This window comes from Lepisma saccharinum, chromosome 11 (genome assembly GCF_977018435.1).
Source record: "Lepisma saccharinum chromosome 11, izLepSacc3.1, whole genome shotgun sequence".
Lineage (NCBI taxonomy): Eukaryota > Metazoa > Arthropoda > Insecta > Zygentoma > Lepismatidae > Lepisma > Lepisma saccharinum.
Window position 1 is genome coordinate 67,557,480 of NC_139239.1, and position 64,645 is coordinate 67,622,124.

The window sequence follows — 64,645 nt, forward strand, 5'->3', positions numbered from 1 at the left end:
CCACTGGTTCCAAATATGTGCTTATATAGTGCTTTTTACGTATAAAATGATTCTGAATGGAAATATATGTTTATTTTTAAACTTAAGGCAATCAACCTAACCACACTAACTGAGCCTTGCGTTAGATAGATTCTGACTAGGGCGTCGCGGAAAAATCTTAAACCACTAAGCCCCGCGACAAGTTAAGTTTGCAGCAACTTTTCGCCCATGTAGACCCAAACGTGCACGCAGAATATACAGGGAGGTTACTTCAGTCGTTTACCGTTAGACCGTCGGCCGCTCGACGGCCCCTTCATGCAACAGGTCCCGGCAAATTGCGTTACAGGAAGTCCGTAACAGAAACCGCTTGTTTTGTAATGTTTCCACTTTTCACAATTACAGTTACAATTACAATTGAAATAAGCACGTACGTTGTCGCAAGGATGCTGGAAAAGGTGTCCTCCCAAATACAAATATTTCTGGCACCTTATTTCTAACATCTAATCTTAGATTATACATCGCTACTTTATCCTCAGTTGACAGAAAGGAGGTCATTTTCAACATCTCTTATAACACAGGGGGTTAGTGATCATCATTATTATTACTTTTAAATATCATTTTACGCTTTCGGTTTGCTCTATGCGCCGGGATGCTGTCTTCCCTTTCTGTCAACTGAGGATAAAGTAGCGATGTCTAATCTAAGATTAGATGTCAGAAATAAGGTACCAGAAATATTTGTATTTGGGAGGACACCTTTTCCAGCATCCTTGCGACAAGGTACGTGCTTATTTCAATTGTAATTGTAACTGTAATTGTGAAAAGTGGAAACATTACAGAACAAGCTGTTTCTCTTACGGACTTCCTGTAACGCAATTTGCCGGGACCTGTTGCATGAAGGGGCCGTCGAGCGGCCGACACTCTGGCGGTAAACGACTGAAATAACCTCCCTGTAGTTCCGCTGCAATACTGCCGATTTTCTCAATGTCTGTGATATGAACGGCTCGGCGGTTGAAGCATGACTCGCGCGGGAGATGCTAAGCGCCGTTCTCGCGCGGTTTAATACATAAAACCTGCTGCCAACTTAACCTGTCGTAGGGGTGCGCAGTGAAACGAAAGAGTTTGGGAACCCCTGCCATAAAAAAAAGTACTCTATGAGAAGTACTTGTAAAAAAAATCGAGATTGATATTCTATGGAAAACAAAGTTACAACATGCCTTATGAAGTCGCAATATGGTAACTCAATGCACGAACTGGACTAGGGACGACCGGATCCGGAACTTAGGCTGTAAATTCATATTCCACATTTCATTTTAGCTTCTGAGTCTCTCGACGTCATGGACACACCCAAGGCGGGGGTGGGGGTATGGGAGTCAGAACTTCCCCTTTTATCTCCATTTTACTATAGAAAATGAATATCATCCATTGCAAAACATTTCAATGTTGAAATTAATAAGGGTAGAATTTCAGACGGAAAAGCAATAAACTAAACATTTCTGTCTTACCTAATAGTTTTAGAATTGACAGTTGCGCTTGATTTGGTTGATTATTCCTTTGGTTACAAGTGATACATCTTGTCGTTCATGTCTATACATTCCCGGCACTTTTTCCAACTCTTGCTCAACAAGAATAACATATACCTCGCACCCATCGTTATATTTCCAGTACGATTTCTTAATGCTACATAATGACCATCGTAGCACAGTGATTTACTATCACGCTTTGAATCCGAGAAGATACGGAAATTTTTCCTGTAAAAAACTTCACTGTACCACTAGAAAAAACTAAACGCAACTCCAACTGGCGGCTGTATTTTCGAGTCACAAGGTACCCAGTGTTGTTCGCGGGACGAAACAAATGAGCAACTATTATTTGCAGTTATTCAGAGTAGGATCAATGCTTGCCTGTTGTATACAATAACAGCGGCCTCGCTTCAATACCTAACAGCGCTCAATGTGCCATGACTAGAGCCCGGAAGTTCAGGCATTTATTTTCGTTAAAATAGGCAGGCAAAAAGGCATTTATAATGTGGAAAATAGGCACTAAAAATGAAAAAAAGGCAAAATAAACCGAAAAAAGGCACATTTGGAAGTCGCTTACTTTTATCTATAATTTCTGGCAACATGTTAAAATCTACATTGGGAAGAGCATTTCAATTTTCTCAGTCTTGATTGCACATAACTACAAGGTGTTTTTCTTAATTACTCAACATTCATTGATAGTAGTCTGTCAGAGAGAATGTTTTTCATAATAGAAAATGATATTTCTACTTCGACAGAAGTTATTGGAGCATACATAAAAGAAGCTAATGTAGCTGGACGCATTTCGGTAACAGCATTTTCACCTTTTAGAATATCACAAATTGTTTTCAATTGTTTCAAGTCCTTATTTGCACTCACTACCCGCTTGCACTTTTCCGCAACAGCCGACCCCTTTTCTCCTGGCACTTCCATCATCTGCTGCATAGATTCCTCGTACATTTTCATGGATGCTACAAGGTGTTTTTTTAAGTTTTGTAATTGTAATTGTCTCTGGGAATGCACCATAATGTGCAAAAATAAACTTGAATAGCACAGGAGTTTTTTCACTTCACGAATTGAAGCCGCTTCATTTTCTGGAAGAGCATCGATCACCTCACTGATTTTTTCAAGGTTGTTAGCATAATATATAGCTGCTGATATCCAGGTTCCCCATCTGGTCAAGACTGGATGCGGAGGTAAACTAAGCTCAGATGCAACTTCCTTAAATTTTCGGGTTCGAGAGGAAGATTTCAGAAATATCTTCTTTGTGTTCGAAATCAACCTGTCCACTTCAGCAGTCAATCATGCACAAGGAAATGTTAACCGAAAGGCAATATCCTAACTGAGCATGAAATACATTTTTCTCACACTTTTCTCCTTCAGCAATGTTGAAACATGCGTGAGTTCAATATTACTTAAATAAGGCGAAAATTATTCACATAATAAACGAAAGAAAAATAAATGCCAACAACGTTTTTTGGGAGAAAAATAATTTATATACACATTTTTTTTAAAAAATGGTCAAATTTAATTGAAAAAGGCAAAAAAAGGCATTATAATTAAAAATAGGCAGTGGGGTCCCAAATAGGCAAAATAGACAAAATGAAAAGGCTTCTAAAACATTCGAAACAACATGAGAAACGTATATCCGGAAAAATTTTATCAATATATGCAGTAGATAAAAAGAGGCATTTTGCCAAACTTCCGGGCTCTAGCCATGACATACGAGGATCACTATTTATATTTTGAGCCTTAGCAACACTGATTGAAGTTAGGGGCGATTTGACGTTTGCACGGAATCGTCTGGCATTATTGACCATAACGTACTTCAAATGTTTTGTCAATAGCTTCATTTGCGTTGTTTATGTTGCCTTGGAGATTGCGCGACAACAATAAAATGGAATTAACTCGTGAACATTTTCGTGCGATGATTTTTTACGATTTTCGACGTAGATTATCAAGACAAGAGTGCATCGATCAAATTACTTCCACATTTGGCGATGAAGCCCCATCCTTTGCCACTGTGAAACGCTGGTATAACGAATTTAATCGTGGACGCCATTCGCTCACCGACGAGATTCGCGAAGGTCGTCCAAAATCAGTTTTTGTTCAAGAAAACATTGATGCTGTGCAAAACCTAATACTGCAAGATCGTCATGTGACATACTGTGAGACTGAGGCAACCATAGGCATTAGTTCCACCAGCATATATAAAATATTACATGATCATTTAGCTGTGAGAAAGGTATGTTCTCGTTGGATCCCACACAATTTGACAAAAACTCTAAAAGACGCTCGCGTCAATTGGTGCAAATAAATGCTCAATAAATACAATCGTGGTGCTTCAAAAGACGTATATAAGATTGTAACAGGTGACGAATCATGGATATATGCATATGAGCCAGAATGTAAACAGCAGTCGACTGTATGGATGTTTCAAGATGAACCCAATCCAACAAAAGTTGTTCGCGCTCGAAGCACATCGAAACAAATGGTCACCTGTTTTTTCGGGAAAATTGGTCATGTGGCAACTGTGCCTTTAGAGGAACGTAGAACGGTCAACTCTGAATGGTACACAACAATTTGTTTGCCAGAGGTCTTCGGTCAAATACGGAAAACAAACAAACGCCGTCGGATCATTCTTCATCAAGACAATGCCAGCTGTCACACATCTCGTCTAACAACCGACTTTATGAACAGTCAAAAAATCGAATTGATGGGTCATCCGCCGTACAGTCCTGATTTGGCACCCAATGACTTCTTCTTGTTTCCAAATGTCAAGAATAAATTGCGTGGACAACGATTTTCGTCGGCGGAAGACGCCGTTGATGCGTTCAAAAACCATATTATGGAGGTGTCTCAAGAAGATTAGAAAAACTGTTTTGACAAATGGTTCGAACGAATGCAAAAGTGTATTGACCATAAAGGAGAATACTTCGAAAAACAATAAAGCAGTTTTCAATGCCAAATTCCTGTTTTTTCATTGTTAGGCTCAAAATATAAATAGTGACCCTCGTATGACACTGTGTTTTCGGTTAGACATAGGTTTTAAAGAAGGGATATGGAAGGAAATTAAGGGGTGCGCAAGCAGTCTCACAGGTGGGTACGTACAGGTTGATGTATGTGTTTAGAAACGAAAATTTCTCTCTCTCAGGCTTTAAGGCAGAATGGAAAAGGTGAAAGGGTACACTCCCATTTCGCTACTACTCTAGATCAACCTGTTTTTATGTGCTTGTAAGACAAGAGGTGAAACGGGCATGAATCGGATGACATTGTTTTGAGCTATCCAGAATCAGAAATATTCTTGCAACATTGTTTGTGTAGTTGGAAGTAATTATCTACTCTCACTCCGCTCCTTTCCAACTTATTTATGACCGCACAGGAAAAAGTGTTTTTTCGCAGTGCTTTAAGAAATGGAACAATATACGTGAGAACTCACTGATAGCCATATTGCAGAAATAGTTGCATTAGCAGCAAAGTGAAAATGGAAGTATCCGAGTTCCAGGTCTACTGGTTTAATACTACAAAGGATGAAACAAAGAAAGGGGGTTCGCTGTTGTTATTGCTGAAAACCTATTTATTATTCAGTCTCTCTTCAAGATGGGTAAACGTGTTATTTGGAAACACGTAGAAAGGAGAAGCGGCTTTGCTGTTTGATCGTATTGCAAGTTCGTGGTAAAAAGTAGTGGTAGCACTGGAGATTTATGGAAGCATTTGTGAACTTTCCATCCCACTATTGCTACAGACACACCAGAAGTAAAAGAAGAGGAGGAATCTACCAGCGTAGAAGGATAATTATTGACTTTATATACACACACACACACATTGGTGTAGCAACATATCGCTAGGCCCTGGGTAGGTTTAGAATGTGAGGCTCCCATACATTCCTTAAATTTGAGATCTCAATGTGAAACGATACAAAATCTTCAGGCATATCTCAGCGAAATATTATCCAACTTCAACAATAAAAATAAGAATAAATCTTACTGTTTACGTATTAATGTTAGGACTAATACAGTGTTTTCCCTATAGAACCTTCCAAGTTTTCGTTTCTTTGAACTGATTCATTTGTTCTGTCTTTTGGAAGCAATTTAAGAAGTTGATTGCAGTTTTCTTTCAAAATCAAATCATTAACATTTTGTTCCGTTATTGAAGGCCCACTAAATGGCATGGGACTCTTAGGCTGAGGCTTGCTGAGGCTTGGTAATCCGGCACTGTATAATAAATCTAATAACACGAACAACAATCACAGATTCGATACAACGAGAAATTATTTTATTCGTAGATCATTTATATGGCTTGGCTTCTAAAATGAGACTACTACTTCCAGGTTAATTAAAAATACTATATATTTAATGTATTCACACATTTAACTAGAATTTATAACCTTATAAAAACACAATGTTGTAGTTTTATCGCCCACAAAATTTAGCCTCTCCCATCTATTTAATGCAATTTTTTTTTGTGTGCAAGCCTCATGAGATGCGAGGCGGTGTGTGGGGGTGTGTGTGAGTGGGGGTGTATGTATATAATCTCTACATAGATAAGTAAGTTGCGCATCACAATATTCAATATGTTATATATAACACCCTGTAGTGCTAAAAGAGGTTGGCGATTTCACTTCTCGAATCTCATTTTGCTCTAAATAAAGCGATTGAATACTATAAGACAATTTGCGTACAGGTATATTTGTGGGAAAGTGTACACACATCGAATAAGAAGTTACCGTTTTCCGTATCATCATAATTACTATATTTTTTCCGAATTTTTACATGGGCCTCCCAGAAAAGTGTAGAGGCTAACGTTGCCATCTTGTGATCAAGGGGCTTGGGGTTTGATACCAAATGGAGACACATTGCGTAGTTCCTCGGACTCCACTTCAAGCTGTAGGTACAATTCAGATGATCCTATATAAGCTTAGAGTGGATTTAAATCAACCCTCACTTTGTCGCAGAATTTATAGCCTAGATATTGAACCAGCCACTCAATATTTTTGTTTCAACGGTTGGTTTCTGATGATGACAAAAAATCCGATGGCTATCGCCATGTGGTGGGAATAAAAACACACATACCTTGTCTTGCCCCACGTTCCCCTACAGCTCGAATTTTCAACCGTAAGCGATGAAATCAACTGCTTATCATAAAATCAGTGGCGTGCCGAAGATGGGGAGTGGCGTGCCAAAGGTAGAGGGTTGGTGGGGGTCAAAACCCACCCCTTTGGCTAAGTTTTAAAAAAATCAATGGCATAAAGAGATGGCAAAATAAGGACTGACTACTAAAAAATTACACGTAACCCCCCCCCCACACACACACACACACACCTTTCGAAAATTCTGGGCATGCCACTGCATGTAATCAACCTTTACCTTTCCAAAATAACATGACAACACGAAGAAGACTTGGGCACAAGCGAAGGGGGAACGAGAGGAGAAAAACAAATGGATGTGTACTTTAGTTCGAGAGCTTGTCGGCTCATCTTGGTTGAGCTGTGTTTTCGCATCTTATTGTGAATAATAAAATATGTTTGAACCACTTTGTGCCTCCACTGGGTATCGACTCCGGGACCCTTTGATAAAATATGATTAGGATATATCTTTTTCCATATATTATAATCACGTTCTGCAACAATGGAGCCTACTCGGTATTATGGCAACTCAGGAAAGTTTAGGTCCCTAATTATCATGTGAATAGTTTCAGGCAAGTGGGAAGCGTTTGGGGGGGGGGGGGTTGAACCGACCGTTCCAGTTGCTAAATACCCCCCCAATACCCAACGATCAGATCGTTCCCTCCAGGTTTCAGCAGCAAATTTTCAAAGTAAGTCACCGTCCACGAAAGCAGGAGCAAGTAGTCCTCATGGGCGGGGTTTAAGAATTGATTTGTTACTTCTCCCGAGAGCTGGAGGAAATGCAAGGAAGAATATGGCCGAGCAAAATTGATGTCGGTTTGAGTCTGTGCCCCGCCCACTTTCCTCTCTCTTTACACCCTTTCCTTGTATCTGTCCGGAGCATGTGCCAGCCGAGGGATGTCACAATATCATCGAGAGAAAGAAATCAAAAGGGGGAGGGGGAGGGGGGCTAGAAGAGGTTGGCTGCCAAAGCGAGGTTACAAAATGGCCTTCCTAAAGAGAATTTCAAGTGTAGATAATCTCATTTATAAAGAGGAAGGGAGTAGGCGACACAGCCGGCCCTAGGGAGGGGCAACTCGGACATTCGACCGAGTCCTGCGCTTCAGCGGGGGGGGGGGGGATCAGGTAATAATAGTTGAAGACTAAAATTGGTAAACGCTGTAAGTGCCACACTAATTCAAACACCGTTTTCCACGTTAAACTGTGAAATGTGCCATGCTTTATAATGTGGTAAACGTGAAAAGTGGTTGGTAGCCCTCTAAGTAGTTCAAAGGGCGTGTAAGGAGGCACTAGTGTGAACGTTCTTACGGGCTGATGTGCTGAACGATGCGATTTTCCAACACTTTCGCTTTTGGCACTTACAACGTTTACCACTTTTAGTCCTCAATTGCTTGCCTACAGTCTATTGCGCATTTAAGAACGCTGGTGGTTCCAAATAAGCAACCAATCTAATTTTTTCGGACTTCATGGATTGTTTTGACATCAGCCCCGTAGCCAGGATTTTATTTCGGGGGGGGGATCATCTCTTATGAGCACAGGCGTCGCCAGAAATATTTGTAGAGGGGCAGGCCACTGATAAAACTTGATTAGTAGAAATAATAATGACAATAATAATTATTACCACGGTTATAATTGTCACTTTATTATAATAACTATTATAAGTTATTAAAAATAAACCAATTTTAATCCAAATGTATTGTTATTATTATATAAATGGGGAGACTTTGCTACTCGATCCTCCGTATCAGAGAATAACCAACACAAGTGTTGTCCAGCTTTTAATGATTGATTGATTGATTTAGTTTATTTTACTTCGCGTTTTGTGCCTCTTGACTAATTTGCGAAGATGGGGATGAGTGATGAAATGATGAAATTGATTAATGGACATTCACAAACAACTAAGCCCGAGCGGGATTCGAACCCGGGACCCTTGGCGTCGCAGCACGATGTGCTAAACACTTTTTTTTTTTACAAAAGGAAATACCCCCTACACGAAGGTATCCCCTACCATTCACACTTTTCTCACTTTTACACTTTTTAATTGTTACATTTTCTCAGTTTCTTATCATCTGGACAAACACAAATACACATGCCTTACCCGGGACTCGAACAGGAACCCCTGGCGTTGTAGCGCGCTCTGCTAACCACTCCGCCACGGAGGTCGACTACCACTCGGCCACAGGGCCCGGCTGTCCAGCCTTTAAAAGTAAGGACTAATTTACTCATAAAGTTTACATTGTGTGTACACATTTTGAGAGTTGTGAATCGATGTATTCTTTGGATTAAATGGTAGAATATAAAAATATAACCTGGATCTTCTATTATACACTAAACGTTTTTTTCGATCTAATGTATAATCCTGCTAAGGAAATAAAATTAATTACCAATATACGCTATTTAAATTAGATATTTGTAGGACTTTGGGTGGTTTCAGCCCCCTTAGCCCTACCCTTGGCTACGTGCCTGTTTGACATGCTTAAAAATATCCAAAATTACTCGTTTAAACACAGCGCTACATAAATGTCGTGTTCAAATATGTCAGTCAAAAATAGTAAATATGCATTTAGAATGAAATTATGAAGCAAATATTATTACTTTATAATACATGAAAACATGTAAATTCACTAAAGCATTAAAAGTAAGCAAAATAATATTATAGTAGAGAATCTCTTTGGATTGAAAATTACCACTTCGATAAGTAAAATAATAGTTTGATATTGAACACATCCAGTTTTGTAATTAAATATAATTGCACCAGTAACGCATAGGAAATTAAACGAAACACTAATTAGAAAAATTTTATCCCATAATTATTGGTTTTAACTTTTAACTTTAAAGTTGTTCTGCATATTGCGCCTAAGTAACAATACGAAACATATAAATTAATGGCTTATTAATTGTAAAATGTATTTATTGTGATTAGGAAACCTGAACTTCAGACTAAAGAACAATAATCTGATTTTTTCAGTCCTATTAAAATTTTGGTTATAGGGCCCGCTTATATTGTGTGCCCTAGGCCACGTTTCCTACATTTTAGCCTTGTCCGGCGTCCGGAAGGAATTTGAAAAATATCACAAGTGTGAGTGTCCTAGATTTTGAGCGTCACAAAATATTAATTAGGAAAATACGTGTTTCAGTTAAACAAAGAGAAATCATGCAAGTTGCAAGTCTATGGACTGCACTCCCAAACTCAATAATGAAATTTATTTTGATTCAGTCATTGCCCAAAAAGAAAATAAATGTTTCTACTGGCACACGGGCCACGTTCTGGTGATATCACTATTCAGTGCCTGATTGAAATTTCTGGCATTGGGACATTATACTGATGGAACAAGGTGTTTCCCATTCTTATTCAATATTTTGATTGTAAAGCAGGGGTCGTAGAGAACAAAGTTATTGATCTAGAAACTATCCTAGATGAAACTTCTGGAACTATTTCAAGTTATGGTAATTGCTGAATATTTATTTACTATTCCAGGTCATAATGAGAGAGTACTTTCATTACCATCAGCACAACGGAGTCATGAGAGAAATAATGTTTTCAAAAAGTATGTAATAAGTTTGGTGCTGGGGTTCAGTATAATTTCAAATAGTTTGACTGTTCAGTCTCTCATAAATATATTTTGACTAAGCTTGAAATTTTGATAAAAATTGGCTCCTTTGAGAAGTGTCAGTTAAATCAAGTAGTAAGAAATGTATCGTGTAGTATTGATTGCAAGTTTGGAAATTTTGCATTTAAGAATTCATTAAGAAATCGTATTTTTTAAAAAGCCGAATATTTTAAATTGCTTTCTAATATGTTCTGGGAATGTGTACTATTTATCGTGAATGTTTTGTGTCCCACATTTTGGGACATTATGTCCTACATTTCCCTTATAGCGATCTGGTAACCCTAGACAAAGACCATCGACTATTAAAATTCCTTATTATAATGATAATAGCAAAATGAAACAGCTTGTCAAGTACTTTTATTGGCTTATGTCACAAAGAAGGTAGAATGAAGGAGTGTCTATATTTTAAAGTTTACAAGTGTTATTAATACAGAGCATGAAATTATTGGAAGTAATTGTAATCAAGGGGTCCCGAGTTTGATACCCGGTGGAGGCACATAGTGGTTCGGATCCCACTTTAAACTGCAGATCCAGTCCCGATTAGCCTTTCTGTGCATAAAATGGACTTGAAGCAACAAATAAATAAATCAATCAATAATATTGGACGTAAAGTACCATGATAACAAAACTGTTAATAATAATAATGTCGGAAGGACCCAAAACAAAGATTAGCCTAGGAGATAACATTTTGACATACAGTAGCATGAGAGTTCCTATTTATATTTGGGGGTTGGGGTCCGATGACTGATTCGACTCCTCCTCTCTTCGCATATGGTTGTTATTCTGTTTCTCAAAACCAGGTTGTTCTACAAATTCAGCTTATGTGGTAAACTGGCGGTTAGGACTGAAATTCTTTCAGCATACATTCTCGTGGCTTAATGGTTCTCTTTCTAAAATGCAATTCATCATTCATCGACGTCAAAGGGAAGCTTCGTTTTCGTTCATGCAAGTTGGGATGTGATTATCGACTAAATGGCGGAGGGGGACAAGCGCTGGTACACAATTGACAGGAGGAACGCCTCCAGACACCGATTCCTGGAATCGCCATGAATGGCTCGTAACCAGGTAAAATGGTGCCATTTGCGAGGCAAATTAATACGTTTTCCAGGAATATGGGCATTAATCAAGTCTCCTCTTTGCCGCGAGAGTGTCAAGTCAAGGACCCCTTCTCTCAATGGGCAGATGGCCGATCCAAACATAAAAAAAAAAAGTCATGTTATCTTGAGCGTTGTTCGAAAAGTCACGCTGGTTTGATTTCAGCTTGATTCAGCTAACCAGCAGGAAGTGTGGTTAAATCCGGTGGCTGTCGACGCCAGGAGTCCCGGGTTCGAATCCTAGTTCGGACATGGATGTGCTGAATGAAAAAGATATTTCAGATTAATTGATACAAGTATGATGTGGGGAAGGCTGCCGCTTAGAGGCGTGTCGTCGTGTCTTCCTTTAAAATATAATAATAAAAAAATCTCGTGGTAGACTACGGTCTTGTCACATGTGGTTCCCGGGTTATAGTCCGGCCTGGACACTTTCATCTGATCATGATTCGTCCTCAACCGCAGGATTACCCCCAACTGTCAGGAAAGAGCTTATGCACAATTAGTGTATATAGTCTTACGCAGATACACCAACCTTCTATATAGAATATGCCAGTGTTTCTCGACCGCCGGGCCTGGTATTAATTATACTGAGCCGTGACAGGTTCTCATGAAACAGATTTTCTCCAAGGTACTTCATTTAAATCAAATTAGTTACATAGTTACCAGTTTTCCGAATGTAAAAATATAGTCATCGTTTTTCCAAGTAGATAATTGGGCCGCCCTTTGTGGCAGAGAGGTTAGCACAGCGCTCTACGAAGCCGGGAGTTCCGGGTTCGAATCCAGATCTGGGCATTGGTGTTCAATTTCATCATATAATCCCTCATCAGAAATGAGAAGTGAAATAAACCAAATCATTCAGTCCAAGTAATGGGAATACTTAGGTGTTCAAAATGCAACATGATGCCAATTAAAATCAGCACTTATCAAATTATGTTAATGATATTGGCCTGTGGAAACTACAAAATATCAATAGGATCAGTTGTTGACAACTAATTTAAACCTAATTTTATTTTGTCAAAAAGTTTAGACATGTTGGAACTTTACGATTATGTCATAATTTATTTATTAATATTTAATTTCAAGGGGGTGTATATCTCTATATATATAAAAATGGATGTATGTGTGTGGGGGGGAGTGTGTGTATGTACGTATGTTTGTTCCGGCATAACTCTCGAACGCCTGGAGCAATTTCAACTAAACTTGGTACACGTATCATTTGTAATCTGGTACACGTATCACTTGCAATCTGGAAAGAATACTTTGGGGATAAGACACCCCTGGCACCCCAGGGGTGGGGTGGGAAGGGGTGACATGTAAAAATAATCGAAAACGACCGATATTAAATTCCACACAAACAGACATCCGTGGCACTATGCAATCCCGCACAACGATAGTGTTTCTCAGGTTGTCTAACATTCAGACTGATATGACACTGTGTTGCGAAAACGCCCGATATTAGTTTGGAATATATAGTTTTCGGAGTCGCTCCCAATGCCGTTCAACTCCAAGTTAATCACCTATCGGCATGGGTGGTGAGATGGGGTGAAAAATAAAATGCCACAAATGACCTAGATTAGTGTCGAATCCATAGTTTTCGGAGTCGCTAAGCTACTTGGTGACATTCACGATCACATTTAAAATTAGTTACATGTCACACTATAGTTAGAATTCATTATTTTTCTGTCTAATACAAGATTGGGATATAATCAGCTAGTATATAGCCTATATATATATACACACACATCTACAAATACATATACTTATATGTGTGTGTGTGTGTGTGAAGTTAAAAAATCAGAAACGTTTTTACGAGTTAAATTGTTGGGATTAGGGCATCGACTCATCGCAGTCTCATAAAGGTTGAGAACAACTGGAATATGGTTAGGCTCCTTCCTCATCTCCTAGGGCATGTCTTTCAGTCAGTAGCGTACGCAGGATTTCATCAAGGCGGTGTTATTTCGAAAACTTTCTACAAATGCACATTACCATTGTTTTATTATACTTTAATTAATTAATAATAATCATAATCAATTAATTAATAATACTTATAATTAATTGATTAGTTTAATTAATACTAATAATTACTACTAATGCAGCTGCTGTTACTTCTTATATCATTACTATTATTAAGTAGTAGAGATTTACATAAATATATTTATGAAAGCAATAGAACAAAATTACATTTCTTTTGTTTCTTTGTTACGAAATAATTGTCTAGTCAACGGTTATTGGTATATGATAGGTGAGACATTCTAAGTGTGAAGAAAATCCATAAAAACAAGCAAATAATTAAATTTATTGAATTAAACAAAATATGAAACTCATTCAAGGAGTCTAGTCTGACAACCTCGTGGGAGATCTGGGTTCGATTCCCGGAATTGGTTGGAATTTATCCAGCCTTGTCTCCGCACCCAGCCTCATATCAATGGGTACCTGAGAGCAACCCTGGGGGATAAAGGCTGCCGGAGCATGGTGCTGACCGAGATCGAGAAAGTATTGCTTTCATAAATATATTTATGTAGATCTCTACTACTTAATAATGGTAGTGATATTAGTATAACAGCAGCTGCACTAGTAGTATTATTAGTAGTAATTAAACAATTAATTTGCACTGTGTGTTTATATTGATTGATTGATATGCTTTATTTTACTTCGCTTTTTGTGCCACTTTTGGCTAATTTGCGAAGATGGGGATGAGTGATGATATGATGAAATTGATGAATGGACAGCCACAAACATCCATGCTCAAGCTGGGATTCGAACCCGGGACTCCTGGGATCGTGGCGCGATGTGCTAACCACTCCGCCACGGGGGCCGGCACTGTATGTTTATACTGGTATATACAAATATATCAGTGGCTATTATATTAGGGGGCGTTGAGGGCAGTTGCCCCGCACTATGGCCTCTTATCTATCAAGAAAAAGTAAACTGTCCTTCCCCTCCTAGTTTTGGCACCCAATTGCCTGTACATAACCATACACCCAGGGCAGCAGCGTAAGCAGGATATTTCATCAACGGGGTGGGATATTTCTAGAACATTCTCCAAATTCACATTACCATCATTTTATTATAATTTAATTAATTAATTAATTTAATTACTACTAATAATACTACTAGTGCAGCTGCTGTTATACTAATATCACTACTATTATTAAGTAATAGAGATCTACATATCTACATAAATATATTTATGAAAGCAATACTTTCTAGTCATTCATTAACAAATTCTAGGAGCATGTTTTGTTTCTTTGTTACGAAATAATTGTCTAGTCAACGGTTATTTGTATATGATAGGTGAGACATTTTAAGTGTGAAGAAAAACCATAAAAACAAGTAAATATATTAAATAAATTGAAATAATCAAAATATAAAACTCATCCAAGGAGCCGCGGTGGTCTAGTCTGAGAACCTGGCGGAAGATCTGGGTTCGAATCCCGGAATTTGTTGGAATTTATCCAGCCTTGTCTCCGCAGCCGCAGCCAGCCTCATATCGATGGGTACCTGAGAGCAACCCTGGGGGATAAAGGCTGCCGCATGGTGCTGATCACATCACCAAAAAATGGCCGAGATCGATAATGTGTGGGGCCTCACCACACCACTACATGTGTCTTCATGGCACGGTGCTATATGCACGGGGAAATTTATATTACCTATGGAACTCATCCAGGATGATGATGAGGCGCGAGAATACATGTTGCTAAATTCCACTGAGTCTATGTTTTCGTTCAAAAGTAAGTTTATAGACATTCCAACACATTTATCACTTCTAGGTGATTCACAAAACACTTCTTCAACATTATTTAATGATGTGGATGTAGACTCAGCATCACTTGAGAGTTCACAAGGGGATGTGAAATCAGTACCGGGAAGAACGTTTGCAATAAGGTCGGCAGACTGCGACGAAGCAAGGAATTTTCACAATTCTCGCGAGAGTCACTGCGCGGCTTTTTGCAAAAAAAATTGCAAAATTGAACTTTGCGGCCGCTTAGATTGTGTTTGGAATGTTGTGTTTTCCTTCATGTTGCATGGGAATAATAATTCAAATTATTATTAGTAGTGTTAGTATTATTATTACTGTCGCAGATCTTTGACTATGATAAATTAGCCATTTCAATTTTTTTCTACAGCATTTTCCATAATATTTGAAAAGCTCAAGGGGGGTTTAAACCCGGTAACCCCCACCCTTACGTACGCCACTGCTTTCAGTGTGCTCCTTCATCAATTTTATCTAATCATTATTAAGTGTCGTCGCCTTGATTGGCGAAAGGTGAGAAAAAATCAAAGCCCTGCCGATATCAGGCTTGTCACCTTTACCCAACCTCTACATCTACGAATTTATTAGAGGTTGGGTGAACACCATAGTCGGTGTATGCAGGGATGTATATAAAGGGTCTACCAATTTGAACGTCAGAACTTTGAAACAGTGTTATGGCACCACTGACTGGAATGACGACATGGAACTGTGACATCTGTGTACAGTAGTCTGTGGCAAGTTATCATGGAGAGATACACAATGCAACAACGCATAGAAATTATTCGAATTTATTATCAAAATTCGTGTTCAGTTCGACAGACATTGAGAGGAATTTATGGTCAACATAATCGATCGACAGAACAAACAAAACTGTAGGATTTGGGCAGATGAAAATCCGCAAGTGATTCTGTGAAAGGAATATGGTGGTGAAGTTTTTTGTGGCCTAAACTGGCAAATCTTATGAAAAACTAAATATGCTGACCAAGGCAGTAATTTATTTTATTAAAAACATAAACTAAACGTAACGTTTCAACCTTCTAGCAAGGTCTTCTTCAGACTCTGTATCAAGTACAAAAGCAACAAGATACAAAAACAGGGCAATATATATACACAAACATTACTCCCTCCAGACTATTTAGAAAGTTGTCTGGAACTTTCTAGCAGGTGGCTTTCACTTTCCAACTTTACTTTCACCTAAAAGGCTAAACACAATCACTTCAATATAGAATGTGGTTGGACTTTTAATCTCACGCTCTTTTCCCTTCATTTTTCTTCCTTCTCCTCTCCTCTTTCTCTCTTGTCCTTTCCACTATTTCTAACATCTTCTTCCATTCTTTGTTTAACTTCAATCCCCCATTCCAGTTCATTGTGTCTTCTTCACCTTTCTTCTCTATTTCCTTGGCTTCCTTCCATTTTCTCACTAGCATTCTCTTCTCCCTTCCTATCTGCTTAGCCTCATCCCACTCTATGTCATGTCCTGTTTCTCTCGTGTGTTTAAATATTGCATTTCTTTCTCTCTTAAGTCGTACATCATCCCTATGTTGTTTCAATCTGTCTTTCAGCCTCTTTTTCGTTTCTCCTATGTACACACTCTGACATTCTTTACATTTCACTTCGTAGATAATCCCTTCCTCTTCCTCTTCTCTGTTTTCCTTTTTCTTGTTTGCATTCCTCGCTATTCCTAAGATGCTTCTCCCTCCCTTCCTGTAAGTTTTAATTCCCGTTTTCTTAAGCACTTTGCATATCTTTTCTGTGGTATTCCCCATACTCCTTATTCCAAACCTTCTCTCTTTTTCTTTCTCTTCCTCTTTTTCTTTCTCTTCCAATTCTTCCCTGCCCGTTTTCTTCCTTCTTCTGTTTATGTCCAGTCTGTCCTGCTTCTCATAGCCATTCTTTTCCAGCTGTTTCCATAGGCTATTTATTTTGCCTTCTTTTTCACATTCTTTCATGCATATTTTCTTGATTCTGTCCTCCATATTCTTTATAAAATTTATTTTTGTCACCTCACTTACATCACTTCTTTTATGGCAGAATACCCCTGCTGCACACTTCTTCTGATGCCAAGCGGTTTCAATTTCTTGTCCTCCCTTCCTTTTCATCAATATATCTAGAAAGCTTAACTTGTCTTCTTCTTCTATTTCAAGTTCCAATAATATCCCTCTTTCTTCATCTTGTATTTCTTTGGCAAAAATATCAAGCTGCCTCTTCGTTCCCTTCCATATGCCATATGGCAAATCTTGACATCAACAATGTGTTTTTCCAACAGGACGGTGCAACTTGCCACACAGGTCGCCCATGGACGTCCGCAGGATTTTTCCAGGGAGGGGCAAGGAAGGTATTTTTCCAGGGGGGCAAAGAAGTCACATTTTCCCCCAAAAGAGTGTAGTTCCCTAAAAAAACATTGCTTAAATTTGAATTTATGGTGTTAATGCAATAATTAACACATATTATTGTGGCTAAAATAAATTATATGTGTGAAATACATAATTTTTGGTTGACTTTCATTTTCCAGGGGGGGGGGCACGGCTGGCCAAACAATGGAATTCTTGCAGGAAAAGTTTCCCGGACGAGTTCTGTCTAGAAAGTCTGATGTGAACTGGCCACCAAGGTCATGTGACCTAACCCCTCTGGATTATTTTCTATGGGGTTATGTCAAATATAAGGTCTATGAGACTAAGCCACGCACAGTTCGTGACCTGAAACGGAACATTGAACGAGCCATTGAGGCTATACCGCCCAATATGTGTGCAGACGTGCTGGAAAATTGGACATTCAGAGTCCATTCCATCCACCGAAGCAGAGGAGGACATTTGAACGACATATTGTTCAAAACATAATGCCATTGTTTGCTCTTCAAAATGAAATAAAAAGTATCTCATTATCATATTCATTCTATCTAATTTTAAAGATCTGACGTTCAAATTAGTAGACTCTATACCTGAGATCATCTACCTTGGTTCTCCAGAGAGCCAGTCAAGCGTCCTATCGACTGGACAGCTGCGGCTCGAAAAAGCGAAGATAAATAAGAAATATAAGGAACGAAACAAGGTTATGTGGCTCTCCAGGTTGGAGATTGAGCTTAGCTGATGATTGAGCTTAGCTGATAACCCCACAGCTATGTCTGTCTATGGAGCCGACTTAGAAAAGAACGCAGGCCCATAACCAGGAATTCTTAGTAGGGGGGCGAAGTCAATCCTAGAGGGGGCAAACTTTTAATATATTGTGTTGCATTGACAGATATAGCAGGGTACAGTAGGGCACTTGCCCCCCTCCTCCAAAAGTGATAAGTAACAGGAAAGGGATGATATCTTGAAACTCCAACAAACCAAAAAAGTTCGAGCAACATCAAATAACAATATTTCGATAATAACCTTTCGGACTACCAAAGAATACAAATATGAAGTTTAACATAAATAGGCTAATCGGGACTTCACATTTCATTCTAAGATTTATTTTCAGGTTAATATAGCAAAAGAAAACTGTTCAGCTTTCGGAAAATTCTCGTCTGTTTTCATCTGGGCCTATTTCAGGAATGGGCCTAATGGTGCAGCATCAATAGCACCCGCCTTAATCCGGCCCTGATAACACACTACGAAGCCATGGGGTTCCAGGTTTGAGCCTGGGCATGAGTGTTCTTTGTGAGCAGAGGCAAAACCACAAATTTTTATCTCGAGAGGGGGGGGGGGTGAAGTATCACGACAAACGTGCCAATAATAATTATAGTAATATAGTGGTGGTAGTGGTAGCAATAATAGCAGCATTAAAATAAGTTATTATCATCGTAAATCATGAAAAAGAGGGTGGAAGTCGGGGCTAAAGCATTTGAAGGGCCAGGGGGAAAAACGATGAATGTCGATTTTTCGCCCATTTTGAGATCGCAGCGCCATATGATAGCTCAGAAGCTGTACTATAAGAATGAGTACGGCCTTGGTTGGTAAACGGTGAGACGTGCCTGAAAAACGCATTATTATTTTGGCATATATTAACTTACTTATGAGAAGAAATACTTTGTTTTTCATTTCCTGGCAAATCGTCTCGAATGAACATTCATCGTTTTTCCCCCTGGCCCTTCATTTGTGTTGGACTAATGATTTGAAATATTTTTACACGTTCAATTTCATATTAGCTAGTAATTAGCACACAAAGTGTATTTTTGAAAGACAGAATATGAATGACGAACATTATTCTTTTTGTACATATGACATGTATAACTTTCATGTACAACATATATTTTACACATATGCAACATGGAGCAACGTAAAATAAGAAAATACATGTTAATGCTAAATTGTGTACGTATTCAAAGTTTCTTTAATATATATATAAGATTTAAATACATTACATGATCAATTCATCCGCCAAATTGTCTCTCAAATGTGCACGCTCCTTTTTCTCAAAATAATTGTTTATGCATTTAAGCAGCAACAATCTGAAGTACCTATATATCTGACCTTACTTCTCTCTCGGGTAATTTAGAATGCATTACAGAAAAGAATCCTATTGGGATCGAAGCGAGAAGGAAAATCTTTAGATCCCAATATTTGGAAACTGAAAACAATATTGGTTAAAAAGGCGCAAATACTTTCACGGGGCGCCATGGCATTCTCTTTAACTTTTTTTTCCCCATTTAGATCTTTTTGGCTCCCATGGCTGACTCCTGCCACCCCCTAGGTATAGCTCTGAACTTGAAATAGGAGACATCGTGGTTGCGAGCGAAGCGAGCAAGAACATTTTATGAAATGTGCTTTTATTTTTATAAAATTTGAAATCGAGGGTGCGATTGCCCCTCTGTGCCCCTGCAAGTGCCCTTAGCCGTCTGGAAGAAACGTGCAAGAAACACTTGAAAATTAATTCCATCTTGAGTATCCATTTGTCCTGCTATTCTTAGATTCTGCTAATCATGTTTCTTTACTTCAATGTTTGCTCCCCTAGATTGGACTTCCGTCCAAGGTTGGATGGACAATGCCCCTGTGCCCCCCCCCCTGTAGTTGCAGCGCTGTTTGTGAGTGTCTCTTCATCAATTTCACGTCATCACTCATTGTCACGATTAGCTAGATGTGACAGAAAAGCAACGCTAAGTAACAAAAATCAAATATCCACTCCCTCTCTCTATGACATGAATCGCTATTAGCAAAAGGAAGACTTGGGAAACAAAAAAATATACAGTTCAAACTTCATAGCAACACATCCAAGAAAAACGTCCAAATACATTAGGCATCTTTAATACAAGACTCCTCAAAATGTCACAACTGTTCTAGAGTCGTTTTCACGTTCAGAAGACACAACGGCGCTTATGGAGAAACCGCACAGTGTTGCCAATACAGCGCTAGCTCATGTCGCCGGGAAATGATGACCTTCCTTCACAATGAAGGTGTTACATATTTTGTATATATAATGATAATTATATGTAATTATTAATATTAATATTATACTGTGAACGTTACAGTTACCCTTTTTACTATGATCCATTGCGATCACTACACACGCGAGTGTAATGCACGAATATGACACTTCAAAAATCACTTAAAAAAGTAAAAATCGCTGAGAGCTCACACAACTGAAAACACTTTTTCGGGAGAGGGAAAAAGTCTAAACAGACCAAAGTAGATCTCTCACTCAAGTAAGGGGAACCTGGCACATGGGTTAAATTCAAGTTGCAACCCAAACAAACAAATGAGTTATGGCCCACGTGAACTGATAAGACGTGAATGACTCAAGCAAGGCATGTCATATTTCTATCTTGAAGCCCCATATTTTGTCACGTGTTGGAAAGCCTTTCAAAGGTTAATATGGTGTCTATGAATTTATGTGTACGTTGAAAACTGAAAGGTGTTCTTCATTTCAGTATTAATGTCGACAGTAATGTAAACGAAAACAACGTGTATTTGCGACAGCACTAATGTTGCTCACAACAGCAGCATTGGAAATAATTGTCAATTATTAAATTTAAGTAATTTCAATTCTATTATAACAAACTGCATGAAGTTCATATTTTTATTGAATGGAAATAAAATTACAACTCGAAAACTTGGTGGTGATAGCCGGAATGCTGCGGTGAGTCAGCTCAAGATGGCCAGACAACGTCTCCTTACTTCGCGCGCGGTTCGGGTTAAAAAGAAACTCCAAATGCATGGAAGTAATATTTCTGGGAACCTTTGAGTGGTTATAAAAAATAATTTCATTATTTTCTCCAGAACTTTGTCGCTGGAAGTTTTTACTTGGAATTACAGAACAAAAAATGGCCAGCGACGACATTTTCTACTGCACGAATATAAAAAATCTCCACATACTTTATTTGAATATTTTTTAATGCGAATATGCTTTAAAGTATTGATAAATTCTGAGTACCACCATCACCTATGACAATTAAAAAACAGTGTCAATTTTTTTAATAATGAATGCTTCAATTTTACGGCGTGTTTCAACGTTAGGAATGAAAACAATGTAAAAATTGTGTTTTCACGGAAAATTTGCGTTTTTAATTTATCTAAATTTATGTAAGCAAGTTACCAGTTTTTTGTGTTCACCATCGTATTCTCTACAAAATTTCCTGCAAAACTGCAGGTACCGATTTCACTTAAGCTAAATTTGTAAATCCAGAAATTTCACAACAGCGCGCTCGTATTTCCCATAAGAAAAGCATTGCCCATAAGAGCCCATTGTGTCTTCTGAACGTGAAAACGTTCCCCCCCCCCCTGATACGACATTATACGGAATCCCCCACACCTTCATAAATCACAAAATCAAAAAATGTCTTTGTTATGTTGCTAGAGTAATACAGGATATAATTGTAAAGATTAGTGAGAATTCCAGGTAGGAATATGTTCTGTATTTTTCACAAGGGGCGGGGAAAACAGGCTCTCAGGGGGGCAGCTGCCCCCTGCCCCCCTCTAGCTACGGGCCTGAAAGAACGCCTCCGTGGGCTAGTTCTTTGCAATGTGGATTGCTTTTGTTGCCCAGATATTCGAAATATAGTTCCGTGGCTTTTTAAGTCTATTTTCCATCACATATATCTAGACAACAGCGAAAGCAAGCCATTCAAAAATTATCGTGAATAGTCTAGAAGGAATTCTAAGTAAATGTAATTTTTAATAACTGGGAAATGAATTATATTAATTTTGTTAACAACATACTTATACGAACAAGTGTTCTCGGGTTACCAGCCAGGTTAAGTCTATGGCTGTGTCCGAAAGCTGCAAGACCATACTTGAAGCGAGCATACTTCGAGAGCATACTCCCAGTGCGATCTTGAAGCCTGGAAGCGGAAAGCTTTCGAACTGCACTTTGACTGCAGCGCCAACACAAGTGAGGAATGCAACAAAAGTTGCTTCGAAACTAAAATTATCAAACATCGACTGTATGTGCCACTCTTGTTTTCCGTGAACAACACACACATGACTCGGCGTGCAGTTTATATAACATAGCACGTTATTAATTATAGAAATATGAAAGAAATTTGCTCTTTCAAATTAATTTTCACACATTCCGCAACATGGTTTACGATCGCGGGAAAAGAAATTGTTTTCTCACTTTTAAACACCTTCTCACTATAGAAGAAAGAAACCATGCATATATGAATAAAACCAATAAATAAAATTACATAGTATTTTAAAACTTGTTTACTTACATTTCCACACAATGGAAGAACTACAACTACCAGCTGATTGACTTCAGACGTCCATTTTTTTAACAAATGAAAAGCAAGCACAGATCGCAAGTGTGCACCGCTCGTGTGCTGCGTCCTCTGGTCTTGTACACTCGTTTGCTTGGCGCTTTCGAACTGCACTAGGTGACGTCACTTCCGTCAAGACTGTACTTCAAGTATACGGCTGTTCGTAAACTCCAGCCAAGTCAGCCGAAGCTGGCTACATCTGTTCTTAAACTCAATCCAAGTACGGCTAGCTCCGCCCACTTCCGGCTCCCTGACGTCACGGTGACGTATCCGGCTTACTTGGCTCGTAAGATTCGTAAGCCGTTCTCGATGCGACTGAGTTGGCTGACTGCAGACGAAAACTAGCAGAAAGCTGGAGACGACAGCTTTCAATGGTCGGCAATCATTTATTTGATGCCTCCGTAAGTCAGAAAAGCAGCTGAAGAAAAAGATGTAGTTAATATTATCTTATCATTCTTTCCGGAGATGTATACATATGGGAAAAATATGCAAAAACTGGTATCCGAAGAGAAAAAAGTATAAAACAATGAAAAAGTAGTTTTTGATCTGAACTGTAATGAAATAACTATTTTTGAAACCATTTCATTTACCATAATTCAACGTTATTAGTTGGTGTTAACACACGGTATACTAAACTAAATTCCCCAACCAATAAAATACTACAAAATAATTATTTTTGATGTGTAGGCATCCGTATGATCATTTTTTTCGGTTATTTTTTGTGTCAATTTCTAAATCTTGTCAAAATATTCTATTAATTTATATTAATGTAGCCGAGCTTTATATAGAAGTGAGATTTAGTGCCATTTACACCTAATACTACTTCCAAAGAAAGTCAACTGCTTAAACATGCTCAAGAGTCAAGCAGACGAGACGCTCCACCACGCCATAATCCATGCTGGAGTTTACGAACAGCCGTTATGTACTTTGTACCTTTTGGACACAGCCCGAGTTGGCTTCCAACGTTTCGAGCGCACATCCTGATGATTGTTCGAATCACGGCGCCAGGAATGCTACAATTCCAACATACTTATTTAGTATTATTGTTGTTGGTGTTGGTGTTATTATTAATAATAATATATGTAGGCCTACACAGTCATGAACAGTCTGGGTTGTAATGATTTTATTGTAAGTTTCTGTTTGTTACAACCCAGAACTGTCCGTGAATGTAAGCCGGGCAGCCGTTAGGGGATCTCGTGCTTCCGAAGTATTCATATAAAATTATTAATTTAACGAATCTTTTATTCACATTCATTTTTTGTGAAAACGTAATCATATTAGCATAGAAGATAGAAAGGATGGGAACACCTATTAACGATAGAGCACCATTTGAAATAAGTCTATGGGCGCTACTCACCGGCTGCTTACATTTCTGTGCTTCCTTGGCGGTGGCGGGGTTTTGAAAATAATAACATTGAATGCAATGGTGTAAAGGCAGTGTCTTCGAAAAAGGCGACAATATTTGTGTGGCTTTTGGTTTCAACATGAGACAGGTAACAAACAATTGTTCTCAGGTATCTATGCAATGCATCGTTTTCAGACAGACCCGATATTGAAAGATCAGTGGATTTAGGCAGTAAAGCGAAAATATTGGACACAAACACTAGGGAGTAGGCTCTGCAGTCGGCACTTCATCAAATCAAATGAAAATATTTTACGTGTTTCGAAAATTATAATTGTCTAACGCACATGTGTTGATTATATTTAAAAGTTGGAACTATTCATAATATTATAACGCATTTTCCTTTTGGTTGCTGATAAGCGCTCTCTCCATGGGCGTCGGTAGGTCAGTCGACCCCTCCCCCCTCTGGAAATTGGCATTCTTGATTTCAAGTTGCAAAAAAGCAGGAAGTTTCTTCTTATTATTGTTAATAACAGAAATAAAGTTAACTTGGTTAGTATTCGAACAGAGTAATCAATGTAAAATATGCATTAGATCGAAAAAAATGAGTGAAAAATGCAGGAACCAGGACATTTTTTCATATTCTACCATTTAATTGAAATAATAAATGGTTCCACAGTTTTCAGAATTCGAAAAATTATAATTTTAGATGAGGTCACACAATATAAACTTTGTGAGTATTTTTTTCTAACTTCTAAAGTCCTTTCTTGAACGACACTTGCAAAAGTTAATAACAAAATACAACAACTGTGTATTTCAGTATAGTAACTATGAAATGTAAAAGTATTAATGGAAAATAGTTGTGCTGGATATTCACTCGGCTTGTGGATCGAATAGCGTGATAATAATAAACAACAACAATAATAATTAAATTAGAATAAAATGTATTTAATTAGGCATTATTAGTGTATAACAATAATTTTAATCGTAGTTATTATTATTATTTCTTTTACTGTTGTGATCGAAGTATTTCAATGTTTATAATTAATGTAAGCTTCATTTCAACCTGGAGAAGTCTTTTCAAAAATGAAACTGATGGTAGAAGATCAACATTGCCTTGGAAAATATTAGTATTGTCCCTTACATCTGTCTCCAAACGATCCGGGAAATTGCTTCGTTTCTCTACATCACTCAAAAATTTTAAGTGATCCACTTGTTTACAATGGAAAATTCGCCAAACCGGAAGTTCTCTTCCCGCCATCAATAATCGAATTGTCTGATCGATCATTTTTTGTTTACTCTCGCGATTGAAATTACCACCTGAGCGCTAGTGTCGCTTCCAATATGGCCGCTCTAAGTAGGGCCGTGTCCGGATTGGCAAGCGCTCCGTACCGTTCTCTCCCGTTGTTCTCGCGTGCCGTAGAAGTCACGTCCAAGTCGTCCGAATCTGCATGTCCCCTTGTAGTATGGTTGTCACTTTTCCCGCCAGGTGTCAACCCGAACTTCACCCACCGCGCTCTGGGGCGCAGGCGCACCGCACGGAAGCAGAAGGCAGACGCCAAACAAACATCACAATGATTTCCACCTATTTACTACTCATATTAAAAATGTAACATGCTATTTCATCATTTATAATTTTTCTACATTCAGTATTATCGATAAAATGTTAAAGTATCACTGAGTTTTACATCGTCTAATCAGTAAATGTTGTCTGTACAAAGTGAAAGTTAGAATATGGCTGCCAAGCGCAGGGTCACAGCGAGTTCAAGCGTGCATCTGTCGCGCCTCTCTGCTCTCCCCTCCGACTCCACGTCTGCCGCGAATTCGAACAACGGAGGTTGGCTGAGTCCCCGGATGGAACGGTGCTCTAGGTGACATCTGCTGCCGATTCGGACGCGGCCTAAGATAGATCTTTGTTTACATTCAGCAGTAGTACAAAAGAGCAGCGTGTTGTCATGACTGGTATGGTAGAAAACGTTTAAATTTCGCATTATTTTTAAATATTGCGAATGCGATGTGAATTCCAGGTACTCTAACAAACGTGAAGCTGTACTGAGAACGAAGCATTTAATTATGATAGGCAAAAATAACACGGAAAATGCAGACGAAACTATGTATACGCACTGCTTGTCCAAAGCAGTGCTGTATCATCTGCACGTCATGTAACTGGGGTTCTCGGAAATTATTTGAAAATAAAGGAATTGAAATTGACCTGTACTTGAAAAGCTGGGACAGGAGAAAATTGCGAACATATCGTTGCAGTTCTTTCTCGAAAGAGAAAGGCTGGTTTAATAATAATATTCACGATTTCATGACCAGGCTATACTCACTGAAAAAGGACATCGTACTGAATGAAACAGTAACATTAGCATGTCCATTTTTTTCTGGTTACATTTGACATTAATTCACTCTCAAACTATTTTCATCTTCCCTCTTAATCGACTTGCACCTGTTCCAAATTTCACACATACGTAACACCGGTAATACATGGACGCATTGGTTAAGACGCTTCATGATTTTTCGAAAAAAAAAGCTTTATTTATAAAGTACAATTTAAAACTTTACTTTCATGGAAATATATATTTATCTTTCGATAAGCAGACTCGTGCATTCTTCGTAATTTCCTTGCCGAATTACAGTGTTATATCCCCCATACCAATCTTCTGTCAATTACGTTTTCCCTGATTTATTAACAAATTTCATTTTGTTGATTCCACGGGGTGGAAACACATGAAAACTTTTAATTTGTTCTGACCCATAAAACTATTTAGAGCAAAAAAAAAAAAAAGAAAGAAAAACCTGAACAGTAGACCTTACTTTCTCGCATATTCACCATGCTTTAAACGACTTCAACACAACGTATTCTACTTAGAGTACTTCCTGAAAATCCCGGCAGATGGCATATCGGTTAATTTTAATCGCGATGCCCATACGTAATGTGGGAAAAGGAACCGAAGTTTCAAATGGAGAACAGAAAAATCTGCATGCAACTGGAAAGAAAATTCTTTGTTTGCACTTCAATCTTCTACCTATTTCCTGTCATAAAGCATAAAGCTATTATTCGAGAGCGTAAAGGCACCTTGATCCTTTGGGTTAAAGCTGGGTGTGCAGCCACCGCTCTTGAGGCAAGATGAAAAGAAGAGGAGAAGATAGATCGTGACAGAGAAAATTGTTCCGGTCGATATATACCTGTGAACTTGGCCCGTTTCTTCTCATCTCGTCGTTGTGATTACCCATAGGAAAGGAAAGCGACGTACGAAATACATATCCGAAGTTCTTCTGTTTAATGAAAGGGGAATATTTTAAGTCTTGAAGGGAAATAATGTTTTCAAGAAGTGGCAACACTGGATTTGTCTGGCAAAAAGCGAAGCGATTGCCGTTTGAGTCTATCTGGTCGCACACCTTATCCAACACAATTCCCGCCCTCCGTCTTACTGACGTCACGACAAGCAAATTAGTTGTAAGATCTCTTAGCATTAACAAACAGAATTTTTTCGTGACGTCCCAAGTCGAAGAGCGAGGTGGAGCTTAATAGCGTGTGCTAGAAGAGAAACCCGTTGCGATTAGACCATGAAAATAAAAAACAAGTAACTAAACTAAAGTACCCGAAACACATGCACTTGCAACGTGATAGTGAAGGGAGCATATTATTTTAATTAACTTTAATTAACAATTCATCATTTCAAGGAAGTAGCGACTAGCGAGCTCTACTCAGTGGCTCTAACCTCGACCGAAAAAATGTCAACATCTGAAGTGTTAAGAAGATTGGAAACGAGAGCCCACACTGCAGAGAACATAATAAAATCTTTAAGGCTGGAGGTAGATTTGATTAATTTATATCATCTGATATTTTGAGAAGTGTTGACTAAAAAGTTACAGAATGAAATTTGTGCACTTTTTGTCATAGCTGCAATAATAATAAATCTAGTAATTAATGTTATTTGAAAATGGGAAATTAATCAAAAATAAACATCATTCCGGTAATTATGCGATATCGCCCGAACACTTCTCACTAGTTTAATTCGTTAATTGTAGCATTGATACTTACCTATTGTGCATTGCGGAAGATTCTTTAAGGTGAAGTTATGCCTTTTTCCATAAAATAGTGTCAACTTTTCATATTACAGCCATTCTTTTGTAACGGACGTGACACGTACACAACGTAAAAGTATTAAAAAATACACTAATTAAGATTTGTATCCATTTTAATTATTGAGAAAGGTTGTACTCACTGAAATGTACAGTCACAAAAATTGTCATGCCAAATACTTAACTGTATTTGATTTTATCTGATATGAAAGAGGTGTAACGGACGTGACGTGTAAAACACCCTGTAATGAACATAGGGTTGGGTTTTCCATAGTTTCTGTTAATTGGACAGACAAATTAACTGGTAAATATTTGTTATAGTAATGTTAATATATGCTCTTTTAAGACTATAAAGTATGACCTGTTAAAAGTTTTGATGTCTTATTGAAAAATGTTTAACTTTGTAACGGACGTGACAAAGGATTTGTAACGGACGTGACAAAAAAGTGCATCATTTATAATGACAGTTTTTATTTGAAAAAAACACTAATATTATGTAATACAACCTTATACATAATAATAATATAGTTATACATACTTGCAAAAGTTTAATACTACAATTCTAGTGAATTAACATAAAAGAAACAGGTCTGGGAAAGAGATTAGGCTACATTCTGCTAGTTATGGACTAATTCTGATTTAATAAGCAGGTTGAGTAACAAAAAAGACATTACACCTTTGTGGACACTAGGTCTATAGACTATTTATGCTTTTTTTCAGCACAGGTCGTAAATTATCACTTTTCTAAAATCTTAATTCTGCTTGAAAATTGGTACATAATTCTGTCTCCAACTAGCTTTATTTGTGGTTCAGGCAGTATTTTGATTATATCCTTGAAAAGGATAATTTTGTCACCTTCATCACTGATTTTGAAAACTTTGCCTCGATTGTCATATGTTTTTAAGAAAGTTACATTAACATCACCATCTTTCACATTGCTTTGGCAAACAGTCACATAGCGACATTCATTTTTTTTATATAGTATGAGTTTTGAAGCCACGCAACTGTGAATTTAATGATATTATTAGCCTGTGCAGTGATGTGGAATTCTCAACTAGTTGTGGTCGGTTGTCTACATTCTTCCACTCCTTCCATTTAATTTGTTTCTGGAAATCCTCTGCTTCAGGCAAGAGTTCTCCGATATCATGTGTACATTCATTACACACATTAAGCATGCATTTTTTATCGTCTGTCACAACATACTTCATTCAACACTTCGTTGTTAGTTTTTGGAAAACAGGCTGCTACCTTAGACAGTGTTTGTCATAAAAATTTGCATGCTTAATGCAAACACACACTGTGTGAGGCATATCACTAACCGGGAGCACATGTTTTGGACGTAAGCTATAAAACTTACTTTTTGAAATTTGGTCATGTGGATACAGGAGTTTATATTCTTCATAGGCCTCGCCAATACCCATTACCATGTGTCTCAGTTGGTATAAACTGCGTTTACCAGTGACAGTGTCTTTCACTGATTTCACGTCTCTTTTCCCAGATGCTTGACGACTTATTTCATTGCACTGGAGAAACTCATTCACCCTTTTAAGACAATCTGATTGGATCTTTCTTGGTCCAGTTTTCTTAGCATTTACAATATCCTTTTTTAATTCTGAACCTAAGTCTTCTCTTACCAGTTTTCTAAATATTGCAACCTTCTTAGTAGGACTGTTAGGTAATGCATTTTTTATTCTCTTTACTGCTTTGCCATTTGTTCTTGAACTTTTGTATGAACCGAGCTCACTCTGACCACCATTTTGAATCACCTTCTTTCTTGCTCTATACAACCGCCGTCATTCTTTATCTTTCTGCCTTTTTTCAGCTAACAGTTTTTTATCTTTGGTCAATTCATTTTTTTCCTTCTCTCTTACTTTCCTCTTCCTCAATTTATCTTTCTCCAAATAAGCCTTCCGTTGCTCTTGATTCTTTTTTCTCTCTTCTATACATTTAGCCATTCTTGTCTTGTTGGGAGTGGGAGCCATAATCTGAAACAGAACAATAAATTTAGAGCCAAATAACCTAAAAATAAATTTAGGGCCAAATAACCTAAAAGTAACATTTAACATAAACATTTGTTGCAATGTTGAACATTTATATTATTGTCATGCCTTTGTTAATAAGTTTCTGTTAGAATTGTGAAAAAACATGTTGAAGTTGGTCAGCTTTAGCTGGTTTTGTTTCAAATAGATTTTAAACATAATAAAATGTTGTTTTATTATCAAAACATGTTAAAAATAGGTACTATTGCTTTTCATTAACAGTTTAATATCATTTTGAAGTATGTGGAAAGTTTTATTTCTTTGTAGCATAATGGAATCGGAAGCTCTGCTATTAGTTGCACATGGTGTTTATATCTGAGTGTTGTTAATTCAGCCTCATTAGTTCTTGTATCCTTATTTATTAAACAACTTATAGTTTCGAGTATATAATTGCATTTTAATTTATAGAAATATTTTTTAGGTTAGGTAGGCCTACCTATTTTATGAGACATTTAATCCTATCTTGTATGGTCTGAAAACTGAATTAAATCTTATCTCCCAACAACAAATAAATTTTGAATTACATAAATAAAGAAAATTTAGTTCTACTGTTACAGAAATATGAAAATCAGGCCAGAAATATGGACCCTGCTCTAAAAGTAATTAAATGAGAGGAAAATAAATATGAAAAACAAGCAAGAAATATAGTATTTTTTTTGTCACGTCCGTTACACTAAAGTTTGTCACGTCCGTTACAGGATTTTCACAGGTAATGCTATTTTATACAAAACAGAAAACACTAGAAATCAATAAACAATGCACATAACCCCACTTCTACCAAGAGTCACTTACATCACATTATTAGGGTTGGTGTGATATAAACTTATTCACGTTTTTTGTAACGGACGTGACATTTGTTCTTCCCCTTTTTAATAAACAAATAAACAGCTTAATACTTACATAAATCAATAACTCTTGAGTGTAAACAATACTCCAGACATCAATATTTCTTCATATAACTGAGAAGAACAGCTCACTGGATGATTTGATTATGTTCAGCTGTTTACAAAGCAGCTGATTTTAACTAACAACTGATCACATCTCAGTGTTCCAACTTCAATGTAAGGAAATGTGATGAAAAATGAAATTAAATAAGAAATAAATGCTTGAAATAGTTATTCTAGATTATTTGCTGCTTAGCTATGCAGTTTATATGATATTTTAAACAGTTTTAAATTTTCGCTATGAGGTGTATGTTATAAAAGAATGGCTGATTACGAGTCATTATTTGTCTTCCTTGTTCCGCTTGGGTAACAGACATTATGGCGTGCACTCGTCATGGATCATCGCGCGTCGTGTTTGTGTTTTGTCGATTTGTAGTGGGTATGCAGTGTTTCAACCTTCTTAACCGAAAAATACCTACTTGAGTGTTCATTATGTCATCACAAACCACTGACGGATAACCCAAAAATTATTCACGATAGCCCCAAAAACGATTAGATAAGCCGGAGACGGATTTCTTCAAATTTACAGGAGAAAAGACGAGAAAGTACTTACGGAATTGCGTTCTTGTGAACTTTCTGAAGGCGGGGAAATAGTTTTTTCGAATCGTGCAACTTATTTGGCCTGTAAGTAAGGTATTTTTCGTCATTCATGCATCTCCGTTGCACGATAGCTCGTGCCACCATTGCTGTCGACTACATGAATCAAATGTTCCGTGCGTTTGGTTAGGTAACCCCCTGTCAGTGTAGCAACCACACGGTAGTTTGACAAGATGTTATTTTTTTGTTGAAATTTATTTTTCTAAATTTTCGTAACCTAACTGAACCTAACCTAACCTTACGTGAATGGTTTCTGGAACAATTTTCGAATCAAAACGTTTTGTGAATAGCTTGTGTGGCATTTATAGGTTCATAGGTTAGGAAACACTGCACATCAGCTGACAATACTGCATATCAGCCGACGACAGACAACGTGAGTCAAGATTTGGCCGCCGAATTAGCAACGACAAATAAAGAATTATAATGTTAAAAATAACGTGTTTTTCATGGAAAAAAAAGTGATCCCCAGGTTGAAAAATGTTCTGCTATGCATATGAGGTAAGTAGAAATTATTTTTATTTGAAAAAACAAAACTAGTTGAACGTGTCTCCGACTTATCTAACAGGTACCCAAAAACCATTGACGGATAGCCCCAAAAACCATTCACGATAGCCCCAAAAACCATTGACTGATAGCCCCAAAAACCATTCACGATAGCCCCACGGACCATTTCCGGAAAGATTAGGTTAGGTAAGCATAGTTAAAAAAATCTCGTAAAAAAAAAGGCAAGTTTGGAAACACTGGCGAGACCACGTGTCTTTCAACGCTCGCGCCATCTGCAGGTACATAATAGAATCAACGGCATAATGTTGTCTCTTTACAGAAAATGCAAGTTCCTTACTTAAAAAGTGATTATTTCTTGTTTGCAGCATTTTATGGTGAAGTTTTTCCGTGAAAGAAAATACATTGAAGAACTTCGACAATGCTACAGAAACTGATTTCAGTAAGTAGTTTCTCCTGTAAATTTGGAGAAATCCGTTCGGGCGATATCAAATATTTACCATAATTCCATCTACCACAATTTAATATTCAAGCAATAGATAATAAAATACATCACAAATTCGATTTCACAGTGCGGAGTGGAGTTAGTGCTAGCTATGTGCTAATATGAGCAGTTTGTATTCCTTTTAATGTGCTTTGTCAAAAGTATTTCAAGATGTAATGTGGAAATACACAATTCAAATCTACCAGAATATTGTACACTCCCAATATCCTCTTTTTTTGTTGTTGTTTATGGTTGTTGTGCATGGGACGGGGATAGTTACTACACATCAAAACAATTTGTTACGTCATTCACATCTGCCATTCTTCTGCACAAGGTACAATGCTATTTTGCAGGCAACATAGAAAAAGCACTGAAGCCATGTAAAACTTACATCATAAAATTTGTAGTTCATAACACTGCAAGATACCGTATTTAGGCTAGAGTCTAGTTTACGTCCTTCTTGCCCACTCCTTCTTACCCATTTACGTCTTTCTTGTGCACTCCTTCTTGCCCGTTTACAAAACTGTGCTAGCAGACACCCGGCACTCCGACATCCGTAGGGTAAGTAAGTTTTTCTTTTTACACATTCTGTCACTAACCATTTACGGCAACGAGGTATGCCTACGACGTAAGGTTAGGCCTGTTAGGTTACGTTCCATTAGCTAGGGTGACCAGATATTTGTTGACCAAAAAGAGTATAGTCTATAGGTTGAAGGTGCGCATGCATTTTGGTCTTTCACGGGGTCCGCAAAAATCCCACGCGATTTCTTGACAGTCTAATTATCCTGGAAATTATGCAAAATTAAAACTTCCTTTTTATTTTACACTAATTTTGTACAAAAAACTATATTTTGTGACTAAATAATATCTATTTTAATATTATGATGCAATTCTTGAATATTCTAAAGCAAATTTCTTGGAATGTTGATGCATATAATTGGAGGAGAATATTTACACACCAATATTGATCAATATTTTGAACAAACTTTAATTATCGCAATTTTCAAGTATCAGTATCTGTATCGGTGGGAATCGGTAAGAGTATCGGCATCGGTATCGGTTCAAAGTGGTATCGGCTCAGCCCTAATCATTATCATTAAATTCCGATGAATTTGAAATATGTTTTGCTTGTTGATGGAATATGAAAATGATTCTTGAAATTGTTCATAGGAAATTCTTGAGTCAAGGAGTAAATACTTCAGTTTGTTGACATCTTGACGTTTTCCGTTCTGTGGATTTTAAGGCATTTTTACGCGTAAAATAATGAATGAAATTAAATAGCAAGGAAAAGAGTATATTTGGAGATTTTTGCAAATTGAAAAGAGTATAGAGTATATAAACCTCTAAAAGAGTATAATACTCTTAAAAAGAGTATGTCTGGTCACCCTACATTAGCACTCATTTCACCCCTAAATATGTGCTTCATCATCGAAAAATGTCCTCAGTATGTTCAATCACGCATATCCGGACATCATCGGTTTTTCTCGATTTTCTCCTCCTGGAAATTTTTCCTCGCCTTGGGATTTACTTTGTTGAATTCCTTATAAAATAACCTTTCCAACGATATATGACACGTATTCCTTAGGAAAAGGACGTAAACTAGACTCTTACCCGTATTTATTCTAGACATGGTGGAGGGATGCCTAAAAATATAACATTAACATTGGTCACTTAATGATAATAATTCCGGTAACAGTTTCATATATCGGAGACACATTTCTTCATTTTTACAGAAGAAACTACTTACGGAAATCAGTTTCTGTAGCATTTTGAAAGTTCGTGGAAGTATTTTCTCACCGTAGAATGCTGCACAACAAGAAAAAAGCACTTTGGTTATAATAAACTTGCATTTTGTCCAAAGCAACAACATTATGCCGTTGTTTCCATTATGTACCTGCAGATGGCATGAGCGTCAAAAGTCTTGCGGTCTCGCCAGTGTTACCAAAAGTGCCTTTTTTTTATGAGAATTTTTTTTAACTATGCTTACCTAACCTAACCCAACCTAACCTAACCTTGCTGGAAATGGTCCTTGGGGCTATCATGAATGGTTTTTGGGGCTATCCGTCAATGGTTCGTGGGGCTATTGTGAGTGGTTTTTGGGGCTATCCATTAATGGTTCGTGGGGCTATCGTGAATGGTTTTTGGGGCTATCCGTTAATGGTTTGTTGGGCTATCATGAATGGTTTTTGTGGCTATCCATTAATGGTTTATGATGACATAATGAACACGAAAGTAGGTATTTTTCGGTTAAGAGTGTTGAAACACTGCAAACCCACTCCAAATCGACAAAACACAAGCACGACGCAACGATGATCCACAGCTGTGCATGCCATATTGTATGTTCCGCAACGGAAGAAAGGACCTAAAAGAATTACTCGTAGTGTGAAAAATTGAAGTTATTTTCGTGTAAAAAGCATAATGGAACCTTCAACTATGTTCCGTAATACACAATTGGTAAGTACAAACCATCCGAAACACAAAATATCCAATTTTAATGTGTCTCCGATATAACAGACATTTACCCTGAAAATTCCAAATTTACATTCACCTACATTTCCATCAATATTCTCCTGTTCAACTTCACAAAACCATAAAACAATCCAAACTCAGACCAAGCAGTATGCAACAGAATGTCACTAAAATAGATTTGTACAAGTAAGGAGGTGCCAACCAAACCTGTGCATGTTGGATGCTGATAAATGATAATGTTAAACATCCACTTGTCAGGTTGCACAAATTGTCAGTGACAATTTGTGCAACCTGACCCTATTTCATGTATAGCATGATATAAAATGACGGAACGACTTAAGATGACTGGACCCCTCTCCGATTTTCTTCATATTGGGGATACTCACTAATTGAGGGATCCTAATCACGAATCTGAAGTTAAAGGTTGTCGGAAACGTCTAGAAATTGCAAAATAAGCGAAAATAAGTCGTTAGTTTTCGGAATGGAAACCGTAGATTTTCGTGAAATTTTTTGTTTTACAAGGAAATATATATATTCCTGATACTACCATGACACCAAATTTTAACTATGTTTGCCTAACCTAACTGAAACTAACCTAACCACATGTCAATGGTTCGTGCAGCTAGCGTCAATGGTTTGCAATTATTTTGCAATTTCTAGACGTTTCCGACAAATTTTAACTTCAGATTCGTCATTAGCAGGCCTCAATTAGTAAGTATGTCAAATATGAAGAAAATCAGAGAGGGGTCTGGTCATCTTAAGTCATACCAAAATGACAAGTATACAATCAGTACATTGCTGTTTTCTGTACAGCAGGTACTAGCCATTCATTACATTGTGCTATCAGCTACCCATTAGCTGTCTGGAAACAATGGCAGTAACATGAATAGGGTTCCCACACACCTGGAAAAACATGGAAATATCAGGAAATTTGAAAAAAGTAAAATTATAAGGGAAAATCACCTTATTGATCAATGAGTCACATTGAAGTACATCTGAAGGGCTAGAATATGCTTATACCTGTTGATTTTCTCCACACAAGCTGCTTTTAAGACATAGGCTTGTAACATATGTTTATTTTCCATTACACATTAGTTGATATTGTGTCCATTTGTAAATTTCTGTTTCTAAAAAGTGTGAAAATATTTGTTCTATATGTGGCATGTTTTGGAATGTTATTTTGTGCACTGCAATACAGTTTGAAAAGGTGTTAACTCAAACAAATATCTGTAACCGTAGTCCTTACTTATATGTGCACAGGGATTCTTAATTTAGTTTGATTTCAGAAAGTGAACTGATATGAAGTATTTCCCAGTACTGATAAACTACTGATATAAAATTTACTGATTCCAATAACTGAGCTAATGCAAAATTGCAAATGAATCTTGTGGAACATTCATTCACCTGAATTAATTTGATTTGATTTAGTGTTTTAAGTCCACTTTGTGCACAGTAAGGCTAATCGGGACTGGACCTACAGTTTAAAGTGGGATCCGAACCACTATGTGCCTCCACCGGGCATCAAACTCGGGACCCCTTCATTACAAGGCAACGATGCTACCACTGGACCATCGGAGAGGCCTACCTGGATTAATGTAGGTAACCAAGTGATTCAATATAATTTACTTTAATAATGAACTGCTTATTTAGACATTTACTTCACAAAACCATAACATACAAATTGTATTCTTTTATTCATAAAAGTAATAAAAAAATGGCTAAAATTATCAGTGATTTTACTGATACATAGATATGCCCATACCAATAGAGTAACAATTAGTTTGTTTCTGCTGGGTCCCCCAGTCATGTAGACATCAAGAGGAAGAAGAAGCTGATGCTACCGCCAAGTCTGCTGATGCATATGGCGACCTTCTCGTCCACCTTCTTCTCATTCTCTCTCTCTCGTCGAGCATAAGTCCTCTTAACTCTGCTTTGAATCTGACACAGTGTCAGTGTGTTTAAGTGTTTGGCACATTCTTCTCGCATGTGCTGATTTTAATTTCCTCAGACAGATTTAACCTTCCCAACAATTTATCATCCATCCATGTTAGGAGATGATGACAGTGTTTTGCTAAATGTTTTTATATTTTTTGAGAAGAGAGGGCCTTTTACACTGTTTCTGAGGAATAGACTATCCTTGCCCTTTTTTTTTAAATTTCCTGTTTGTCCTGTGGAAGTCCCTTTTTACAACTTGCATTTTAAACCTTTCTCAATGATCTATTTACACCCCTTTTTAATATTTTAATATTAAGGTAAGGGGATTTTCCCCGTATACTTAGAAGGTTTCAAAATGGCCACAAAGGCCAAAGCACCCAAAAATTTTAAATCAGTTAATCAGCTAGTCCATCTCATCTCTGATAATAATAAGGTGGTGATGTTATGGCTATGAGGAGAAATGGGGGATATTGTACAAAAGTAAACAATACTACACTGTGTATTGACTACTCTTGGAAAAAATTGAAGATTCTGGAAAACTTGGAAAATACATTTCAAGTTCACGTGGGAATCCTGGTGAAGGGAGTCTACTTACTATCACTCTCTTTGGTACCACTGAGTTTGAGTCATTCTTTATTTTTAATACTGTATTTCTTCAAATCTAAGTTGCACCTTTTTTCCCGGTTTTGGATGTTGAAAATTTAGGAGCACTTTGGATTTGATGGCATCTTGAATTTGAGTGTATATGTATAAATATGTGACAACATTAGTGTAATACAAAATGGAGTATTTGCCAATTTCAATAATCCAGTTTTTCTCTCAATGTTTTACTGAAGTACTAGTATTTATAAAAATCACCCTTAAGAAAATTTTCTTATGGTAGTATTGTTAATGGTAAATGTAACTATAATACGTCTATAAACAATGTAGATGTAATACTATATGTTATTGCTCTAATAAAGTACCGGTATGTACTGGGTATATGTGTGCACCTTAGATTGCAAATATTTTTTTTCTCAAAAGCTGACGCAACATTTAAGATGCACCTTAAATTCGATGGCATCTTGAATTCGAAGAAATATGGTAATAGAAGTTAAGTAACCTACAATGCCTGAAAGTCCCGAGTTCAGATTCTGTAATTCCACCATCATCACAACACACACCTGTATTTTACATGAATGGATGATATTCAGCAAACAACTTCCCCCACAATTCATTGTGCAAAAGCACGCTCGCTGCCATGATTACAACAAATGTTTCGGAACATGTTGAAAACACGTTTGACAAGTATTGCGCTCACAGCGTTGTAGCAGTGGTTCAAGGTACAAATATAACAATTATATGCCTACTGTAGTTCTTCGTATTTTGCTTAGTCTCGTAACAACAATGATCAAAGTATCTAAAAAAATGTTATTTGCCACAAAACAAATTTGTAGAAGGCTATGTAACATCCGAAAAATATACAGGACTAGGGAGTCTGTTTCTCATGGAATTACTAGCCTACCTGATAGTGCAGTGGCTAATGTTGTCCCCTTGTAATCAAAGGATCCAAAATTCGATTCCCAGTGGAGGCACATTTTTAACGGTACTAGTCCATCTGAGCATAAAGTGAATTAAAAACAAACTTTGTCTCGTGAAAATGATAATGATAGATATGTTCCGAACTGCAAAATTGTGTACTTTTTTTTAAACCAGTAATGTATCATTGTCACTTTTTGTGTGTTTATTGAGACAGGCATAGAAGATATGCTGAAAAGTGTGCACAAATATATGCATATTGCATTTGCATCCACTGATTGATAAACAGCATTTCAACTTTTTTTTGTGAACATTATTAGAGATCATACAGCAACCACACGCGTTGCAAAGCATCAGAATGTAAAGAGTAGCATAAAATTCATGTAACGCTAGCCAAAAACACAGTACTTGCCTTTTAAATACAATTCCTGTTTCACCCCAGGTTGGAAAAATCACGCCATCTTAACCACCGACGAAACTGTATGAAAGTATTAATTTGAAAATATACAATTAAAAGTGTTAAATACCAGATCATTTTCATACACGCAGCATGTGTTTCGCTTCATGGTTGCTGTCGCTTGCCAGACTGTGTGCCGGACCACGTGCGGTTTTGGCCACATTTCCCATCATGCTCTGCACCGCTGACGTCATATTGAATATCATCCATTGAAATCTATGCATGTGTATAAGCACATACTGAACAGATATTTTTTGCAGAATGATTTTTTCATCCTGCTCCTACATGCTTACACTATTGCTAATTCTACACTTTGAGTAGGTAGTGGACATTCCATGGCAAGTAGTCTGCAATAATACAAAGAAATTTCCCATCAACTTATTCAAATTTTGCCTATAACAACATTAAGATGTTGATAGAATTTTCCGAAAATTTTAGATTCCTAACTGCATTGGTTGGTGCTATAGTCCCCTATCCAATGGACAGGTCAGTTGCCTTGTTCCTATAAGAAAAATATGCCATTTTCAGGTGCTGATGAAATTGAGACTAGATTTGGTATAGGGCTAATAACTGGTAGTCCTATAAAACTTTGCTCATTTATTATTTGTGTTGCATTTTCTTTTGTGAAATAGCATGCTTTCGCGGATATAGTCATTTTTACCTCCTCCATTTCATTGATTAGGTGGAGGAATTAAAGAAGCAAAGTACACAACAGGGATATCAGAATAGGCTGGTTCAATTGCAAGCCGAAAATGAAGTGTTAAGGAAACAAGTGGAAGAATGGAAGCAGAAATTGGTACATTTGGAATGCCAGAATGGTGTCAAACAGGTAAGGATGCTGAAGTAATTTATTAGTGCCTTTGAGGGAACAACTGTTCTGTTTTTCATATAATTTCCCCCACTTTCTTTAGCCTGTGAGAGGTGGTGCATGAGCTGATCAGATCCGATGCCAAAACAGAAGTGAAATGAAATCCAGGCATGCTAGAGCCCACCCATCTTCAGCATCTTTCAGCGTCAGACTTATCACTTCATTGTGACACATTCTATCCCTGGATCCATGGGAAAAAGAATTACCAGCCACCGCCTTCTTACGAGATCCCTTCCATCCTATGTGCAACTACTTATGGGACTTTTTGTTTTTACTACTACTACGTATATATAGTAGTGTGTCCTCCTCAGTGACCGTCCGGTCTAAGGTGCTGTGCTTTGGACTCCGACTGCGGGACGGCATGGGTTTAGTCTCTGGGTTCTCGGCCTGTGTATAGGACTGGTGGCAATGCAGTTTCCTCCATCGTGAGGAAATTGGGGAGCTACAAAGTGAGTAGCATAACCCAGTCATAAAAATCTCCTATAACGGCTGGAGGTTCGACGTGCTAACCCCGCGTCGCCCCATTAGGATTGTGGGGGAAGACTGACAGTCGGGAAATTGGCCTAGGCCCTTCAAGGGCTCTTGAGCCACTGGATATTATTATTTTATAGTAGTGTCATATTTGTTTTAAAATATGTTTTTATTTGCAAAATATAGACTCGAATGTGACTTTTCATGAAGCTTTTCTATCCCCCCTCCTCTTTGTCCTATATGAAAATCGTGACTTCTCAATACATTTATTTTTCAATCTGTTCTATTCCTTTTAAATCTCAAAACAATCATTTACATTATTTTTCTTGTGGCAAGATATTAGGAGACTGTTGGCCAACTAGTGTGGAAAGCACGGTGGATAATACAGGGTGTCCCACGAACGGCGCAACTGGGAATTAAGTGTGGCGTTACTTTGTAACCGAAACCTGTACATACATAAGTCATACACAAAATGTTAGCCCTGTCCAAGTAGATATTTTTAAACATAGAAACAACAAACGGGGTGCAGTGTTGCCAAATGTAAGTGAAAGTGTAAATTTATTTTTCCATAAAGCATGGAAAATTGCATGTCAAACATTCGTACGGAAATTTGGACGTCAATTTCCACCTTGGGTAGGTGGACTATTTCGCCATCTATAGTTCAGAGAAGAAAACCGATCGTTTTCGTGTATAGCCAATCCTGAAATGCCTCGTAAAGGCGTACCGGTCCAAATGGGTGTTTTAAAAAAATTATGAGGTACAGTGGCAACACTGTTGATGTTTGAAGGCAACAAAATGTGTGTTTAGTGATAGTCTATGACATGGAAATACTGGAAACAGGAAAAAAAGAAAATGAAAATTATGGTGAAAAAAGTGTTACTTATCTAATCCTGGCAACCATGCAATGCGCGTAACAGGCAGTGTAGCTTTACAAAAGATGTTGAAAATGACAACCATTTTCCCTGAGGCATTCATCAACACATTGTATCATGTTGGAAGCAACTTTATGCAAGGTTGATTGGTTTATATTGTTAATGGCTGTGCAAAAGTTTATTTTTAAATCATCAAGTGTTCTTGGGTTATTAATGTAAACTGGTTGTTTCAAATAACCCCACAGAAAAAAATCTGGAGACATCAGATCCGGGAAGCGACTGGACCATAAGTTTTTGCTTATGATGTGATCGCCAAAAAACTCTGCCAACATGTCTAAAGTTTCATTAGACGTGTGACATGTTGCAGAGTCTTGTTGAAACCAACAATCACGTTCATCACATTCCAACAGAGAAATAAACTGTGTGATAAGGTCACGATAAACTATTCCGTGAACTGTTGTGTTGAAAAAGAATGGACCGATTACACTGTGTAACAAAGGTTTTCTTTCCTGGATGGTATGTAGTGACCATAATACCCCTTGGTACCCTGATGTAGGAGCACTACTGCATTTGTTTGTATCAGCCTCCATTTTCCCGCCAATGGGAAAAAAGGGATTTTTAAAATACGAAATTTCCCTCTTTCAAGGTGGCAACACTTCCCCATTGTGGAGTTGCAACACTGCATGAAAATCCGTATCAGAAGCCGGTGGTGTGTTTGTGTGTTGTTATTCATTGTTGTTCTGGATGTTTGTCTGTTCCGAGAACTCTTGTATGAGTTCATACAGTGTTAATGTACTGCTCAGAAGGTACTGAAAGCTGGACTTGCAGCACAAAGATTTCAGTTTGTTGCTACGTATGACTGTTAGATATTCCTGTTCGGATGTGACAAGTATCTCCGGTTCTGACATTATATGTGTTTGATGTATCTTTACTGTAAATCATGCCAAGAAGTTGTGTACATAACCCAAACAAGTTCTGTTACATATGTGGAAGAGTGACTGTTAAGTCCAATGTTACTCACCTGACATCTGCTGTGAAAAAGGCTTATGAATTGTACTTTTCCTGCAAAGTCGGGAACCAGGATAAAAAATGGGCTCCGCATGTGTGTTGTAAATCCTGTGCTGTGAACCTTCGGGGATGGTTGAACGGAACACACAGGGCAATGCCATTTGCCGTGCCAATGGTCTGGTGTGACCCATAAGACCACACCACAGACTGTTATTTTTGTTTAACAAACATTCGTGGAATAACCGCAAAAACAAACAAGTCAATTAACTATCCATGTGTACCTTCTGCTATTAGGCCTGTTCCACACTGTAATGAGTTATCTGTTCCTGTGCCACCAAATGCTTGGACGTTGAGTGACTGTGATACTGAATGTGAATCCGAAAGTGAAGGAAGTGAAGATCCTGTGTATGTGGGGAACGCAAAGGAATATGCCATGCAGAACTAAATGATCTCGTGAATCTCATGAGAGATCTGCAATTGTCCAAATCACAGGCTGAACTATTAGCTTCCAGACTACAAGGTTGGAACCTTTTGGGAAAGGACACGAAAGTAACAATGTATCGCTGTCGTGGAAGTGATCTAGTGATTTTTTTCAGCTGTCAGGAAGGTTTGGTGTACTGTACAGATGTGTGTGGACTTATGTCTGCATTAAACATTGAGTATGACATTAATCAATGGCGTTTATTTATTGATTCTTCGAAATTCAGTCTTAAAGTTGTGTTATTACACGATGGCAATAGTCACCCTGCTATTCCAGTCGCCTATGCTGTAGGTATGAAAGATTCATACCAAAATATGAAGCTCTTGCTTGCCAGAATGAAGTATGCGGATCATCCTTGGTACATTTGTGCTGATTTTAAGGTTCTTGGTCTGCTTTTGAGAATGAAGTCAGGATATACAAAACACTGTTGTTTTCTGTGTGAATGGGATAGCAGGGCGAAAGAGAAACACTATCGTGTGAAACACTGGACCACAAGAAAGTCGCTGGTTCCTGGACAGAAAAGTGTTAGTTACATACCTCTTGTTGATCCAAAAAATGTGTACTTTCCACCATTACACATAAAATTAGAATTAATGAAGGTGTTTGTGAAGGCACTAGATAAAGAGGGTGGTGGTTTCCAGTACCTAAAGACAATATTTCCACATATCACAGATGCAAAGTTAAAGGAAGGAATCGTTGTCGGACCACAGATTAGAGAACTCATTAAACATTCAACATTCGACGAAATCCTGCATGAAAACGAGAAAAGAGCGTAGGTTGCACTGAAGAATGTGATAACAAATTTCCTTGGAAAACGAAAATCTGAAAATTATGCCGAACTTGTAGAAGAACTGCTACTGAGCTTTCATGCAATGGGTTGTCACATGTCTCTAAAGCTTCTTTATCTACACAGTCACTTAGACATCTTCCCAGAAAACTTAGGTGCAGTATCAGATGAACATGGTGAACGATTTCATCAGACCATTCGTGTCTTTGAAAAAAAGTACAAGGGAAAGTGTGGGATTACTATATTAGCTGACTATTGTTGGAGCTGGAAACGAGAAAATGAGGGTGCTCAGTACAAACGGAAGCGCCGATAAGACTACCTTGAACATCTTTATACATGTTACTTTATGTATCATCCTTTCCATCCTTGGATGTATGTACATTACTTAATTTGATCTGTATTGTTACTTCTGGTACATATTGGAGTAATACATCACATATTTTGTTCATAGTATATATTTGTAGTTCTTGAATTGATGTTATTTTCATTTAGGCATTTACGTAGGTACCTTTGGCTCAGGGTGGGATAAGGGAGCAGCTAGGGATGTGGGACAAGGATCGGGTAGGGTATATATTTCTGTACCGGTACTGGTATCTATGCAGATCGATAGCATTGTCGTCATGTAATCTTTGCTTCTTGTACTGTGTAATTTCAAAAACGAATTACTTTTAGTTTCATTCTTCGTTACATCCCATGTCCTGCAGTGCTCCAAATAGCATAGCATTTAAATTACATAATAAAATTTTCAACCATTATTTTTCGAAATCGGAGGCTGATACAGGAATTTCAGTTACACCACTGTAATCAGCGTGACAAGTTCTATCGGAAACAGTTGCGTTCATTTCGGAAAGAGAAAAAAGTTGTAAATTTGTTACACAGTGTTATTTTTCTCCGTGAAATCGCGCACCACACACCGATCTTTTGTGGATGAAGTGATTGTTCATGTAACAAATGGGGATTGTTACTTGACCAGTGTCGAGAATTTTGAGCCCGACCCTGTGGCCGAGTGGTTAGCACATCGCGCTGCGATGCCAAGGGTCCCGGGTTCGAATCCCGGTCGGGCTTGGTTGTTTCTGAATGTCCATTCATCAATTTCATCATTTCATCACTCATCCCCATCTTCGCAAATTAGCCAAGAGGCACAAAACGAGAAGAAAAATAAACTAAATCAATCAATCAATCAATCAATCAATCGAGAATTTTGACTGTTGACATATCCATTTAAGTGGAACCATGCTTCATCCATGAAAAAAACCTTACCCAAAATATTCACACCATTGTCTCTAATAAAATTTCTAAACCACTGGCAGTATCTTACACGTGCACCTTTGTCTGCTTCCTTCAGTTCTTGCACAGCCTGTACCTTATATGCACGTAGGTGCAATTGTTTTAACGCTCGGTGAGTTGTTGTTTTTGATACATCTGACTGTGCAGCAAGTTTACGAACAGATTTCCTGGGAGATTGTGATATTCTCTGCTCCACATCCTGCAGCGCACCTTGCGTCAAAACTGGTGGTTGTCTGTGGTAGGGTTTGTCATTAACTGATCCTGTTTCACGAAATCTGGGAACAAGTCGATATATATCGTCGAATTTTCTGGAACACTATTATTCGGATATTTCTCGCGAAACACAGTTTTTACACTAGCGTACGATTTTGAACAAAAATAATGTTCTACAATGAACACCCTCTCTTCCAAAGAGTACGTCATTTCACAGAACAATTCTAATCTTCCCCTACGAACAATGCGAAATGCACGGCTCAAACAGTTCTGAGTACACAACTAACTGATTCTTTTGTTCTCGTTGGGTGGGTGCTCTTATCGCATTGCATGGTTGCCAGGAGTAGGTAAGTAACACTTTTTTCACCATAATTTTCATTTTCTTTTTTTCCTGTTTTCAGTATTTCCATATCATAGACCATCACTAAACACACCTTTTGTTGCCTTCAAACATCAACAGTGTTGCCACTGTACCTCATAATTTTTTTTAAAACACCCATTTTGACCGGTACGCCTTTACGAGGCATTTCAGGATTGGCTATACACGAAAACGATCGGTTTTCTTCTCTGAACTATAGATGGCGAAATAGTCCACCTACCCAAGGTGGAAATTGACGTCCAAATTTCCGTATGAATGTTTGACATGCAATTTTCCATGCTTTGTGGAAAAATAAATTTTCACTTTCACTTACATTTGGCAACATTGCATGAACAACACTGCACCCCGTTTGTTGTTTCTCATGTTTAAAAATATCTACTTGGACAGGGCTAACATTTGGTGTATGACTTATGTATGCACAGGTTTCGGTTACAAAGTAACACCACTCTTAATTCCCAGTTGCGCCGTTCGTGGGACACCCGTTACCATGCTTTTTATTTAAAAAATCATATTTGACGATTTTTTTATTTAATTAAAAAAAACATGCTTAAAATTGCTTGTATGGTTTCTGGCACCATACTTATAGATATGTTTCTATAGAAAAGCTGTTTGTAGTAAACAGCCCTGTAAAATATTTGAACAGTCTGATTGAAGCAAATAAAAAATTGTATGTAAATATACATTTTTATGTTTCTGATACTTTGTACATGAACCTACTATTCAAGTGTTGGTTGAGTGCGTTAATGAAACTATAATAATTTCAGTAATTTTTCTTCCAGTGAAAATAAAACATTTTGGATGTATTCTATAATTTGTAACTTAAAACATTTTTTAAAGTCTTTGTAGCAGAACGAACGAACGAACGAACGAACAGTGCAAAACTTTTGAATATTTATTTGAATTTTTTTACCAACTAAAATAATTTGTTCAATTAAAAAGGAGTAAACTACTACAATACAATTAATTCAAACAAGCATACAAGCCAAAAATTTGGTACCACTTTAGAAGCTCAGCGTTCCTGTCTGCACTTGGCACAGTGGAGCATGTTAGTAAAGAGTAGTTTTGTTTCCCCACATTTCTCAGTTATGGATTTAGCATCATCGTTAAGATGTGCATATTAAGGGCATTATACTGTAGCAACTTTCATCCATTTGCAAACTGGAGCTCATGGTGAAAACTGTTTTGAAACTGACTCTAAATTTTGAATTTATATTTTCTTCGGGCTGTGACATGAGAATTCAAATATTTAAAAAAAATAAAACTAATTGCGAAATCATTTCGAACCACTCTCAGTTAATCTTAATTGCAAGATGTTCAGAATTATTGCAAACAATATACAAGAACAAAAACTCCTTATTGTTAGTTCCATGTATCAAAAACATTGGAAATCATGGAAGGCTTATAGTAGAAGTAATTAAACGAAGGAAATCATACTGAGTTTTCATTTAAACTTCTTCAATAAGAGAATGGAGAAGTACAGAGAAAATAATTACAAAAAAATTATGTAAAACAAAACCAAGTATTACGTTTTTGCATGTAATTGTAATAATATATTGTCCATTCATTAAAGTACAATTTCAATTTAACTTTTCCTGTTCATGCTTGAATTCTTGTTTTAAATCCGCTTTATACACAAATAGAATAATCGGGACTGGACCTATAGTTTTAAGTGGAATCCTAACCACTGTGCAATGTGCCTCGACCAGGTATCAAACCCGTGAATCCTTGATTACAAGGCGGCAACCTTATCACTACGCTATCGGGGGGAGGCCATATTTTCACAACATGCACATTTCGGTTTTCTACTTTTCAAGTTCTACATAACAACCATACCATTTTCCTTTCTTTTTTTTTAACATTCCACAATGTGGTTATATTTTTGATAGCTAAGCACTATACCGTTTTCAGTTTCCTGGATTCAGAAAGTTGTCTTTTTACAAATTTCCCCAATTTTCTTATAAACACATTACCATAAGTAACCAGCATACTGATTTCCAGGTTTCTGCTTAAAATATTAAAATGTTAAATATGGCAACCCAGCACTTCTGTATTTTTTAGCTTCACTATTTCTCTATTTCCGTGTCCGTTGCGGAGTGGATACCACAGCTTGCTACAACGTTAGGGGTATTGGGTTTGAATCCTTGCCTGGGCATGGATATTCTTTGTAAGTGTTCCTTCATCATATCATTACACATCCTCATCGTCGGGATTAGCCAAAAGTGGCAGAAAAGCAACTCAAAATAACAATAATCAATGAATCGTTTTCGCAGTAGCATAAATAACCATTAAATACTGATTGTACTTCATAACTTTAATAATATAATGGACCAGCATACCGCTTTTCAAATTATTACCATCAAATATTAAAACAAAATTTGGCAGCCCAGCATTTTTGGTGTTGTAAAACATCCCTATTTAGTTATACGTATGTGCAGTAGCATTAATATCCAGCATACAGATTTTCAACTTACTAGAAAAAAAAAAGAGATGTTAGATATGACAACCCAACATTTCCAATTATTAAAAACTTTCCTATTTTGTTGTATTCATGGTAGCATAAATAACCAGCATTCTGATCTTCAACTTTCTACCTTCAAAAATTGAAAAGTTAAAATTGGCAACTGGTACTTTAAACTCTCTCTCCTTTAACTAGACACCAGTAAATGACCAGTTAAGAACATTTTCCCACAACTTTATTTCTAGGTCAAAGAAAAAAAAAAAGTGAATCCAAGCAAATTGCATGAATGAATTCAGCATAATGTTGGGTTTCATTTAATACTATTTTCAAGTACATACATATCATTATGAAAGAAATACAGGGGTTAGACAAAAATATGGAAATACCTGATAGAAAACAGGTAGCCATTTCAAACACAATTTGTGTCTGAATGGTAGGTGGCACTGTGGTCACTGGCACTTCCTGCAAGGTATACACCCTGGCCAACCTGACAGATGGGCCAGTTATAGTTCAGCGACCGATCCGTGCAGGTTATCGTGAATCATGTCTGAGCTGACAGAGTTTCAAAGAGGGCAAATTGTGGGTGCACGTATGGTGGGAGCTTCCGTGATGAAAGTAGCATAAATGTTTGGTGTATCAAGAGGCACAGTCTCGAAGATCATGTCTGCCTACGAGACTTCCGGAGAAACCGCATCAGCGAAGCACCAGCATGGACGCAAGTGTGTGTTGCGTGACAGAGACAGCCGCACATTGGGTAGGATTGTGACCAAGCAGAAGATCACCACGGCTCCAAAAGTCACTGCTGAGCTGAATACAGTGCTTACAAACCCTGTTAGCGTCAAAACAGTCAGAAGAGAACTCCACAAGAAGGGTATTCATGGCAGATCTGCAATTCCCAAACCACTCGTGACTGTTGACCATGCTGCTAGACGGAGACAGTGGTGCAACGCCCATAAAAACTGGACAATGGAGCAGTGGAAGACTGTAATCTGGTTGGATGAGTCATCCTTTACATTGTTTCCAACTGCTGGCCGAGTGTGCATGTGGAGAACGCCAGCACAAGCGTACGATACCAACTGTCTGTTACCGAGAGTGAAGCATGGCGGTGGTTCAGTGCTAATTTGGGCAGCCATCTCCTGGTATTCTGCTGGACCCATCATCACCCTGCATGGACATGTCACTGCCAGGGACTACGTAACCATTTTGAGTGACCAGCTGCATCCCATGGTGCAAACTTTGTTCCCAGATAGTGATGCCGTGTTTCAAGATGACAGAGCCCCTGTTGATACAGCTCACATTGTCCAGGACTGGTTTGATGAGCACGAAGATGAAGTGTCACATCTGCCATGGCCTCTACAATCGCCAGACCTCAATATTATTGAGCCCCTGTGGTCGGTTTGGAGACCAAGGTGCAAGCCCGCTACCCACCACCATCGTCTCTACAACAACTTGCAGCTGCTTTGGAGGAAGAATGGTACAGCATCCCTTTGACAACCATACACAACCTGTATTTGTTCATTCCACGTCGACTGCTGGCCGCTCTGCGTGCCGAAGGTGGTCCTACTCGATATTAATAAAGGTAATGTGCATTTCTGCAGGTGTTTCCATATTTTTGTCCATCACCTGTAGGTAAAGATTGGTGAATTCCAATCAAAGCACTAGTGAATGACCAGCAAAATTCAATGAATGACTACCTCAATACCACAAACATTTGTAATAATAATAATGTTTCCTGAACAGAGAAATTTGAAATAGTTACAGGCTGTTTTTTATATATATATTTTAGCATTTCAGGTATTGTATAGTAAACACCATAAGACCTTTCAGACAGGATATTTGTGGAGCTTGAATACACTCCTTGATGTCCCAATGACTGTACCAAATTTGATCAGCTTTGTTTGACCATTTCCATTTCTCAGCTTCACAGTTATGCAAAACTTTTATTTCAGATTCATCCTTAAATTTATTATGAATCACTATTCCTGGAAAATATTCACCATCATAACACACTGTAGCATAATCACCAACATTGTGCATAATGCATTTTTCACTGCTTTCACTCGTGTTTTGCACAACAGCCAATAACAGCTCATGCAAATCTCCTTCAGATTCTGATGCCAAGGACATTTAATGTGAATCTATTGGTCTCACTATATTCTATCTTCTTCCGATGTGATAGCTTTTGATTTCTTCTTAACATCGACTTTCACTTTTTGCTGTTTTCTCTCTCATTGTTTTTGTTCATGATATTCTTTCCATTTCTTCGATGTTATTACAAATGGTAATCTTTCAGATCTTCTTTTGTTGGTTGTCCATGTTTTTATCGTTTACTTTAGACCAATGCAAGTGAGTAGCCCACTCTCCCTCTGGAGTTTTTGGTTGTTGGCACTCAACCACGGGAGATGATTCTTTCCTCTTACTGTCAGTGACCAAGAACTGGCCTACAAGGTTAGATGATTTTTTGGAGGCTGAGGTATTGATGTTCATATCGGTGTTAAAATTTCAGCTTGACTTCTTTGAAGTTCACTTCCTTCAAGTAGCAATGAGCAGGACATATCAGTATTTCCTTACTCATCAAAATGAAAATCACAAGGTTCATTTCCAGAAGCTTTCTTTTGGATTTTTTCCCAAAGATCAAAAAGAGGTATATGGTTATACGCGTATGTCAGCTTTGCAGATGATTGGAAGGCATTAACTATTTCATCTGGATCTTCCTTTCCTTTCTGACTGCAGTGGTTATTTACTAGAGATGATGTCAAATTGGTACCTAGTGCATGACCTCCCCCACCCCTGCTTTCTTGCAAGTAAATGCACAACAGAGAATGTGTGATTTTTGAACAGCCTATTATTCTGATTTCATCATGTAACCATTATATAAGCACAAATTTCACACATCTTGAATGTTTCTTGTACACATGATTACAACGTAGTAATTCTTACCATATTAGCAATACCAGATTCTTTGTCTCGTCTGCTAAACTCAAACAAGTGTGCTCTTGAACTCCCTACCTTGTGACCTGGACAAACCAATCACAACCTACATAAGAGATTGTAGATGAATGCAATATCATTTCTTATTTGGGAATGGTCATATACTGGTGCACTCACCCTATATTCAAAGTAGCACATAGTGTAAGCGGGGGGAATGGGATGGGTGGGGTAACTGGGTGGTATCATTTTATTTTATTTTTATTAATTTCCTGTATTGTCATAACACAATAACTAGTGCATGGAATGATAGCTTTATTCATTGGGCACTAGTTGTATTTTTTCAGCATTTTGCTTCAATTCTCTAGCGAGTAAAAAAAATATTGTTTCAACTACTGCACTTTTCTGACTATGACAAACTATGTTTGTCCCTCCTTAGCTAAATGTAACACAAATTTTTTGTCAAGTGGGAATTGTTTGATTTTAGCCTTAAAACAAGTAAATATACTCCAAGGAGTATGAAGCATGTTTTTCAAAGTTTTGAGATACTCTAAAAAATTCTAGGTTGTACCAAAAAATGTACTGTATGTATTATCATTTACCTACATATTATTTTTTTTTCTTCTATTAAAACTGAGTGTAAAGTGTAGTTTTTACTTTCTTTTTTAACACCCCTTTGTCCATAGATTGTAGCTCTAATATCTTGTGAGTTCTAAGCATACCTCCAAATTACCTTCATGGGGGTAATTGGGTTGTAAATTACTTTTTTTTAATGCATAAAATTAGGAGGTAAAAAAAATGAAGTGTGTTTAAGAGATGGTAAGTGAAGGGTCTCAAGATAATAAATTGGGTCCAAAGTGTTAAAACAAGTATCAGAGTCTACACAGCTTCGATTTAAAAACATACCTCCCAATTCCCCCTGCTTACCCTATATCAGCATATTTATTTTTAAGTTTCTATCTTGAAAAATAAAATGTGGCAAGCATGGCACCAGTGAGTGTTTTGAATGAAACGACTTGGTCTTTTGTCCTCTGTACATATTGAATCGCTTTTCCTCTGCACACATCACAGCTTTCTGACATTCCGAAGGTCGAACCGATTCTGTGCAGTAGTTTAACCAATTTCAGTTGCTCGAACCATTATTCCGGACCAAAACTCCTTCGCTGTGGCATGGACTGTAATCTCAAACCGATATGTCGAACTGCTTTCCTCGAAACTGGTTTCTAAAGTGGTGCAAACTAAAATGCTTTTGCATGAGGAGCTTTGAGTTTCGGTTCGTCTGGTCCGGAGTAGAAACTGTCAGCGTCAATTCGAGTTTGAGTCCGAATTACCTATCCTATTTCAGTCCGCTGTGCCGAAATTGAATTGGTATTGCGAGGAGTGAAATCAATCCGACCCAAACAAGAACTCGAGCTGAAATTAATTTCAGTCGAGATCCCTGGTCCCAAAGTACTTTCTTGAGGCTCACCAGAAACTACAGAAAACCATGGTAAAGAACATCCATTGTGATTACCTTTTGCATTCTATTGTACATGCCAATGAGAGGGTAATCAGGTAGAAGTACTCACCGACCTACGTTGTGTTATTTCCCATGTAAGGGTTCACTTGTTTTGTTATTATCATTCGCTGTGTCATGTTTGTGATGGCTATTACAATTTGTAATGAACCGTTTCAAAGTGGAACAACAAGAACAGGGATGTTTTGGTCCCTGTTGCACATTCTACAAAATCCCCTTCTTATAATAGACATTACCGCAAACCATTCAGTTACTGCATTTCCTTAATTCATTATATTTGTGATGCTTAGATATTATTAGTGAATACTATTCTGATTAATGGTGGATAAATTTTGTCATTATAATCTTTGCTAAGGAAATCAGTTTAATTGAATGATCTGAAATAAAGTTACTGTTTTAAATACAAGCTAATCTACTAATGTGACATGTTGATTACTTTCCAGACATGTTCTGTTTGCAGACATAGTATATGGATGACTTTTAATTCATTCTGAATCCTTCCATAATTTGTAAGCATCTCTCTGTCAATGTTACTGCCATCATTTTTCCACTGAACACATCCAGTTGGTACAAGTAAATTCTATTGTTTCATTCGAGATGAAATGCACCTTCAGAAAATCATTTACAAGGACTGTCTCAGAAGTAATGAGAATGCATTTTTATCAATGAAGCCATGTCACTTTCCCATATATTCTGACGGTTTCCCTCAAAGTACATTTCTTGTACACAAAGTACACAACACATTCAGCATTTTTTCCACTCCTCTTAAAACCTAGAAGTCATTTTCTATGAGATTGTTCACAGCATGTAAACATGCTACATTGATGTGGCTGAAAGGTGCAGTGCTACATATTTATACCAATGCTTAACCAACGTTCAAAATAATACGTGTATGTGTGTGTGGGTGGGTTAAGGACCGGGGCGACCCAAGCTATTGCCCGAAGCACCACCCTCAACGGCGCCAGACCGATTTAGTAGAGCCAAATCCTTATTTCTGTTTACATAAATGTGGATATTTGTTTTATAAAGAGTTGGATTTCTGTAGAGAGAAATTAATTGAGGTTACTTCTCAATGACGAATGTATATTGCACAATCATGTAACAATTTAAATAATAGAGGAGAAGGTCTAAATATGGGCGTAGGTTTAAATATGGGTTTTGGAGTTATCAGCGCTGCCAGATGCTGCAGCCTGATAGATGCTATGGGAACTGGTTTTTTTGTCAAGGACAAAGATCTCGAAATACACTTGTGAACAAAATTAGTGAACATTGACTGCCAGTGTCGTGTGATCTAATGAAAGTGTGTTTGTAGTGAACAGAAACTGCGGACAAGTGCTTTGTGTATATTATTATTATTTTTCTAGGTTACAGAACTTTGATTTTTCTCTCTTCAGGAAGGGGGGACTATGTAATGATGCGATCATTACTGGATCCTTTTTATGTTATAAATTGTGTATGTCTATGTATTCCTGTACGTTTGGGTTCTTGGCCGTTGGGGAGCGGTAAGTTTCCAGTAACGGTTTAGGTCATTAGCGGGGCCTATAAATAGGAAGGGCAGCGGAGCAGTCGGCCTCAGATGTTTGGCGGAGTACAGCAATGTAAGAGGTATCTTTCTCTCTGAAGGGAGCGGCTGGGCGAACTTTCTTTTCTTACTATGTGAACCGACGGCGGGGATGTTTACTTTCTTTCTTTTACTACACACACTTGATCTTTTCACATTATTCCAATAGTTTATTTCATGCGGGAAACCGGGTACACAACACACATACTTTCAGCCACCTTTTTTGGTACTGAGGGTTATTTTTTTTTTTTACTCGTGGAGCCAGTGGCTACACGAGTCTACACACTCTCTTTGGGAAGGGGGTACAGGGTACACCGGAATGTAATTTTGCGAATAACTGCCAAGAATTAACTCCTGTAAATATATTATGAATAAACGTATATATATCTAAAAGGAAATGGGCGTTATACTATAATTTGAAGAAATACGTGTCTATTGCCTAAACTAGGATCCACAGAACTTCAGGTACTGCAAGTTTTGAACCTCGGGACAAGGATTCAAAAATGTATGGTAGTGTATATTGTGTATGTTGATGAGAATCTGCTTAAAAGCACAAAATATACCGTTACATCTTTTATGTAAATATGTGTGAAGATATTAAACTTCTATAAAGGATTTTAGGAATAAGTATTATAAACCGAATATGATAATCAAATTCTCAGTCAAAAGTTACACTTAAAGAATTAAAAAGGTAAAGTAAAGTGTTCCCCTGTGCTTAGCACCACGCCATGAAGGCGTATAGGGGGTATGGGGGTAACGCCCCACACTTTCTTGATCCGGTCGTGAGTGGAGGTGATGTGATCAGCATCACACCCCTGACCGCCTTTACCCCCCAGGGTTTCCCCCAGGTACCCATGTTATTCGACGCTGGGTGGGCGCCGGGCCCATAATCACAGTAGTATAGTGATTTTTTTGCCCAGATAATAAAGCTGGATGTACCCTGATATACAGAGGTTGTTTCCGATCTATGGTGACAATTTCAAACTGCTCCTACCTTAAGAGAAACCATGTCACCACCATCGAGAGTGCTCTATTTGGTGGTGTCCCTGCATCTTGGCAATTCCCCCACAGCGGAGTTTCCACTGTAGGAGACTGGCACGAATTGTAGTCATGTCCAGACTCAACCACTTCTCCTGACAGGCTTTCCATAGCCCTTCAATAGTGCAGGGTCTCCTGTGAGACAAGGCACGTTTCAGTAGGCTGAAGGTGCAAAAGTCCATCGGTGAGGCATCAGGTGACTTCACTGGAAAGTCTTTGAAAGGAATGGCACGAATTCCAGTTACTTCTGCCATTTGTTGAAGGAAGAGGCAGGTTGAGCAAGATGTGTGACTTGATGCACCCACATACGATTCTGGTCCCTCCCGTCAAAATTGGGAATGTCATGGTGATAAACGGGTGTCAGGACGTTAGCCTGATAATAATCGGAATTAGTAGGGACATTGAATTTTCGCGATGCGCGAAATCGCGAAATGTGAAAAAAAGATACAATTTTGAACATTCTGCACGTAACTACACCCCCAATGATGAAATGTGCATGAGTTTTATTCGCAAAGTAATGCGAAATGTGTGCTTTTCCACGAAATGAACGCTTTTTCGCGAAATAACCGTGAAATATCATCAAATTAAGTAGAAAACAAGCAAAAATCGGCAGTCGAGGTTGTGCGCGCAAACTGTCGATTTGTAACAAAACGTTTGCCTAAAGTTTCCTACCACTCACAGCTGAAGAAACACTATCTCAGTTTGAAAACTTTGCTCCCTGTCAAGCTGCATTCCTTTCTTCCCCCGAATGTCTACTCAACTTCCAGTTTCGCTGAACTTGCTAGCTGTAGCAGTGATAAGATAAGGATATGCTTTAAATACATACAATGAATAAATCACTTGAGATATGCAATTTAGAAATGAAGTAATTTTGTGTTGGTATTTTCTTCTTGGTTGGAGAGCTAAGTACTTGTGTATGTGTACAGTATATAAAAATGAAGTAGATTATCAATTTATAGCTCTTTTGTATGTTGTTTCCTCTCATAAGGAAAAAGTGTGTGCCAATTTTTTTTTTCCACCGCTGGTATATACCGCTGATCTAACATTTTATTTACCGCTCTCCTCAGTTTTTATTTACCATAAATTTGTGTCCCTAGGAATTAGCCTTCGTATTTTTGGCAACACAATGTATGGTCAGCTTGCCATTGTACGAGTATCCAGCAATGATCATGAAACCTGTGCCAAAACTTTCCTTGCATTCAGTGAACCATCTTTGAAAGTCCCTCGCACCTGTCGATGTATAAAAAATTGCATGTGGCTTGTGACAGTCATCAAGATAAACATGTGCCTCAACCAATGTAACAATAACTTAAACTTTTCACCTGACAGGTGTCGCTCATAAAGCTTTCGACAGTTGGTGCGACATTCCTGGATGTGTTTTGGCAAGAGCTTATGAACACTCCCCTTGCATCGCTTTTCCAAACCCAAATCGCGGTGAATGATGGTGTGCAATGTCCTCAGTGATGTTTGTAGCCGGTTCGCGATACTTCTCTGTGTGGCTGCATTCTCCCTGGTGACCAGCGCCCTGATGTCCTGGATTGTAGCAGGTGTGCGGCTAGTGGCAGGCTGGGGGTTGGCCTGTTTCTGCCCCACAGGAATCATCCCACGCCTCGCCTTACCTGCCCCTTTCAACACCCGTGATATGCCATTTTTGGACACAGTGAATCCACGCTCCTTGCACAGTTTTATAATGGCACTATAACTGCAGTTTACGTCGGAAAGTGCAGTTATGTAACCCTCCCAATATGCACTGATTTTCGGCAGCATTCTTCCCGATACACAATGACCACCTGTCATGCAGAGCCAACGGTCCAATGTGCCCAAATGACTGGCAGCTTCATTCTGTTCCCGCTTGATGGTGCTTTACAAGGTGTGCAATTTTGTCACCATAGATCAGAAACAACCTCTGTATATGTCTTGTTGTCAAAGATTGTTATTGTAATTACAATTCTTCAAAGGTTAACTCGAGTTTATTAGGTCCCAACTTGCCCCATTTGCTTAGCTTCCGCCCCCAATCTCTGAAGAAATCGGCGCCTACACATCACCACCTCCTCATTTGAAAATTTTATGTTGAATTCAATATGGTGGACGTCCGCTTGAAACACACCAATGTGATTTTCTATCATGATCAATTGTACCCAGCCTAAGGCCTTTACTTTTTATAGAGACTTTTGAATCACCCTGTAAGCTCTTATATGTGACTTTGTCAACATGAACATGAAATCAAGAATTACACACACATACACTACATATGTATATATAGTGTTGTGGGTGTGTGTGCTGTAGGTAGGTAGGTAGAGGGGGATCTTTGCGGGCGGGCCCAAGATTTGTAGATCTGGCACTGGATATTTGGAAGTGTCCTGTGAATGATGGGCGTTCAACTGCATTTTGATCTTGTGGAGTATGTAGAAGCCATAGTGGGCTAGGTCTGGACTATATGCAGGTTTTGGGAGCAGTGGAATATTGTGTGAGACTAAACATTTCCATTCAGACAGACTAGTGTAGCAGGGTACATTGCCGTGGTGTAGAATCCATAATTGTGCAGTCTGAGGGGACACAAGCATGGCCTTTTTCATCAATCAAAGTTCAATGAATGGAATTCTTTCCAACTCCCATCTCCAATGCAGTCATTCTGTCTGCTAACGTACCTCACTTTCACAACAATGTTTTTTTCTGGGTGTCACAGGCAGACATCCTGCATGATGTTTGTTCACGACATGTTCTTGATTCCCTGTGAAGGCCTTGTACAAGCTCACCACTTTGACCGACAGCAAGGCCGAATCTCCTCACTTTTTCGTAGTTAACACACAGAATTTGATGTCTTAATGCTGTTCAATATTGCGCTCCATTTTTCTGTGATAGGATGCAGCAATAACAATAGAACCACAGGCCGAAGCCAGCTGCCCTGCCTCCTGTGTGTACTCAACGTGTCCCACTGCTTGTGTACTCCCCCCCCCCCATAACTACTGATGCCATGTCCAGTGATATCATTCTCATTACTTCTGAGACAGACCTCGTATGGCTCTTGTCCATCTTTAGGCCACATGCAATGCCAAAAATGAAGGATGACCAGATGCAGGGACACTCCATAAATTAACACCCATGCCCCAGCCAGTGAATTAACTTCAATGGCAAGATTGTAAGTCCAAAGCTCACTAAGCCAGCTGATAGGTATTCAGCATGAAAATAACTAAAATTAACCGTTAAAAATTTGTAAACTCATCAAACAGTCTCAGTGTCTGAGCATACGTAGTTCTCGGTCTTGACTTTATGTGTTCCAGGTTTGATTTCTGGCCTGAGGATGGTGTTCTTTTATAAATGTTCCTCCATCATTTTCATCTGATCATCATTCACCTTCAACATCTTGGTTAGCCAGAAAGTAACAGAAATGCATATTATTGAGAAACCCATATTTTTTTCCTAAACAAAACTATAGTCTTCTACCTTGCGTAAAAAAGTGTCCTCAATTTGACCTTGGATATTATGCTAGATTGACCCAGATAGAGATATATCAGTAGTTGATCATTTAAAGGGTAGTGGTTGATAGAAAGATCAGATAATTTTGCCATTTTTTGCATTAAAAAATTTGGATCATATATATTTATATGATATAAGAGTAACTAGCAGAAGATCTGGTAGAGGAGGGGGGGGAGAGTGCTTGGACTTTACCTTGGCCCATTTTCAACTTGCAATTTTTTAAATTTCTCACTTGACTGCATGTAAATGTATGAGCATAGAACTGATTAAAGTGAACACCCATCCACTGAAAATAATCTCCTAGTTACACCTTTGATATTTGATACAATTTTAGAAAGACTTGAAATTTGCAATATTTATGCTGGAAATCTTGGAATTATAGTCAAGTTTTATCATAACAGAGATGGCATTGACTACTTTTGGTTTTCCATGATATGATATAACATTTTGTTATGTTGTGACCATTAAGATTAAATATACAATGTGGGAAAATGTAAAATCCGGGAATGTAAAATTGGAGTTTCGGTGTATTAATTTTTTGAGATTTCCCAGTGCCGGGTGTAAGACTTTCTTTCTGCATTTGCAGATTCCTCTTCCAGGAGACGCTCCTACAGTGCAGAAGAAGGCATCTCCTCAGGAGAGTTCTGCTGGCTTGACATCAAATAAGAAAGAGCCAAGCACAGTGAATGTAGCCCAGAAAGTTACTGCTATCAAACTTGAACCAGCGATCAGTACAGAAAAACAACTGACGAAAGTGAAAGGCAAAGGTGAAAAGAAGGCCGGAGGAGACTCAGCATCAGGTAAGAAGAAGCAAGAACCAGCAGAAGAACTTCCAGTTGATGTGGGACGGCTCGATTTCCGCATAGGAAAAATCATCAGTGCCAAGAAACATCCAGATGCCGATTCTCTCTATGTTGAAGAAGTAGATGTGGGCGAAGGCAAAATGAGGACTGTTGTCAGTGGTTTGGTAGCCTATGTTCCAGTGGAAGAGATGCAGAATCGTCTGGCTGTGCTGCTGTGCAACCTAAAGCCTGTAAAAATGAGGGGCGTAACCTCGGAAGCAATGGTCATGTGTGCAAGTACACCAGCTAAAGTAGAAGTACTCATCCCGCCAGCAGGAGCTGTACCAGGAGATGTCATAACATTTGAGGGTTATGAGAGAAGGCCTGACCCTATTTTAAACCCAAAAAAGAAAATATTTGAAACAGTTGCTCCAGATTTGAAGACAAACTCAAATAAGATTGCTACGTACAAAGGTATACCATTTAGTGTAGCTGGGAAGGGTGTTGTTACTGCACCATCACTAATTGATGTGCAAATTAAATAAAATATTATTGTGTATGGGGATGTAAAAAATTGCTTTGGGGTTTTGACATTTTTTGAAACGTTTGTTAAATTTCAATAGTAAATATAATTCATAAGAAACTTATTTTTCTGCTTTTTATCATCACGTTGAGCCTTTTTTATCTTCCGGATTGGTTGACTTTGAGGTCAGGCCCCGACATTTTTCTGCAGGTTTCCCCACTACTAACAATTTCCCTGTGGTCTTCCCATGTAATATATATTTTCTAGGGATTGGGCAGATTAATCTGAACTCTATTGTTATTGGCTAATATATAGGCATAATAATTTGTGAGTAAAATTATCATAATTTTACTGATCTATCTATATATAGCCTGTAGTTTAGTGAACAATTCTGCCATTTTATTATTGTTTTTATGAATATAGTTGTATAATTCATAAGCCTCATTTTATAAAGTAAATGTCTAAATATGCAGTTTCTTTTCCAAAGATAAAATCCATTGCAGTTACCTGATACATATATTAATTAAAGAGCTTAATGAACCATGTGTTCAAGGAAATCAATGTTGTTCTTATGTTGGATATTACAATATAATACAGTAAATCTTATTGTTTCTGTGAAATTTTATCCTGGTTTCCCAGAAGTTTTTTTCAACTTACATTACCAAGATACACGCACACAGCATTACATGGCTAGTCAACCTTCTGCACTTGTGGGGTTGTGTGTGTGTCATTTTGAAAAAGCTTGAAAAAGTAGTAGGAGACTGGGATGAAGCATCTCAGCATTTACTGTATTATTTTGTAATGTTCTTCAGGGATCATTTGCAATTTTATATTGGATTGGTAGAATATAGTCTTGTCCATTTCTGTTAGGATAAACCAGGAATTGAATGGAAAAATATGAGGAAAAAAAATTGCAAGACTGTGTACCTTCCTAGCAATTATTCCCATTTAGTAATCTAAATTAAACCATAAATAAAATGATAATAAGCCACAAAAATAAAATAAATGTAAAGATATACATACATGTATGTATCTTCACTCATTGTCAAAATTATATACGTTCACAGTTCTGTTGAATATAAATCTAATTTAGCCAATGAACCGTGTTTTTGAAATATTTGCGTTGTCAAGCACTGCAGTTGCTGAAACTATGAATATTGTTTTTTTTTTTTTTTTGTCATGTAGGGTTTTCAGGTCAATTGCGATTATGAGGATGAATAATGGTTAGATGAAAGAACAATGGAACGCCAATGTCAAAAACTCACTATGAAATTAAACTATTGTTATATTCACATTTTTTCTTTGTGTTTTGAGGAAAATGGTGAATGCATAGTCATGCATAAAGTTATTGTAGGTGTTGTTTGCTAGGGGAGGTTTTAGTCCAAAGTAAAGAGACACAAGAAGCTTGTAGCTAGGTATGATCCTTGGACTGGGCTGGTATCTCAAAAATGTCTACCATATTGCCTCAGTCATTTTGGCATCCATGCATATTGATTGCAGGTTGTTGCTTGATTCAGTGATAGCATAAAATTAAATGTACGAGGCATATTTTTAAAGTAAGTACCGTTTTGAAATTCCGCCGTTGCAGCGCTGCGGTTGGTGTCCTGTGCATGTGCACTGTGTACCTACATCTGTTGGCAAGCCACAGACGCCATTGCGGCAACAATCGTTCGTGTATACATTTGCTTTTGCGTATTTAAAATGCCTCCGCCTAATGTGAAATATGCGCTGTTATTCGTTTTCTTAGTGCTAAAGGCGTGAAAGCAGTTGAAATTCACCGTCAGATTTGTGAAGTGTATGGACAAAACATTATGAGTTACCAAACGCTTAAACTATCGAAAATTGTGCTTACGATGGGTACCAAAAATGTTAACTGAGGTGCACAAAAGCAAACGTTTAGGTAGCGCCTTGACTTTTCTTGTGCATTATGAAGCTGAAGGTGACGCGTACTTAAGCCAAATTGTCACAGGCGATGAAACATGGGTGGCCTACGTTACACCTGAAACACGTGTTTCTGCAACTGAAGAAGCATCTCGGAGGCCAGTGCCACGATGACGACGATAGCCTCAAAACAGCCATGTTGCAGTGGCTGTCAAATCAGGCGGCAAACTTCTACGACGACAGAATACAAAAGCTTGTTGTTCGATATGATAAGTGCCTTAATATTGGTGGCAATTATGTGGAAAAGTAGATAAAAGTGTGGTCTTTCATGTAACAATAAAATTGTTACAAAAAGTTTACTTGTTTTTTGTACATATCAAAACGGTACTTACTTAAAAAATACGCCTCGTATATAAATTATATTGTACATTTTCAATTCTGATTTAAATAGTACACTTGTTATTTAATGAAGATACTTTTCATGAGTGACACTTTTTAAGTTTTCAGAGAATTCTGCATGTTTCATCCATTTTTTATAACAAATAGTCAGTGGTGTGCCCAAGGACAGGTTGGTGGAGGTCATAACCCCCCAATGGCCTACTATTCCTAGAAAAGAGAACGTCAAAGGCAGGAAAACATAGTGAAATGAGAGCTGACTATTAACAATGTACCCCCCCCTCCCTCTTGAAAATTCTGGGCATGCCAGTGCAAAAAAATAGTGTATTATAAAGCTTACACTTAGTTGTAATCCTTCCAATGATTCTAAACTTCTTCCTCAGGTGTAATTCTCCTTTACACTTTTCTCCCCCTTTTGGGATGATACTGTCAAGCTTATGTGAAGCTTCCATATTCTCTTTCTGGCTGCATAAATCTTAATGCGATTGTTCATTCCTCTTCTAGTAGACTGTGTTCATAATGACCCAACCACCAGTATTCCAGTACTACAATGGAATTGGTCAACTACATGGAAGCATATAAAAGAGAAATAGCTTTCCAAAGGCTTGCACAGACACACAAGACTACTTGATGTCCCTGGTGATGTACGTTAGAATGCTGGTGGTGTTAGAATAGAAATAGAAACCCTTGCACTGTTATGTGCAAAGATAACAGTAGGTATTGTGTGCCTTCCATCTTTTATCTACATTTACTTCAAACAAGTCTCTCTTGAAAAATGTAAATGCTAATAGGGTCAATCCAGGTCAAATCAAACAATAAAAATTATTTTTTAACCTTTAGCATTCAGATTTTTTAGATTTTTTGTTTATACATTGTACCTATCAAGAAGACAAAAACTGCCAAATTTCAGATTTTTTCGCATCTTAGTTTTTGAGTTATTGACTCAAAAAAGCAAAAATCCCAGAATTTGGGAACATTTTGAAATCTTTAAACAGCTGTAGATAAAAAAAGAAAACTATTTGACCTAGAGAACTGAAATTGGTGTCATTCTCTTCTGTTTTTAATGAGCTTTAATTTGAAATGCAACATGACTGTGGTTTTTTAATTTGTTTAAAAGAAATACATCATTTTGAAGGCATCAATTGACTGACTATTTATGTGCAAAATTTCATAATGGGATGGCAATGGGTTCCTATGAAAATTATTATTTTTGTATTGTAATGTGTATGAAATATTCTAAATTTGTTTACTTCCATGTTAAAACCATAACTGTAAGTTGAGTGATTGATGTTGAAGTCTTCATATTAGTCAATTTTTTTTATTTTTTGGACTACAAATAATATAAAAATTTGTAATATTTATCACATTTAATATCTGGTAACAAATTTAAAAATATATATTTGTGTTCAGTGGCGGCTCGTGGTGAACCAAACTGGAGAGGCGATATTCTGTCGATAAGGAACGAAGAATTTCTAATTTATTTAACAGCTAACGTGATAAATTGTGATATTCATTTTTTATACCTTTAGTATAAAAAGTACCTGGAATTTGGCTGGTAAAAGTCCCACATTGGAGGTATCGAGAATGAATTTTGTCCATAGGATGGCAGCACTGTACTGAATGACCACGCAGAGGTGTAGAATAATCTATCCATCAGTTTGTGCACAGCAGCTGTTTACGTTAGTTGTGTTGACAAGTGTCCTCCAATTTGCAGAATGGAGACAAATATCAAGCAAAGATTTGTTTGAAATGTTATGTTGCCAATGGACTGTTGTGCGCTGAATCATTGAAAATGCTACAAAAGGCCTTTGGTGATTCGTGTCTGTCGAAAACACAAGCATATGCATGGTACAAGCCAGAGAAGTTGCTACTGATTTGCCCCGTTCTGGTCGACCTTCCACGTCGATGACTTACAAAAACATTGGAAAAATTAGGACAATGGTGCTTCAAAACCGGCGTGTGAGTGTGAGAGAGAGGTGGCTCGTGAGCTTGGCATATCACACATGTCCGTTCACAACTGGTGATGAGACAAGTGTGTATGAGCATGACATGCAAACAGATCAACAATCTTCAGAATGGTATATATATATATATATATATATAATAAAGAGATTTATGTGATGGTTATGAGTCGTCTGCATGAGAATGTTCACCGGAGTTATGGAAAAACAATTCGTAGATTTTGCACCACGATAATGCGACGTCACACACGTTGACTCTTGTTCGCGATTTTTTGGCCAAAAACTCAACACATGTCCTTGCCTAAGCCCCATATTTTCCAGATATGGCTCCGTGTGGTTCTTTTCTCTTTCCGGGACTCAAGTCGTTTTGAATCAATTGAATCCATTAAAGGAAATTCACAGAAGGAACTCAGGGCTACTATGTCTTCTGCATTTGAAAAGTGTTTTGAAGACTGGGTTAACCATTGGCATATGTGTGTTGCATCTGATGGGGCCTATTTTGAAGGTGACAAAATAAATGTTAATGATTAACCACATATTTTGTGTTTTATTCACAAATTCCGGGTACTTTTTGTACATAGTAGTAAAATATAATGTTTTACACTTTAGCAGCAATTTTTATTTAACAGTA

At 37.8% G+C, this 64,645-nt stretch overlaps 1 protein-coding gene across 1 annotated transcript; it reads left to right on the forward strand.

The window, feature by feature from the left end:
• Positions 1-27,675: 27,675 nt before the first annotated feature.
• On the forward strand, positions 27,676-60,317 carry AIMP1 (aaRS-interacting multifunctional protein 1). Its single transcript, XM_083131899.1, has 3 exons — positions 27,676-27,913; positions 39,810-39,956; positions 59,058-60,317. The coding sequence occupies exons 1-3, from the start codon at positions 27,833-27,835 to the stop codon at positions 59,796-59,798; spliced, it is 969 nt and encodes a 322-aa protein (XP_082988025.1). The 5' UTR covers positions 27,676-27,832; the 3' UTR covers positions 59,799-60,317.
• The last annotated feature ends 4,328 nt before the right edge of the window (positions 60,318-64,645 follow it).

Coding starts and splice junctions, on each gene's coding strand:
- AIMP1 (XM_083131899.1), top strand. CDS start 27,833: ATGTCAACATCTGAAGTGTTAAGAAGATTGGAAACGAGAGCCCACACT. Junction 27,914..39,809: donor TAAAATCTTTAAGGCTGGAG/GTAGATTTGATT, acceptor TTCATTGATTAG/GTGGAGGAATTAAAGAAGCA. Junction 39,957..59,057: donor GCCAGAATGGTGTCAAACAG/GTAAGGATGCTG, acceptor CTGCATTTGCAG/ATTCCTCTTCCAGGAGACGC.